Source organism: Myotis daubentonii, chromosome 6 (assembly GCF_963259705.1).
Source record: "Myotis daubentonii chromosome 6, mMyoDau2.1, whole genome shotgun sequence".
NCBI classification, from domain to species: Eukaryota; Metazoa; Chordata; class Mammalia; order Chiroptera; family Vespertilionidae; genus Myotis; species Myotis daubentonii.
The window spans coordinates 80,545,777-80,617,865 of NC_081845.1; the positions used below are offsets into that span (position 1 = coordinate 80,545,777).

At 38.1% G+C, this 72,089-nt stretch overlaps 2 protein-coding genes across 2 annotated transcripts; both read left to right on the plus strand.

Annotated features, from left to right (window-relative positions):
• The first annotated feature begins 7,911 nt into the window (after positions 1 to 7,911).
• On the plus strand, positions 7,912 to 36,076 carry CRISP1 (cysteine rich secretory protein 1). The gene is made up of 8 exons (XM_059702248.1): positions 7,912 to 8,024; positions 16,731 to 16,801; positions 18,710 to 18,828; positions 21,303 to 21,393; positions 22,437 to 22,585; positions 31,555 to 31,652; positions 33,625 to 33,713; positions 35,949 to 36,076. The coding sequence occupies exons 1-8, from the start codon at positions 7,912 to 7,914 to the stop codon at positions 36,074 to 36,076; spliced, it is 858 nt and encodes a 285-aa protein (XP_059558231.1).
• An 18,659-nt stretch (positions 36,077 to 54,735) lies between these two features.
• Positions 54,736 to 55,989, plus strand: PGK2 (phosphoglycerate kinase 2). Its single transcript, XM_059699654.1, has one exon. The coding sequence runs from the start codon at positions 54,736 to 54,738 to the stop codon at positions 55,987 to 55,989; it is 1,254 nt and encodes a 417-aa protein (XP_059555637.1).
• The last annotated feature ends 16,100 nt before the right edge of the window (positions 55,990 to 72,089 follow it).

The window sequence follows — 72,089 nt, forward strand, 5'->3', positions numbered from 1 at the left end:
GAATAAATTTCAGGTATTTATGTTTTGATCTTATGTATAAGACTAACACAAGTCAAAATTTCACTGTGGCCAAACCCAAAATGTTGCATTCTAGTTCTTTTAATGAGAACGTGCAAAATGTGTATAAATAAGTTTGAACCATTCATTCACTCAGTCCACAAGTCTTTTAAAGTATCTACTCTGAATAGAGCACAGTTAAATTTTAAGTGAAGCACAAACTAAGATACAACTTTTGCTGAACTAACCATCTGCTATTTTTACCTATACTGCATCTTTTTTTTTGAGGAATTTTCTATCTCATAGAGCACTTAAACCTGGTATATTAACTTTCACAGACTAAAGATTCTATAAATAGCTATTAAATTAAATCATTAATATTCATTCTCATAACATAATTTAAAATGGATGACAAATGTAAAAAAATAACAAGAGTATAAGAAAGAAACTATAACTTTAAGAAAATGAGAAAGCCATGAAAATGATTACATCATTACTGATATTTAATTATTTTCTGGCTCATAGAGAACACACAAAGTTGTTTCTATATATGTAAGCCAATAGTGAGAGTTTGTCCAGCATTCAATATGTACTTTTTGAATTTAAGTGACTACCATTTGAGGGATTCTCAGCCATCAGGACCTCACTGCTCTCTTCTGTCTCTCCTGAAATGTATGTGCTCTACCCTTAATAATGCCTTTGAAATATGTAGATAAAGACTTTGTTTTTTTCTTTTTGATTACATAGCATCTGCCACCACTCCATATGTCTTTTCCAGATTGCCTTTGACAGAAAATGTCACAGAGATTTTATGTGTCAATATTTTTCTCAGATGCTACCAGTTTTATCCTTTCTATAGTCTATTTATTTAAAAATTAAACACATTTTTATAAAGGGATTATGTTGTGATTTCCAACCCTATTTTTCTTAGAAGTCTGGTCTTTCCTTCTAAAATACCAAGATTTACATGCTGTTAAAAACAACATTCAGCCCAGTAAACTTAAAAATCTAATTGGCCCTATTAAAAGATTCATGAATAGTGCAGTATTTCATCTAGCCACTAGAAGGGCACTTGATGGCTTGGACAAAATGGAATGCTTTTATAGGATGAAGGGTGGGGCCAGGGAGCTATTAGCAACAGAAAAGAAGGAATTGCTTTGAAGTCAAGAAATCTTTTTGGGGTGAAGAGACAAGCAAAGGTTATATCAAGCAGATTGCTTCTTCTTTCTGTGGGGAATGGATAGGACCCACATGACCTAATTAGTATTGACCAGAAAATGCCAACTGGTTGATTGATGTTGCATTTCTGGAGAAGTTTGAAATTGCAATTAGGCTAGGTGTTAAATCTAGGTTTTGTATCATAGGCTTCTAGCATAAGTGAAGCTATTTGCCACCCCCCTTTTTTTCTTAAATAATATCCATATTCAGTTTTACTTTCTTGTTTTCATTTCCCCAAAATTTTACATATCAGCAAGACTAGTTCCCTTGAAGGGTAAAGTTGGGATCATCAGAAATAAAAGAGATTGTTGAGTTAGCAATAGCCCTTTGTTGGCTATTGAAGGTTACACTGCTTTGATGAGATGTCTCAAATGAGAAAAAGGAGAACTCAATCGTCAGACTTAATACATTTCATTATAAAATTACATCTTTTTATAATTATTCATCTTATTCAAACAGGACTCATAATAAATACTTTCTATCTTCAAACTCTTATTATTGTCCTGCCACCTATTTTCCTTTTAGCTGCCAGGCTGAAAGAAATGAGTTAAAATTGCATGTAAATGTACTACTACAGATACCAAATTTAAAATACTCTGTTGGGGCCAGCTGGTGTGGCTCAGTGGTTGAGCATTGACTTACAAATCAGGAGGTCACAGTTCAATTCCCAGTCGTGGCATGTGACCATATTGTGGGCTTGATCCACAATAGGGGGTGTGCAGGAGGCAGCTGATGGATGATTCTCTCTCTTCATTGATGTTCTTATCTCTCCCTATCCCTTCCTCTTTGAAATCAATAAAATCTATATAATACTCTGTTGGGAAATAATGTGACTTGATGAATACACTGATAGTAAAAGTACAAATCAAAGAATAATAAGAGCTTTCTGTAAAATTAGATTTACAAAATGATGTCAAAAGTTGGTGCTCACATGTCAGTCTGGACATTCTTAATAACAAATGTCACCACTTAGAGATTAAATATTTTAAGTATCAAGATGCTTTATAAAGTTGCTTTAAAATAAAAGATTAAATTTTATTAGGTGGAAAAAAATTCAATGAGCTTTCAACATATAGAATTAACTATGCATCTCAATGTCATATATTTTGGTTTACATGCCAATCTATAATTTATTAATTGAAAGCAAGGCTCTTTTAGTTTCCATCAAAATGATGGTGTCTAGACTTAAAAGTATAATATTGAGGGGGAAAAATGTCCATAAGTAAGATAATATCATGTGCTGAAAGATCATGAGTAGAAAAGTACAAAACACTGGATTACAATCCTAGCTCAAGAATGCCATAGCTATGTGATCTTGGGTAACTATTAAACCTCTTTCTTCTTTCAAGCAACTTCACTGAAGAGTTGGTGTAAGAGTTACAGATAAAGCAGCTAGCTGAGTACCTGGCAGCCAAGATACAAAATGATAAATAATATCATATTCATCATTACTATCATAAAATTACTTTAAAAGTATGTGTTATTTCTCTACTAGAGGCCTGGTGCACAAATTCATGCATGGGTGGGGTCCCTCGGGTTGGCCTGTGGGGAATGGGCTCCAGCTCATGCCCCCAGGCTCACAGCACTAATTCTTGATATTTAACCCATAAATGGCACCACCCCCTCACTTGCTCCACCATCCCGCCTGTGAGGCAATTCGATTGGTGCCAGGCCCCCTTCCCGGCTCCCTCAGCATCTGGGAGCCAGGCGGCAGACCTGCCTCTTGCCGCCACTGCTGGTTGCTGTCTGTGGGGTGATGGGTTGGGAGCAGGCCACCTGCTGCCAGCGCCATGTCACCGATGCAAGCCAGGTTCCACACCACCCCCTGGTGGTCAGCACATGTCATAGCAAGCGGTTGAACTCTCAGTCAAACTCCTGGTCGAACAATTTGAATATTAGGCTTTTATTATATAGGACTAGTGTCCCAGTGCACAAAATTTGTGCATGGGGGGGGGTGCCCCTCAGCTCAGCCTGCACCCATGCAATGGCCACACCTATTCTAGCCACTGACTTGCTCTCAGGTGTGATTGGCAGATAAGCATCTTTCCACATCACCCAGACCTTACTGGGCATGGGTCTAAACCAGCCGTGGGCAAACTACGGCCCGCGGGCCGGATCCGGCCCATTTGAAATGAATAAAACTATTGAAAAAAAAAGACCATACCCTTTTATGTAATGATGTTTACTTTGAATTTATATTAGTTCATACAAACACTCCATCCATGCTTTTGTTCCGGCCCTCTGGTCCAGTTTAAGAACCCATTGTGGCCTTGAGTCAAAAAGTTTGCCCACTACTGGTCTAAACTGTCTTGTCTAGTTCCTTCCCCATTGATCTGGGGGAACAGAATTGGAGAATGCTAACTGCAGCTTCCTGGCAAAACTGTATAAATGGCATGCCTATATCATCTAGTCTCCCCTTGGTTCCTTTTCTGTTAAATAATAACCAGGTTATTTAACAGTATCAAAGGGACTGCATAAAATTATGAGTATAATGTCTTTCTGTCTGGCATAAACACCTTCATCATGTCAGATGTCCCCGCTGTCTATAAAGTCCCTGAAGAGGCAGTTTACATGTAACACAGGTGTTACATATAACCTCCTACTTTTGGTTTTTTACCTTTAGAATTAGATATAGTCATTCGCTTAAGAAGACAACAGAAGTAGTTCCTGCTTATGTGCTAGTGAGGAAAATAAAAGATAGGGGTGTATTCTAGCCTAAGTCAAGGTTAACAAGTTTTGTCTTCTATTACTCAAAGGATTGCCAAGTCTAGCTGGGAATATGACCTGTGTCATCGCCTTGCATTGGCTAAATCCTGAAAATAACCCATTCTGGGTCTAATATCTGAACAAATAGCACATTCTCATGATTTATGTTTGGCATATCTGCAAGTATTCATGAATACTGCTTGAAAAATAATTTATTCTTATAGGAATTTTTAGAATTAAAATCATTTCCTTAGTTATGGTTCTTATATACAGATATAATGTAATGAGCCAGGAAAATTTGTGGGCAAAGTAAGTTCTTAATTGGGTTGATCACATATTTGTAAAATATTAGCCATCCTAAATAATAAAACCCTAATATGCAAATTGACCAAACAGTAGAACAACCAGTCGCTATAACATGCACTGACCACCAGGGGGCAGACGCTCAATAAAGGAGCTGCCCCCTGGTGATCAGTGTGCTTCCACAGGGGGAATGCTGCTCAGCCAGAAGCCAGGCTCATGGCTGGCGAGCTCAGTGGAGTGGCAGGAGCCTCTCCCACCTATGCTGCAGGCGGGCAGTAAGGAGCGAGGGGTTCCAGACTGTGAGAGGGCCCAGGCCAGGCTGAGGGACACCCCCCCCCCCCACACACACACACATACAATGCATAATATTTTGTACACCAGGCCTCTAGTAATTTTATAATGTGCTCTTAAAAGTCAAAAGAGAAGGAAATACCAGAATTACAACTTTAATAAGAGGCAAGAGGAAAATTTTCTCAGGTATAACTGGATGTTATATAGAAAGTTTATCATTAATATTATAAATCAAAAGTGACTGCTTTGGTATTCTTCATTTAGACCCTGTATTTTTTAAAGGATATTCTGGTGGCATTTTGCTAATTATGAGTCATATTATAATTAAAACATGGTTCTTACAAAGAAAAGAAGGCAGAAAAAAACCCCTCTGATTTAATCAGTTCAGTTTTTCAGATTTTAACACCAGGAATATAAAATCTCATTACATTACATGAAAAGCTGAGTAATTTACAACTAACTGTACAAATAAAGACATATAAATGTCAGAATTATTTCTTTAAAAATCTGTCATTTGAGTACCATTTAAAAGTGAAAATTTTATAAAACTAAAATAGATTGTATAAAGCTTAAAGAAAATTTGGTTGAATTTCCCCCCTTAATTTAAGTGTTGATATAATTATGCTTATATTTGAGGTAAAATTAAGATTTATATCATGATAACCCTTTCTTGAAATCAAAACATGATTTTGTTGGTTGTAAATATTGAGTAAAAATAGAGCTCACCAAATATTCCAGCTACTGCCTCATATTCTGCGCTCCCCCCCCACCCCGACATTAGTGGGCATACAAGCATCTTTAACCATTAAACTGTGAGCAAACATAATATGAGTTATTTCTTGGCCTAAGAATATAAACAAACTAATTAGCAATACTTTGACTGTTTCTTCCAAAGCCACAGTGATTCAACAATTCACTTGTTGCAGTTAAGGTGCTTAAATATTGCCTTAGTCACTTTATGTGTAATTCATTTTGTATTCTCAGCTACCTTACGGAATAGTGTTATAAATTAGGAATTTTAGGATAAAATTTATTGTCACTGGCATGATGGACATCATGATTAAAATAATGTCTTGAGATCAAACAGAAAGCATTCTAGTCCTGTCTTTATAATTTACTTCTTATGTGATCTTGGCCAGGTTATCTAATATCTTACAATCTCAGATTGCTTTATCTAAAAAAGGAGAATGATTATAGCGCCTCCCTGTAGGATTGTAGTGGGAGTTAACATATTATAAACACTCAATAATAGAGAGCTATTTATCTTATATTGTTAAAAACCTGAGGGCTGTTTGAAATCTTTTAATCTTTTATATCCTGTTAATTTGGTCAAGACACAGGGGAAATCAGTTTTAAGATGGGGCATCTTTAAGTGACAGAATATCAGGTAAAATCAAGTTTCCCAGCAAGGCACAGCTAGAAATCCTTATTTGAATTACATAAATAGCATTCTTTCTTTGGTTCTTGTTGTTGTTGTTGTTGTTGTTGTTGTTGTTGTTGTTGTTCTTCTTCTTCTTCTTCTTCTTCTTCTTCTTCTTCTTCTTCTTCTTCTTCTTCTTCTTCTTCTTCTTCTTCTTCGTCTTCATCTTCGTCTTCTTCTTCCTCTTCTTAATGTGGGCAATACACTTTACTACTCTTGTCTATAACTAAAACATTGCAGAATTATCAATTCTGGGTCTCATACGAAATTTTTAGAAAATATTTGTTTTTATCCCTTTGTCCATTAAAAAGAAAAACATTTTGAGGAAGTAAAATAGAGGTGTGATAGGAGTTTCATTCTTAATATTCCTATGTTAAGATGTCAGGGAGTTTTTGAACAATATTTGTACCTAAGAATAAGAAGGTGGATAAAGGTGAGCTTTCTAAAATGACTAAGACTGCCACTTGTCTATGTAAATCTTTCATTTTTTAATTTCCTCAAGAATAAGATTCCAATATTTTAGCAATGAGTATTTTGATCTATTCTTGAAACCGAGTATGCCTTTCATTAAATTTAGTTTTAAATCCTAGTTCTAAAACTCATTTCCCCTCCCAACCCCCCCAGAGACCTAAACTTTCCCCGAGAGGATCAGCAACTCCCAAGGCAACAGAAAACAGTAGCCTGAACCTATAAATAACATCTTGACTTAAGTTATGTTTCTGCTCCTGAGCGCTAAGGTATAACAACCTCCTGGAGACTTTCCTGTGAGACCAGACAGAGGGATGTGGGGTCAGACCTCAGAAAAATCCTCACCTCCAAGCAACCAGCTCCCAGCACGACTCAACACCCTAGGGGGTCTTGGAATTTGTCCACTACACTCTGTAACCTACATTCCCTCAGTAAGTCAGGGCTTATCTGCCAATTCGGTATTCAACAATTTTTCTTTCTATTCTGCAAATTCCTGTTCATGCATTTCTTTGGGTCAGTGCATGAATCCACACAGACTAAAATAAATAAATAAATAAATAAATGAATAAATAAATAAATAAATATCCCAGTAACAATCTCTGTTGATTCTTCAGGCCCACTCCCCATCTTTTTTTCTAGCTAGATCCATATTTACATATCTCTCCTGTCACTACACTTGCCATTGTAGACCTGGGAATTATAGCAAATAATCCAAGTATGAATGGAGCCATTTTCAGGGATGAGTAAAGAAGTTGTTCAGAAAGTCAACCTCGATAGTCTATAGAGAGCAGTCCAGCAGAGACAAGCAGGCAGAAACCTGGAGAAAGAGCATTTAAGCGTTTGGATCTAGCCTTAAATGAAATTCGTAAGTATCCCATAGGAATTTCCATATACAGAAGACAAATAGGTCCTTTCATTTGCAACTCTACCTATTGATATAGAGTTTCATTTCTCTATTCCCCTACCCCCTACCCCCAGTGTCCTTAAGGCGGGGACTCTACACTTAGTGTGCATGAGAATCCCTACAGAAGCCTGTTAGTTACAGATTTGGGACTTTACTCTTAGAACATATGAGTGAACCATTTTAGGAAAACCCCCAGAAACATATACTTTTTTAGCCATTATCTCATGCGTTTCTTATACATCTGAAGATTTCCATACCTTAAGGAAAACCAGCTGTAAGGCTTAATAAATTATGTAATTTAGTAGTACTTAAAGAAAACATCAATAATAATGCCCTATGTGAAATATTAGTTCTCCTTCTTATTCCTGAAAGTATACACTCAGTAATATTTCCTTTACTCAATTAGATTATTGGAAATATGCAATCAATGACTGTATTTTTAGAGAGGCATACTTCTGATCAATAACCATTGGTTGTCTTTAGCTAACACTCAACACCAGTGCACACTAACAAATGGTCACTGAAATTAATGACTTCATTTTGTACCAGGTTCAGGACAGCTGTTCCAGAATCTTCTAAGGTGAACTTAGTCTTCTCACCGTTGATGGCTGTCGTGGCCTATGCCATCACACCACCTGCTCAGCAATCACTCCCAGCAGCTGTTGTTCTTGGCACCATCTGCCTGGCGATCTCTTCATCCATCTGTACTTCTCCTTGGCACTGCTCAAGTTACAGCACATTTCACTCTCCGCTCCTAAACAGAGGAATCCCCAAGTCATTCCTCCTTTTAGATTTAGGAAAGCCCTTTGTGGAAGATCCACAGGACTATCTTTCCCTTTTGTCTCCCACTTAAAAATTTTATACTATTAATGATTTCTTAAATTTGAGGGGAACTTGGTCTTGTTGGCCACAGCAGAAATACAGACCTCCACAAATGCAATTATAATGATAGTTGGTGTTCAGATGGTAATAATAATAATAATAACACTAATGACAATAAAATTATTTTATTTACTTATTTTTTATTTCAGTAAATGTTTAGGAAATGGTAGTGTATAAAGTGCCTTCACAAATATTGTCTTTATTGAAGCATTACCCATTAGAGATTTATTTCAGGATTTGCTAATGTTCATCCTAAAGGAAAGAAACCAAATACTTAAAATGAGTCACTAACAATTTACTTCTAAGTCACTCTTTTCTGGAAGTTAAAGCCCATATTGTCATGTAGGTTCTAGATTTTAAGATATCAAAGTACCAATACTAGTGCTGCACAATCCAGATAGGAAGGTCTCTCCCTTTTCCAGAGTTGAATTCAAATTCAAACAATTACTTTCGCTTTATTCTGTGCATGACAGATGTTTGGATTTCTTAGGGTCTAGAGAATTTTAGGTGGGTGAGCCCCAGTTTCCAGGCAAATTTAGAGGTGGATAGCCCTGCAATACAGAGAACTTTGCAGCATGAACACAATTTCACTGAGCAGTATAAAGAAACAATCAGCTTCAAATGGACTGATTTGGCAAGTTAATAGTTTGAATCTTGCCCTCAAGATGTTACAGCCATGATGTATGCAACTGCTTTTATAGATGTATCATTTTATAATTATGTTTTATATATAGATGCTGGTTTCTTCTTTTACTGTGTTTTAATATTTGTGTATTTTTTTTAAGTTTTGGTAGCCAACTTCTAGTGACATAATTTTTTTAAGATTTTGTTATGGGCCATGTCAGCTCTTGGTTCTTGAGTTTGGCAAAGAAAGAATGCAGAACCAAGAACTCTAGCACAAGAGGATGTTTATTTAGCTTACAAAACAAAAGTACGCTGGAAGAGAAGATTTGAGCAGGCTGTTCAGAGAGCTGCCTTGGTCTCATAGAAAGAAAGTCACAGAGGCAGACAAAGTAAGCCAGCTGGGCAGGGAGGACTCAGGAAACAAATTACAGAGGCAAAATGAGGGCCCTTGGAAACAGGGTCAGGGGGTGAGCCCAGGATGTGCTACCACTGATCACTGCTCCCGTGGTTGCAAGTCTCATGGGGACCCTTAAAGCTTAGAAAAAAGACAGAGGGCACAAGCATGCTCTAGCAGTTGTCGGCAAACTGCGGCTTGGCAAGACACGGCTCGTAAGCCACATGCGGCTCTTTGGCCCCTTGAGTGTGGCTCTTTCACAAAATACTGGTTCGTCCACAAAATACCGACTTCTGCGCATGGGCCACGAAGTTTCAATCGCACTGTACGTGCGTGCCCGCACATGGTATTTTATGGAAGAGCCACACTCAAGGGGCCAAAGAGCTGCATGTGGCTTGCGAACCGCAGTTTGCCGACCATGGCTCTAGAGAGAGAGCAGGCACTTTGTCTTAAGGCTTATGATCTGTTTTCTAAAGGCAGGGATTTTAGAGGATGCCTCAGGTGAGGATTTCAATAGAATACTCATAGGCTTTCCAGGGGTGTCCTTTAATATGCTGATCCATCAACATGAGCTATAGGGTCCGAGTCCTGGTTTCTACCAATTGGTTGGTGCAAAGTAAGGTGTCATTGGTCTTTGTATCTGGCCCAGATGCCAGCCATGGCATCGCTCCATCTGGTTTTGCTGCTTTTCTGGGCCTGGAGCTGAAACACAGCTGATGCCTAGATGTTATCTCTATAGTTTCCTCAAAACTCTGTCTCTGTGGTCAGCAGACCAGAGACTTTGTTCCTAAGATTATTTGAGGCTGATGAGAACCTCATTGTCCTGAGGGCTTAATGCTTACAGGAGTGTTGTGCGAGGGCGAAGGAGGCAGGTGAGTCAGGGTGCTGGGTGGGGCAAGTTTGAATCAGCTATTGTCTCAGTTTCCCTACCCCACTTGCCAAGGAGTTTTCCTGGCTTCTTACTATCTTGCTTCAGTTTTTTTTTACAGGCATCTATTTTAACAAACATGATATGCTTATGAGCACATTATTCTTCAGCCATCATCCAAGGGTTTTCTGGGATAGTTCCAATCAATTCTATCATGTTGTTATATCATATGTTAAACCAATGTGTCTTGGTTTTTGGTTTTAGAAAAAAAGCCATTGCAGATTATTTCTTACTACGCTAAGAAGCTTAAACATAAAAAGAACAATGTATGAAAATAAGAGAGGTGAGCCGAAGCAGCCAACTGGCACCCATGCTTGAGGCTCACATGCCAATCAAGTTATTCTTTGCTTTCCAACACTTCCCAATTTTTTAAAAAACACGTATTTGAGGCTGGATGGCAACTCTATAAGAAGACATCGATGACATAAATACAGACAGCATTGTGTTGGGTAGAGCAATGCCAGGAATTGACAGGACCAACAGTTAAACCAAAGCAATTAAGTTTCCACAAACACTTGACTTGGTGTTGAATCAACACTCTTCTTGATAAACAGCAGTGTGGCAAGCGTAACTGACAAATCATACATTTCCAATATATAAACCGCGCTGGTTTGACAAAGTAATGCAACCCTTCTCCAGCTTTCTTTTTACAGTAGGGGAGAAAGTAAGTTGCTCAGTAATTCGTGAGTTTTCCTTCAGTGATCATACAAAATTCTCTTTCTGAAAAATGCTTAATGATTTCTGGATGAGCTTGGCACGCTTCCAGCTTAATACCATCTTCCTCCAACAATATGCTGACGGCTATTGGTGATTGATTTTTAAATGACATTTAGTACAGCGATGCCACAGACCGCTTTCCAGGCATTCAGTAAGAGCACTTTGGCGAGGCCAGAAAACTCCGTCTCAAGAGCCTGCAACCTTTCTCTTGTTTTTTATTTTACACCCGCCACCTCAACACACAACACAAAATAACTCGTGAGTACACACTCTTTACCTTATTTTGTTTTGTTCTCTTGTTGATATTCAATTGGCCTTTCGCAGGAAAGATCTGAGGAAAATTTTTATTAAATAATAACAGCGTCTTTCTTCCAACGAACAAAGGCCTTATTCAAAATGGGAAAAAAAGATACAAGCAAGCCATGTAGACAGAGACATCACTATAAATGGCAATGCACTTGTAGACACAGACATTTGCCAAGTTTTCAGAATAATAAACTAAGTAAAGAAAAACCTTAATATACCTGGTTTTGAAGTGATTTTCTACTCTCACATATGGTTTCTGTCTGGGTAACAATATCCTTTGCTTTAAAAGTCTTATTTATTTATCATTGTCTAGTACAAATGACATCTAGAGTATTTAGTATTTTACTATTTGGTATGATATCCTTTTAGTATTTTCGGACTCTTCAAGGCAGTTAGTTGCTTCCACATCACTTCTGGACCAATTTATATGAGAATGTTCCCATCTTGCAGGTAGATTTCCTACAGAGCAAGAAGTTCCATAGGAAAATGGACTCTTTACCTTTTAATCCCCAGATTCTCTGGTATTTATGGTACAGTTTCCATAAATGCACTGTATGCATTATGTGCCAGGTACTAGATTACAAACTGCATGAGATTGTGGCTTATATGTTCGGTTATTGTATGGATCTGCAGTATCTAGAAGAGAGCTTGGTTCATATTAATACTGCAATAAATGTTTATGGAATGAATGCATGCCTGCATGTAATAGAGCTGATAAGCTGCCTCTCTCCTCTGGGACATGGGGTCACTATCCTTTTCAGAACTTTTGCTATCTGATCATGGCTCCACTGAACCATGTAGCTATTCTTTGCAGCTTGTCCCAAATATGGGCATTTAAAAGCAATGAGGTCCTTTAAAGACATTGCCTTGATTATAAACTGTAAATGCAACAACAATCATAATTCATAATCTTCAAAAGCCCTAAAGTTGCTCTGATTATTATGCTGCTTGGGTGACCAGGCCGGCAGAGGGGGGCAGTTGGGGGCAACCAGGTCGGCAGGGGGGCAGTAAGGGTTTTCCAGGCCAATGGGGCGGGGGGGCAGTTAGGGGCAAACAGGCCAGTGGCGGGAGGAGTGGGGGAAGTTAGGGCTGACCAGGCAGACATGCAGATTAGGAGCTAGCAGTCCAGGATTTTGAGAGGGATGTCCTATTGCTGGTTTAGGCCCGATCCTCAGGATATCCTCCAAGGGGTCCTGGATTAGAGAGAGTTCAGGCTGGGCTGAGAGGACCCCCCCCCCCCCCGCATGAATTTCATGCACTTGGCCTCTAGTTAACCATAAAGAAAGATTAAACTGGACACATTTAAATTAAGATCTTCGGTTTGACAAAAGATATAATTAAGAGAGTTCAAAAAGTAAACCACAGACTAAGAAAATATATTTGCAGTATATACATTGACAAATACTTCATATCAAGAACATATAGAGAATTTCTACAAATCAATAAGATACAATCAAATTAATTACAAAATGGGCAAAATATTTGACAGATATTTCACCAAAGATGGTAACCAAGTGGCTGGTAAACATATAGAAATGTATTCAATATCAGTAGTCATCATTAGACAAATACAAATTAAATATTGTGATATATACCATTACACAAACATAATGGATAAACTCTAAAATAAAATTTAAAAAAGACTGAGAATACTAAATATGGGTGAGGCTATGAAGATGGGAGAAAAAATATACAATTTTTTATAAATCATTTGGGAAAAGATTTGAGGGTATCTACTGAAGGAAAACATGTATACCATATGACCCAATGATCCTACCCTTGAATATATACTCAAAAAAAGTGAATAATAATATGTACAAAGACATATGCATAACATGTCATAGAAGTTTTATTCACTAATGTTCACTAATAGAATGGGTAAGTAAATTATATTGTTAATGTACAGCAGAATACTACATAGCTGTTAACAAAAATAAACTTCACATTCAACATGGATTCAAGCAAAAGAGAGTATTTATTAAAAATATATTTTTTATTTATATGAAGTTTCAAAACTGATAAAACTAACCCATTGTTATAGAAATCAAAATGGTTTTTACTCTAGAGAGTTACTGACTGAAAGGGGAAACCAGCGATTTTCTTGGCTGCTGAAACTGTTACATATATTGTTTTTGGTGGTAGTTACATGGGAATGTACATATTTACAAAGTTATCAATCTCTACACTTAATACTTATGTACTTTATTAAATGTAAGTTCTATCTTAGTAATTTTAAAAAATATATATTTTATTGATTTTTACGGAGAGGAAGAGAGAGGGATAGAGAGCTAGAAACATCGATGAGAGAGAAACATCGATCAGGTGCCTCCTGCACACCCCCCACTGGGGATGTGCCTGCAACCAAGGTACATGCCCTTGACTGGAATCGAACCTGTGACCCTTCAGTCCACAGGCCGACACTCTATCCACTGAGCCAAACCGGTCAGGGCTACCTTAGTAATTTTTTAATTGACAAACTCACTGAGGCAAAGAAGATAAAAAGATTGGCACTATATTCCTTATAAAGTCTATTCTTATGAAGTCTTTGGCTAAGACAAGGCTGGGACTGTTCTTCCTGTAGGTACTTTCTGAAACAGTCGCGGTCTAACCCTTTAATCTGTCAGAATGCATACCCAAGGGCAGTACTCAGTTTTCCTCAGTTTTTTTTTTTCTTTTCTCATTTTTGATCTTTCCTTCAACTAATTATAGCTTGCAAATATCCAAGTTCTGTTTATATATTAATGAAAATACATCCTGAAACAGCCATGTAAGGAAATAAATTTAAATACTGTGTCAAATTTCTAGTATTCTTATCTGAAAATATTTTTAAGAGTTTTGGCTTAAAATTGCCTATTGGGTGTAAAATAAGTGTAAGTGGGGATTGATACTAAAGCCAGTGAGGTGATGATAACTCTGCTGCTTCTGAAATACTCTGTTCAGAAAAGCTGCCTTTGACCCTGGGCAGTAGCTCAGTTGATTAGAGCATCATCCTGATATGCCAAGGTTATGGGTTCCATCTCCAGTCAGGGCACATGCCAAGGTCAGCCTACAAATGTATAGAAAGTAGAACAGTAGGTTGACACCTCTCTCTCTCTCTCTCTCTCTCTCTCTCTCTCTCTCTCTCTCTTCCTCTCTTTCTCTCTCCCCCTCCCCCTCTCCCTCTCTCAAATCAATAAATAAAATTAAAAAGAAGAAAAGCTGCCTTTATCTCAGTACAAGTACCTATAATGTCTAGGTTAAAATGACCTACTTAGGCCCTAGATTTGCAGACCTCCAGGTAATGGAGAACCATTTGGACTTTTCTGGAGGCCTGGCCCAAACCCTGCCCTTATTCTCTAGGGAATAAGCCGCTGTCTGGGTCCCTGGAATCTCAACCTTGGACCCACTTGTTTTTCCACCCCCACAACATCTCTATGTCTGCCTCTTCATTACTTCTGCAGGATTGCTATTTGCCTCAATCTCTGCCTGTTCCCTACCATATTTTCATCCCTCAGGCCCCACCTTTTGACTCTGTGTCTGAGAACTGTCTGAGTGAGAGTCCAAAACCTGCACTTTCATAACAGTTCTGAGCCAATGATGACAGCTTCAGAATGACCTGGACTCAATCCTCATTCTAAAATGCTTAACGTACTACTGATGCCCAAGCATTAACCTTTATCTTCATGGTTTGACTCAGTTGCTCCAGGTAGATATTGGAACTTCACATAAACAATGTATTCATAGCATTACTTACAGAGAAAAATATTAACAGCCTAAAATCAAACTTTAGCCAATATTTTATTAAGTATAGTATAAGTCATTTGCATAATCAAAATAATGCTCATAATAAATTATGATAGAAGTTCTGGGGGAAAGTAGTAAACAATATTTTGTAAAAATTATGTATTTATATGTAAATCTAAGCAGTAAATTTGTCCATAAGGGGAAAAAAAAGACTTAAAAGACAAAATCTTTAAATTGTCAATACCAATACATAATTTCACAATTATGATGTGAAATAAATAATATTTTTGGTACATCTTAAACCACTTATAACAGGCTTTTTGAGGTATAATTAAGGTCCACTTTAGTGTATACCATAAAACATCATAACAAAATAATGAGCATACACACCACCCCCAAAACACTTCCCTCAGAAAATGCAACAACAGAAATTACAGACAGCCTCATCATAGAACCTAACTTAAATAATAACACCTTATAAATATATAAATGTATATACAAATAAGTACACATATATGTTGCTATAAATGAAAAAAAAATATATATATAATCAACCTACTATATTTAAGTAGCTCTTTTTTATATTTTCTTCAATTAACTTAGGGGGGAAATTATGTTTTTTACTGCATTTTTTTGAGAGTTAAGTAATAAAATAGAATGCCTATTTCATCATCTATGTCACTATATTACTATAAATCTTGGGGTTTGAAGATATGTGACATTTTGGAGGGATAAAGAGAGGAAAGGAAAGAAAAAGAGGACTAAAGAACAATAAAGGCAAGATTGTTTCCATGTGCATGTTCCCTGATGTAATTTACAAAATTCCCATGATATTGAACATGTTTGTGTGCAGGGGAAACATAATCTATTTTTTGGAAGTTTTTCTCAAAATGAGAATAAAATTGTTGGCCTTCCGCCCCCCCCCCCCCCCCCCCTTATCACTTAGCAGGATGGAGTAAAAAATAAACTTGGCAAATTGTTAAAAAAAAAAAAAAGGTGCCAACCAAATTTAATAACCTATACTTATTCATATCCTAAAGCAACCTCTGTTGAATATAAATAAAGAAGAGGGAAAACTAATTCTGATTTTCCTGACTCACAATGACAATAATCAGATGTTACAGAATATCTCTAAATCATGTACATAATTTACTGGTAACCGGTAAGGCAACAGAGAATTCAAATCTAATCTTTTTGTGTTTTTATATTAATTTCCTGTTGCTACTTTAACAAATTGCTAGAAACTTAGTGTCGTAAAATAACACTAATTTCTTACCATACAGTTCTGGAGGCCAGAGTTCCAAATGGGCCTGGCTGAGCTAAAATTGGGATTCATCAGGGAGGGTCCAGGCAGGATCCATGTCCATTCCTTTTCCTACTGCCAGAGGGAGCCCTTATTCTTTGGTGACGGTCCCTTCCTCCATCTTTGAAGTCAGCAGTGACTGGTCAAGTCTTTCTCATGATTTATTGTTGACACTGCCTCCCTCTTCCACATTTACGTATCTTCCTGATCACATTGAACTCACATGGATAATCCAGGATACTCTCCTTGTTTTAAAATCAGCGGATTAGCAATTTGAATTCCACCTGCTTAATTCTCTCATGTCACATAATATAACATATTCAACAGTTCCAGGAATTAAGACATTAAATCTATTATTCTTCCAACCACAGTTCTGTCTTTACCTCTTGATCCCAATGACTAACATATTAAACCTTTCAATAGTCCTGCTGGTTTCTTTTTTCTGGAAATGCAAATATATGTAAAAGTGGTTTAAAAAAAGTCTTATTATGCAACTTTATCTCAGGAGTTGACAGTAATCTAAAATTATGTTACTTTTCTTTCCAGGATAAAAATGAAACACTTCTTATTTTTGGCTGCTGCTGCTGGATTTCTGCCTGGTTTGATTATAAGAATATGTGGGGTTTGTATATTTCATAATTATTTTCCAGAAGAAACAGATCTAGCCCTGTAGTACACTCACTTTGTTACAGGCACTATGTGAGGATGTTATGTCTGCTATTCACCTAGTTCTCACCATCGCCCTATTAGGCAAATACTATTCTTTTATTTTGTTTTGTTAATCCTCACCAAGGATATTTTTTTCCCATTGCTTTTTAGACAGAGTGGAAGGGAGGAGAGAGAGAGACAAAGAGAAACATCGATGTGAGAGAGACATATTGACTGGTTGCCTTCTGCCGGTTCCTTGACCAGGGCCTGGGATTAAATCTGCAACCCAGGTATGTACCCTTGACAGGGAATTGAACCTGAGACTCTTCAGTGCACAGGCCCAGGCTCCAACCACTGACCCATACTGTCCAGAGCAGCAAGTAGCAAGTACTATTCTTAATCCCTCATTACAGAGAGAGGTTAAGTCATGCAGCCAAGGTCAGATAACTAGGACATGCAGAGCTTGTAAGTGCCCCTAAGTAATCTGATTCCACGGGCCCATGCCTGTGTTATTATAGTCCCTCTGGGCAATTCAAAAAAGCTGAGAATGTAGGGCAAGAATTACTTATTTATCCATGTATTTTCCATGACTAAATAGGGAAAAATACTGTTCTGTTGACCCAGAAAAGGTAACTATTCCATTAATATCCAAACTGAGCTATCTGGTTTGTAACTATAACAAGATTGTAACACATTAAAAGAAACTATGAAATTAATGATGCCAAGAGCAAAGTGAGCAGAGTCAGGAGCAATTAGTGATGGAGTGAATATATAAGGCCTGAATCTCACTACTTATTGTAAACAAGAACTTCAACAATCAAAGACAGAAACAAAATGCTCAATGGTATAATTAGGAAGAAGTCCCATATATGTTGTGCTCACCCACTAATGTGTACCTCTAAATACCTCAATGATATGAAGAAAACATGACTTTTTAATGTTCCCCAAATTAGTTTTATTATAAGCTGAAGTCAATAGCTTCAGTATAGAAAATGGTTTTTATATTTTTATATGCTAGATAGGATAAATCAGATGTGTAATATAAATAAGCTGCTCTTTATTGCAATGAATGATAACCTAAAATATTAAGGATATTTATTTTTCTTCTTGGTGAGTTTCAGATAAAAGGTAAACAATTTTTTAAAAGTCACAAATTGTGGATTATGGCTGATTTGAATCTTATATTAAATATATTTTTATTGATTTCAGAGAGGAAGGGAGATAGAAACATTAATGAGAGAATGATTGCTCAGATGTCTCCTGCACGCCCCCTAGTGGGGATCAAGCCCACAACCTGGGTATATAACCTGACCAGGAATGGAATCATGACCTCCTGGATCATAGATTGCCACTCAACAACTTAGCCACAGCAGCCCGGGCTTGAATCCTACTTTAAACTTACAGATGCAAACATTAATGTTTTATCATATGAATAAAACAAACATGTAAGTGGTTTTTATCTGGGAAGCAAAGAGAACACGTGGAGGTGTGGTGGGGAATGAGCCAAGGAAGCAAAGTCAGTCAGTAAAAGGTTTGCTACCAAGATTATTGTGGTTCATACGCCCAATAACAAGTGCTTCAATGTGGTCCAAAGTACCAATTATAAAGTTCAAAAATCCCCACCACAGGCTATTGCACTATTCTATAGACTTGTATAATATCATACTGACATTCAGAAATCCTCAGAACTAGCACTGAAGATATGGAAAGTAACACATAGAGATAACAAATTGTAAAATGCTGCTTATCGTTATTTATTCAATATAAACTATGAATTAAAATTGTGTATAGGTCTGCACATAACACACTGTACTTGAAAAATTGCACTTTGAAGAAGTAAGACTAATTAATCATTTTCTGGTAACAGGTAAATGCAGGTAAAGTTTCATATGATTCAGTCCTTACTGACTCACTAGCTGTCCAAAAAGAAATTATTGATTTACATAACACCATCAGGAGAGCAGTGGATCCACCAGCCAGCAACATGCTGAAAATGGTAAGATTAATTAAAAAGTAATAGCAATGATGAAAATAATAGCAATGGTGCTTCCTGAGTTTTTATTATGTTCTATTCACTTTCAATATGCTGCAAGTCAGGTCTTCACAAGCAAACCTATGGCCTAGCAGAAGAGAGGCTCAGAGAAGTTAAGCAATTTCCCCAAATCCTACAGTTAGTAAATGACAGAGCAACAATTCCAACTCAGACAGCCTGGCTTCATTCATACTGTGCCCCTGGGACAGTTCTCTCAAACTCGAGTGTGCCTAAGGATCGCCTGAAGAACTCAGTACAGCACAGGTCCCTGAGCCCCGCTCTCTGAGACCTTGATTTAGGAGGTCTGGGGTGGAGCCCAGGCCAAGTTCCCAGCTGATGCTGACGCTGCCAGTCAGTGTTGTCAGTATAACAATCTTTGCCTACAAGTTATTGAGGTCTTTCATAGCTGTCGTCAATGGTAGGACACTCTTCTGAGAATAAAGATGTCCAGATTCTAAGCCGGGTGATGCTATCAGGTAAACAAAATACTGACAAATCTATTTTCCAGTTCCCTTGCATCTCATGAAAAGAGAGAGAGAGAAATTGTCTTTCCACTAGAAACCAAAAGCTATCTCAGGCATTGTTATACTGTGAGTGCTACCACTGACACGCCTATTGTGCTAACCACTGACAGGTACTCTTCTAGAACCTATTATGTTAATTCATTGAATTCAATAATTCTGTGGTTAGATACTATCATTTCCATTTTACAAATGATTAATTTGAATCTCAGAGAAATGAGGTAGCTTCTCCAGTCATCAGTACTGCATCAGTAGAGTCGACTGCAAAGGGCCAGCTCCAGGCACCCGCTCTTAATTAGATACTTCCCTTAGGATGAACATGATCCAAACTCCTTGGTTTCCAGATGAGCAAATAAGTGTAGCAAGGAGGTTATAGAGTAAATAGAAAATATGGCCACTACTATATTTTATTATTGTGGATTAAGGTTTATATAATGGAAACAGACTATAAGAATGGCTGTATTCTCGTGCTAACTGCAAAGGTGTGAGAGAGCAACAAGATGACAAATTAGGCGCACCAGTAAAGCTGGGTAACATTTTAAAGGGAATATGGGAATCGAGCTGTTCCATAAACAATTCACAGGATCTGGATAGAAAGAAACTGATAGAATTACAGACAGTATGGCTGAAGTACCCATCACCACTGCCAGCCAGGGATTAAAAAAAAAGTTTCTGTATAATGGGTAAGGACCTGATTAAACAGAACCACTTGTCGAAACCAGAATTCATGACTTTGGTGCAATAACCATAAACACTCACTTGCTATTTTAATCAGGGATGTACTCGTATCACAAAAACAGAGTATCTTGCCAACATAATGTCCTACAGAGCATCCTCAAAGAGGTCTGAACAACAGACTCTGTGTAATGAATGCTGCCGTTAATTTACACAATAAGCTAGGCTGACTCTGAGATGGAAATTATCATGCAGCATATTTATTCGGGGAACAACCTCCAGATGTACACTTACCTATGGAGGGAGAGCGAGCAGCATCATTGGGCAAACGGAGGAATGGGATTGTGACACAGTCCGAGCAGAGGCCTTAGCTAGTCCCATGGGAAACTATCCAACTAGGACACAACCCTGCTGAGCTGTCCTGAGTTGGAAGGAAATGTCCTAGAAGTTACAGATGCCATGTGTGCGAGCTGTTGGATATGGGAAGGGATTATGCTCATGGATAAGGAGAACTTTAGGGAGCACAGGCAATAATAGAGTTGTCTGTGGGCAGGATTCTCAGCTTAAGAGGAAATAAAAGCTTCAGTTCACAAGGGGACCTGGGTAGTGCATCACAGTACGTATGACAAGCAATCTGTGAGTAAAAATGAGACAATATACATATAGAATTGGGTACTGATCCTGGCATGAAGTATTAGCTATAAATTTTATTATACACAATTGTATAGGAAATATGTGACACTATACTTGCTTCTAATCACAGCCACTATTTATTGAACGTGTAACATAAGATTTATCACATCACAATGGTATTGCATCAATTATCATATTAAAATTTTTAAACAAACTATTTGGTATAAAGTATGGATTACATTTTACAAAGGAAGAAACTGAGATTCCAACAGACTAAATAATATATACTAATGAGTGATGGGAAGGATTTCTAACCCTGGTATGTTTTCAAGAAGTATTTACTTAACCTCTTTAATGCTTCTGAGAGAGAAGCTACATCTGAAATGTGTTATCAAATTTTGATTTTGAAAGCATAAAGGCTAAAAGAATGAATTGAAAGTTTTGTCTTTCTCTTTCAACTAGACTATTTAAAGCAGTATAATTATTTAAATTATCTTCAATTATTTAAATTGAGTATATTTCTGGCCTTGGATTCTTAATAACAATAAATTGGAATCTTATTATGGAAATGTTAAGATTATGTGTTTGTATTTTACTCTGCTGCTGTAGAGTTGGAATAACGAAGCTGCAAACAATGCCAGAGAATTGGCAAAGCATTGTGACGTGGTACAGAGCAACGCACTGAAGAGAAGAATTGCAAGTAGGTGTATGCCTATGACTCACCTTTGTGTTCACAAGTCCTCAGGGATTGCTAAGACACCTGGAAAGTCATGCCATCTGTGTTTACATTTGCCCCATAAATGACAGTGAATTGTAGCCCGCTGTTTATAATAATACTATTTCATTATTATTAATTATTTAATTTGGATTTTCAATGTTCAGATTCTAATTATCATAAGGAGAGAATAAAAGCTCTCAGTGTTACAGAATAGTTGAGTGATGGACACCGTCTAGCTATCTACTCTATGCGGTTATTTCAGCTACCCACAATATCACCATACCCTAAGCTTTGGAACACTAGTACAGTTGAGAAGTTATATTCAACTCTACTGAGCTTCCCAGAAGAACAATTGTAGGTGTTCATATATGAGTCTATCTCATGGCATTTATAATAGGTCAGTCACTGTTAGTTTCCAGGAAAGCCAATGCTACTTCCTATGAATGCAGAGATTAATAATATTTATATTTGTTTATCACAAAATATTAAAAAATACTAGTGAAACCTCCATATTTGTCCAATATTGTTGAGCAGTGAATTAGCAATGCAAGTCTTTCCTTCCCCAGAGAGATGCAGATCACTCCTGAATGCCATATTTGATTAGAACTCACCTCACAAGTGGTATGGCTAAGTGAGTAAGTGCTTATTTCAAGGACTTTACATGATTCATACTTTTGTGTGGCTCCTTTTAAACCATGGGCCCTGTTACAACTCATAGTCTGCTCTAACTGATTTCACCCTTCTTATCAGCTTGGAGGCGACAAAGACTGAAATGTTGATTGATTTGATTTCTAAGCCTCACACATCATCTTCTGCTGTCAATGTCTCACCAGACCTGAGCACCAGAAGGGTACTCATCCAAGAGGGAGAAGATTGCCAGCAGAGAAATCACTGAGCTCACCTCCTCTTATAAGATATTGCTTGGATAGCCAGCAAATCATTTACAAAGTAAAAATAAGGAAGTCATTCTTCTAAAGTACTTTCAAAATTTTAGATTATGACCCAACCCTTTTCCCTTCTTTCAGATACTTTTTGTGGAGAAAATATGTATTTGACTCCTTATCCTATCACATGGACAGAGGTGATTGGAATCTGGCACAATGAATCTAAAAATTTTGAGTATGGTGTCTGGTCATCAACAGAGGATGAGCAAACAGTTGATCATTACACTCAGGTAACTTGTGAACTGGCAAATATACACATTGCTTAAGTGACTATGATCATGTGTGAAAAATAGGTGACTGATAACCAAGGGCAATCATTCTACCCACTTTTTTCAAACTTATACTTGACCTACTGAATTCCTCTTATAAGTTGCAACTCAAGGAAATGTGAGGATTTTTCCTTCTTTACATAATTTATTTTCTGGGAAGTGAAAAATAAATATTAATATACCAATGTAATTTATAAGCTATATTTTTAAAGAATGAAAATAATTGTAACAATATAGAGAATCCCCTTCTTTCCAGTTTATTTTTATTGTGGTAAAATAATCTACATATATAAAAGCCTAATACATTAAGGGTCCCATAGTCAGTCAACTGTTTAGTCAACCGCTTGACCAGTCTCTATGATGTGCACTGACCATTAGGGGGCAGACGCTCTGACCAGTAGGTTAGCTTGCTGCTGGGGTCTGGCTTATCGGGACTGGGCGAGACAAGCTGGACACTCCCTGGAGCCCTCCTGCAGACCCTCCCCGGCTGGCCAACCTCCTACAGTCTCTCCCTGGCAGGCTGTCCCTGATTGGCCCTGATGGGGACTGGGTGAGAAGGCCCCCGTGGGCCATGATTGGGACTGGGCAAGATGGGCCAGACACGCCCTGGAGCCAACCTCTCACAGTCCTTTCCCAGCCTCTAAAATATTTCTTCTAATTAATTTCTTTTCAATGTGTATGAATTTGTGCACCAGGCCTCTAGTATACATATATATTATTAAAATTGTCATTTTAAAATTGTGTACCATTAATGTTCACTGTCATTAACTACATTCAAATTATTTTTCAACTATCACCCCTATCCATCTCCAGAATTTTTCATCTTCCCAAACTAAAACTCAGTACCTATTATATAATAACTTACCATATCTCCCTCTCTCCTTCCTCTGGCAGCCACCAGTATATTTTCTGTCTCTTTAAATTTGACAGCTCTAGATACCTCACATAGTTAGAATCATACAATACTTGTCTTTTAATGTCTGCCTTATTTCATTTATCATAACATGCTTAATCCATGTTCATTCATGTTATAGCATGTGTTTCAACCTATTAAGGCTGTACATTATATGTACATACCACCTGCTGTTTATCCATTCATCCATCAATAGATAATTAGGTTGTTTCAACCTTTTGGCTATTGAGAATAATGTTGCGAAAAATATTGGTATACAGATATCGGTTCATATCCTGTTTTCAGTTATTTTGGGGAATATACCTGGATGTAGAATTGATGGATCATATGGTAATTCTATGTTTAATAAGTTAAGGAACTGCCATACTGTCTTCCATAGCAGCTTTATATTTTTACATTCCTGACAGCAAAATTTCCAATTTCTTCACATCCATACTGTATTGGCCTGCTTGGGCTGCCATAACAAGACATTTCAGGCTGGGTGGATTAAACAACACAAAATTATTATCTCACATTTCTGGAAGCTTTAAGTCTGTGAACATCTGGAGTTTAGTCAGTTTCTGTGAGAGCTCTCTTCCTGGCTTATATGTGGCCATCTTCTCACTATGTTGTCACATGGTCTTTCTTCTGTGCATACCTGGAGAGAGGTAGGGGTGGGGAGAAGGTGCTCTCTGGTGCCTTTTATTATAACGACACTAATCCTATATATAATAAAAGGCTAATATGGAAATTGTACCTTCGGGAGTTCGACCAACGAGGAGTTCTACTACTCGCTATGGTGTGCACTGACCACCATGGAGTGGCATGGAACAAAGGAAAGCCCTGCCTGCCAGCTGAAGGAAGGCCCCAGCTGACAGCCAAAAGGCCTTGATCAGCCCTGATTGCTGGCTAGGCCTAGGGTCCCTACCCATGCATGGATTTCATCCACCAGGCCTCTAGTTCTATTATATCATGGCCCCACCCTTCGGACCCCATTTAACCTAAATTAATTCCTTAGAGGCTTCTCCAAATAGAGCCATACTTCTGGATTAAAGCTTCGGAATATGAATATTGAGGAGATGTAACATTCAATACCTAACACATACACTTTTTATCCTATATAATAAAAGGCTAGTATGCAAATCGATGGAATGGCAGAACAACCAGTTGCTATGATGTGCACTGACCACCAGAGGGCAGGCGCTTGATGCAGGAGCTGACTCCTGGTGGTCAGTGCGCTCCCACAGGGGGAGCGCTGCTCAGCCAGAAGCCGGGCTCACTGCTGGCAAGCACAGCAGCTGTGGTTGCCAGGCTCATGGCTGGCAAGCACAGCAGGTGTGGTGGGAGCCTCTCCCCCTCCACAGTTGTGCTAAGGATGTATGGGGAGCAGGCCTAAGCCATCAGTCAGACATCCCCCGAGGGCTCCCAGACTGCACTGTGAGAGGGTGCAGGCTGGACTGAGTGAACCCTTGAATGCACAAATTTCATTCACCGGCCTCTAGTATTTTATGTTATTTTTTTGTTAGTGCTGGTTTTTGTTTATTTGATATATTAAAGAAAATACAGGTCTGAAGTGGTATTTCACTGTGGCATGGTTGTGCATTTCTCTAATGATTGGTGATGTCGAGCACCTTTTCATGTGCTTGCCAGACATTTGTATATCTTCTTTGAAGGAATGTCTACTCAAATCCTTTGCTTATTTAATCAGTTTTGTTTGTTTGTTTTTTAGTTATAAGATACCTACCCTTTATCAAGTTTATAGTTTATAAATATAAATTTCTATTGTATGAGTTGCATATTTACCCTGATGATGGTATCTTATTTATGATCCAAATTTTTATAGTCTAATTTATCCCTTTTTTTCTTGCCTGTGCTTTTAGTTCCATTTCAAGAAATTATTGCCAAATTCTATTTCATGAAGTTTTTACCTTTTGTTACTTTCTAAGACATTTATAGTTTCCACATTTATATATAGGTCATTGATCCATTCTGGGTTATTTTTTTTCATGTGGTGTAAGGTAGGGTTGAACTTTGTTTACTTCCATGTGGATATTTGTTTTCCCAACATTATTTGTGGTAAGCCTTTTCTTTACCCATTGAATAATCTTGGCACCCTGTTGGAAAACATTTAACCATTTATGTTAGGGTTTATTTGTGAGGTCTCTATTCTATTTTATAGGTGTATATGTCTATCATTATGCCAGAACCACAGTTTTATTACTGTAGCTTTTACTAAGGTTTGGAATCAAAAAGTGTATGACCTCCAACTTTGTTCTGCTTTAGGATGATTTTTTTCTGTGAAAAGAAAATGTATTGGGATTCTGACAGAAAATGCATTAAATCTGTAGAATGCTTAGAGTAATGTTATTATGTTAAAAATATGAAGTCCTCCAGCCCATGAACATTGGATAGCTTTCTTATCATTTCAGTCTTCTTTAATATCTACCAGCTATGTTTTCTAGTTCTCAGTATACAAATCTTTCACCAACTTAGGTTTATTTATACCAGGGTGGACAAAAGTAAGTTTATAATTGTAAGTATGCAAAACACAGTTTATTCTGATATTATTTATTCATTGTAGCATTCTTTATTATGGTTATTAACTTGCTTTTGCTGACCCCTGTAAATATTGTATTTTTTGGTGCTATTTTAAATAAAATTATTCTCTTAATTTTTTTCAGAGTGTTTACTGCAGGTTTATGAAAACACAATTGATTTTCCTGTACTAATGTTGTATTCTGAAGATTTTCTGAATTTTTTTATCAATTGTAATGATTTTTTTTGTGGCATTGTCAGGGTTTCCTACATATAAAATTATGTCATCTATACAGATAATTTTACTCTTTCCTTTCCTAATTGGATTTTTTTTCTTGTCTAGTTGCTCTGGCTAGAATTTCTAGCACCTTGTTTCATAGAAGTTGCAAAAGTCAGCACTCTTTTTTTTGTGGCTGATCTTGGAGAATAATTCCACCTTTCCCATTGATTATGATGTTAGCAGAGAGATTTACATATGTGGCTTTTACGATGTTATAATAGTTTTTTCTTACCAGTTTTGTTGAACACTTTGTATAATGAGATGTTGAATTTTATAAAATGCTTGTTTCAATTTATGTAATCATGTGTCCTTTTCTTATCATTGTATTCATGTTTTAGTCTGCATTGATTTATTTTTATGTGTTAAACCATCCTTGTTTTGGAGGAATAAATCCTACTTTGTCACAGTGTATAATTCTTTTTTTAATTCTATTTTAATTTTTACAATATGCAAAATAAATCTATTACAAGATTGTAGATACAAAATAATTAGCCATTTATATACAATAAACATTAGTATTTTTTAAAAAATGATTTTAAATATAATAATGTTACTTTTAATATGATTCTGATTTTAATTTGTTGAGTTTTACATTGTTCATATGGGATATTGGATTGTAGTTTACTTTCTTCTTTAAATTGATTTTAGAGAGAGAGAAAGGGAAATGGAGAGAGAGAAGAGAGAGAGAGAGAGAGAGAGAGAGAGAGAGAGAGAGAGAGAGAGAGAGAGAGAATGTTTATGTGAAAAAGAAACATTGATCAGTTGACTCCAGTGTGCATCCTTGCCGGGGAACAAACCTGCCACCTGGGTATGTGCTTTTACCGGCTGACAGAGAATCAAACCTGTGACCCTTCAGTGCACAAGACGATGGTCAAACAACTGAGCCACACTGGCCAAGGCTGTAGCTTACTCTTTTTTGTAGTGTCTGTGTCAGTCTCCAGTATTAGAATAAAACTGGTTTTATAGTAATTGTTAAAAAGTATTTTTTCATCTTGAAACTTTTAGATCACTTTAAAAATTATTGATATTCATTATTCTTTCAATATTTGGTATAATTCACCAGTGAAGTGATCAGAGGCAGATCTTTTTTTATTTTATTAAAGCTTTTGTATTGCAATTTCTCTGTTTGAAGAATCACCTCTTAGAAACATTGGTTTTCTCTATTGCTTTTATCTTCTTTGTTTATCTTTACTCTGATATTTATTATGTAATTTATTTGCTCATTCTATTTTCCCTTAGTTAATCTAGCTAATTTATCAATTGTATTGATCTTTTTGAAGAAGATTAATACTTTTGGTTTTATTGATTTTTTTAATTCTTTATTTTGTTTATCTATACTTTAATCTCTGTTATTTCCTTCAGCTAGCTTTGGGTTTAACTTATTATATTTTTCTAGTTTCTTAAAATAAAACTTTATACTATTGATTTGAGATCTTATTCTTTAATGTGACCATTTATAGCTATAAGTGTAACTTAGCACTGGTTTTGCTGCTTTAACCCTGTTTTAGTATGTTGAATTTTCAATTTTTGTCTTAAGATATTTTCTAACTTCCCACTGAATTTCTCTTTTACCCACTTGTAAAGATTGTGTTTTTAATATACACATATTAATAAATTTTCCAGTTTCTTTCATCTTTTGATTTTTAGTTTCATTCCTTTGTGATAAGAAGAAAATACTTTGTTATATTTAAGACTTTAGATATATTAAAATTATTTTTGTAATCTAACATATAGTCTATCTTGGTGATTTTTCCATGTTTATTTGACAAAATGTATATTCCATTGGTATTGGCTGGAGTGTTTTATTTCTTACATTTTGGAAACCACATTTTTTTTTCTTTTTTGTCCTTCATTTTCTCCATTACCATCTTTTTTGTTTATTTATTTAGTGGACTTTTTGTAGTGGCACCTATTGATTCCCTCCTCATCTCCTTTTGTGTATTTACTATAGATATTTTTCTATTTGGTTGCCATGGGAATTATATGTAATATTCTAAAAGTATAATACTCTGTTTTAACTAATAACCAGTTGCATACAAAAGTGCTCATTTATAGTTCCAGCACCCTGCTTATGCAACACATTATTTTTACAAGAAAGAGTTAATACTATTATACATTTATTTTTAAATCATGTAAAAATTGTAAAATAGCACTACAGAACAAAATTTCAATGATCTTGGTTTTTATATGTTACCATGTATTTACTTTACTGGAGATATTATATTTTCAAATGTCTTCAAGGTACTGTTTACTTTCTTTCCATTTCACTTGAAGAATTCCCTTCAGAATTTTTTGGTGAGGCAGATCTATTGGCAATAAACTCCTACAGACTTTGTTTTGCTCAAAATATCTTAATTTCTCCTTCATTTCTGAATGACAGTTTTGTAAGATACAGTATATGATTTTTGGTCTACTATTTTTTTTTTCAGAACTTTAAATGTATCACCCACTGTCTTCTGTACTGTGAGTTTTATGCTGAGAAATTCTCTAATGATCTTATTGCAGATTCCTGTACATGATAAGTCATAGTATGTTTTTTTTCTGCTTTCAAGATTCTTTCTTAATCTTTAGTTTTTGACAGTTTGAATATAATATATCTTAGTACTGGTTGTATTCAACTTGGAGATCATTGATCTTCTTGGATTTGTACATCAAATTATTTTTTCAAATTTGGGAAATCCTAAACAATAATGTTTTCAAATGATCTCTCTACTCCTTTTATTCTATATCTTCCTGGTAGCACTCCCAAAATGTATATATGGGTCTACTTGATGATGTCCCATAAACCCCCTAGCCTCTGTCAAATACAATAATTTCAAATTACCTGTCTTATAGTTGGTCAATGCTTTCTTCTTCCTGTTCAAATCTGTTATAGATCACCTCTAGTACATTATTTGAATTTAGTTATGCTATTTTCCACTCTAGAATTTCTCTTTGGCTATTTAAAAAAATTTTTAATCTTTGTTGACATTCTCATTTTTTAATATATTATTTCCCTGATATATTTTAGTTATTTTCTGTGTTTTTCTTTAGCTCTTTAAGCATATTTAAGACAGTTGTGTTAAAGTCTATGTGTAGTAAGTCTAACACCTGTGTATATTCAGGGTTTTTGTGATTCCATCTGTCCCTTGAATGAGACATGTTTTTCTATTTCTTCATATAACTTGTGATTTTTTGTTGTTGTCAAAAATAAGACATTTGAACAAAAAAGCAACTTTTCCCAATCTTTGCCATTTTGTAGGAATGACCTTGATTAATTAACAGGGTACATTTTGAGACTGGGGATCAAACTAGGGTGAAACTTAGAGGTCGTCTCATGTTATTTTTCTAAGCAAGTATCACATCTGAGACTATGTCTCGGACTCTTCCATTTCCCCAAATGCATAGCTATTTTCAAATGTCTTAATTTCCCATAATTTATCATTCTTGTTTGCACTTTAAATGTTCTAGAATATTTTCTTATGCATAGTCCTTCGCTGCAGGTGTCAGTGGGTTTCCATTTCTCCTTCAGCTATAATGAGGTAGATCCACTATCTCCTATGTCTTTTCATGCCTGGGAACTGAATTATGGAATAGCTTACCATCTGAGTTCTAAATAATGAAAAAAAAAATATTGCTTGGGGAAGCACATAGCACATTAGAATCTTGCAAATAAGGTCCTTTCTAGTTCGTCCAACCCAAGTGAGGAAACAAAATCTCAACCATTTCCTACCATCCACTAGACACATGAGAATCGTTCTGTTTTTTATGATTTCATAAATAGCTATGCTGAAAGCATCCTAATAGCAAATATGTTTATTTTAAATCATAGATAACAATATCTACACGAATAAAAGAGAAAAATGGTAATTGGCGTACGACGATACCCTTTTCATTGGCTAATCAGGGCTATATGCAAATTAACTGCCAACTATGATTGGCAGTTAACTGCCAACTAAGATTGGCAGTTAACTGCCAACTAAGATTGGCAGTTAACTGCCAACAAGATGGCGGTTAATTTGCATATGTAGGCACAATGCAGGGAGGCGAAAGGGAAAGCAGGAAGAAGCCCCCTGCCACTGACAGTGATCAGAAACCCAGGGGGGAGCTAAGAGCTGGGGAGCTAAGAGATGGGGGGCAGGGCAAAGGCGGCCCTGGGGCCACCTTTGCCCTGCCCCCCAGCCATGATCGGAGAATCAGGTGCCTTTGCAGCCCTGGCCAGTGATAGCAGAAAGTAGGGGTGGAGCCAGCGATGGGAGCTGGGCACGGTCGAAGCTGGCAGTCCCAGGAGCTAGGGGTCCCTTGCCTGGGCCTAAAGCGAAGCCCACGATCGTGGGGCCGCTGCAGCTGTGGGTCCCTGCTGCCCGAGCCGGACACCTTAGCCAGAGGCGTTAGGCCTGGGCAGGGGCGGAGCCTGCAACCGCGGGGAGCTGGGGGTCCCCTGCCCAGGCCTGACACCTCTGCCGGAGGCCTCAGGCCTGGTCAAGGGGCCGATCTGGTGATTGGTGATCTGAGGGTGATGAGGGTCAACTCCTCTGGCTGAGGCATCAGGCCTGGGCGGGGGGCTGAGCCGGGGATTGGGGGGATATGATGGTCCCCTTGCCCAGGCCTGAAGCCTGGGTCAGAGGCGTCAGGCTTGGGCGGGGGGTGGAGCAAGCGATCAGAGGGAGATGGGGGTCCCCTGCCCAGGCATGATTCCTGGGCCAGAGGCCTCAGGCCTGGGCGGGGGCCAGAGCCAGTGATCAGGGGGAGATGGGGGTCCCCTGTCCAAGCCTGACACCTCTGGCGGAGGCGTCAGGCCTGGTCAAGGGGCCAATCAGGTGATCAGAGGGTGATGGGGGTCTACGCCTCTGGCTGAGGCATCAGGCCTGGGCAAGGGGCAGAGCCAGCAATCGGAGGGGTCTGGGGGTCCCCTGCCCAGGCCTGATGCCTGGGCCAGAGGCATCAGGCCTGGACTGGGGGCAGAACCAGTGATGGGGGGAAATAGGGTCCCCTGCCCAGGCCTGACGCCTCTGTCAGAGGCGTCAGGCCTGGGCAAGGGGCCTATCCTGCGATTGGAGGGGTGATGGGGGTCAACGCCTGAGGGCTCCCAGTATGTGAGAGGGGGCAGGCTGGGCTGAGGGACACTCCCCCCCCCCACACACACACCCAGTGCACGAATTTCGTGCACCGGGCCCCTAGTTCATATTATAATCATATAGAAAATAATCAAATTTTAACAAAATAATCTCTTTATATTTACAGATTATTTGGTCTTCCTCTTACCTCATTGGCTGTGGTGTGTCATCATGCTGCAAAAAATTGACACCTCAATTCCTCTATGTTTGTCACTATTGCCATGAGTATGTATTATACAGTCTGGGTTCACATAGCTTTTATTCTAGTTCCTCAAACAGAGAATAAAAATTAAATAAATATTACATTTCAGTTATTTAGCTATTCCTAAAACATTGCAAACACACACACACACACACTTTTCTTTACATCCTATTTTTCTAAATAATTCTATGTATCATTAATAGAATATTTAAATTCAGAAATATTACAACTAGTCTTGCTATGTGTTATTGAGCTAGCATAAGTAAAAAACAGGGATATTTACTTCAACAATGCAGAGTATTTTTATAATGCAAGGGCAGAAATACAATGGAGTATCAAGAATAAACAGAAAAAGCCAAGTGTTCTTGTCTTTAGCTTTTTAGTATAACTATCAATGTATGTCTTTTCTTTAAAAATTAAGTTTATATATTACCAACAGTGTGAGTGCCAATTCCTAGAAGAAATAATCTGATTGCTTTAGTGAAGGGCAGGTGTGCTCCTTTGTCCCATGGTATTTTGCCACTGCCTCCCATATGTGTAGCACAATAAAAAGATGTTTAATATGAACCAATGAAAATGATTTAGCTGATCATATGCTATCACCTTTACACTTTAAATGATGTCTCCAAAATCACTGTAGAGTCAATTTATATAACATCTTATACAATAAAACAATATGCTAAGTGTTCGACCAATTTGTCGACTGTTGGGTCGACTACTCGCCCAATTGCTATGATGCACATGGGCCACCAGGGGACAGACTCTCCAACTGGTAGGTTAGCTTGCTGCTCGGGTCCGGACCATCAGGATTGGTGAGAGGGCCGGACACACCCTGGAGCCCTCCCACGGTCCCTCTCTGGATGGCTGGCCAACCTGACGTGGTCCCTCCCCAGCCCCCATTGGCCCTGATCTGTACTGGGCAAGATGGTCCCAATCAGCGTCCAGGCTGTGGGACTGCACCTGTGCACGAATTCATGCCCTGGGCCTCTAATATTCATATAATAGGTCCATGTGAGTTATTTCTGGTCTTATTATATCTTTATTTTAGTAGTTAGTATTTGCTGTGATTTTTTTTTTATCTATGTAGTTAGTGCTGAGAAAAATAATGATCTGCTTGCATTTAAAAGCCACAAATTGTGCTAAATCTCTGAAGGGGTTGATGGTCTGTGTTGAACTGCTGACAATACAAAAAGAAGTAGAAAGCATGGAGTTGTGATTGAAAAATTTTCTTAGCAAAAAGATTTCATGGTGTATCTGACAAGATCCCTTACTGAATTAAGTAATAAAAATATTTTATATGGTAAATTTTTTAACAATGTATAGATCAAGGAGAAAAAATATTAGATAGATTGTTCTTTCAGCCAAAAGATTTGCTTTACTTTTTATGAAGTAAGAATCAACTTAATCTTTCTTAAGATATCTGCAGGCAAACCTGTCTTTTAAATTATCTCAGAACGGGAAAGTCTTACCTACTACTCTGTCCTCCACCTCTTTAGGTTGAGTAAAATATGGTGTAGTTTTACTTTTTATAATACTTCATCTGTTTCTATAAAAGACAGTAACATGTTTCAATTTTCTTATCACATAGTGCAAGATAAATTTAGGACAACTCCACTCACTTAAAACTTTTCACATTGTTAAGAACCATGTATTTTCATGTAACTATTTATCAAGTACTTAGGGGTATAAAGAAAAATTTCCTATTGTAAATGGCTCTCAAGTCATTCTGCTTAGGACTTGACTGTTCAAAGAGGTACAAACTCCCTCAAAATATTCTTAGGACACCAGAGTTGCCTGTTGCACATTTAAAAAGATAAATTTTCATTGTACAACTTACAAAGTCTAGAAAATATGAAAGTCATCTAAAAGATTAACATTGTTATATACAAGTGGTTTTCAAAAATTGTCTTTAAAGTTGATAGTAAATAGAGAGTACATTTTATATGTATTTTTCAAACTTCAAATTTATGAGACCACTTTTTCTTTTTTCTTAAGGGGAAATGAACCTGAACTAAAGGGTATGCCTTATATGATAGGAGATTCATGTGAAGATTGTCCAAACGACTGTGACAACAAACTTTGTAGTAAGTTTTACATCCCAGTTTGCTTAATATTAACCATTGATTTGATTCAATTTAGTTGCAGATATAGGAAATTTTAACAATTTCACCAAAATCTGTTGGGATTCACAATTGAATTTAGTAAAGTTGCAGGATACAAGCCATTATACCAAACTTAGTTGTATTTATACTCACAAATAACAATCAGAAAAAAAAAATTTAAAAGCAGTCCTAGTTACAATTACAGAAAAAAAATAAAATACCTAAGCATAAATTTATTCAAGACAGTAAAAGATCTATATACTGAAAATTATAATACATTGATGAAAAAAATCAAGACACAAATAAATGAAAATATATTACCCACTTATGTGTTATAAGAATTAATATTGCTAAAATGTACACATTACCCAAATCTATCTACAGACTTAATGTAATCTCTATCAAAATTCCTTTAGCATTTTTCACAGAAATGTCACTATCAATATTAAAAATTTGTATGAAACCACAAAAGACCCCAAATAGCCAAAGCAATCTTAAGAGGAAAAATAAAGCTGAAGGTATCACACTTCTGATTTCAAACTATATTACAAACTTTAGTCATCAAAGCAGTATAAAACTGACCTAAAAACAGACACATCGGTCAATGGGACAAAGGACAGAGCCCAGAAATGTAAATTGGTGCAGTGACTTCGGCAAATAGTATGGAGAGTCTTGGAAAAATTCGAAACGGAACTATCATGTGATCCAGCAACTCTACTTCTAGGTATTTATCTAAAGAAACTGAAAACACTAACTCAAAAAGGTATCTGTTCATTGTTAGCACCAATAGCCAAGACATGGAAACAACCTAACTGCCTATTGACAGATAAATTGATAAAGAAAATGTGATATACTAATCAGCCATAAAGAAAAGCAAACTCTGCCATTTGCAAAAACATGGATGAACCTTGAAGACATTATGTTAAATGAGGTGAGTCAGACAGAGAAAAATGAATAATATGTTACCTCACTTATATGTGGAATCTAAAAAAGTCCAAACTCATAACAGAGAATAGATTGGTGGTTTTCAGAGGCTATGAGATGGGGTGCGGGAAGAATGACTTAAGGTGATTAAAAGGTATAAAATCCCAGTTAGAGAAAGAATAAATTCTGGGCATGTAATGTGCAGCATTTTGCCAGTAGTTAAAAGTGTTGTACTATATATTTGCAAGTTACTAAAGGAGTAAATCCTAACAGTTCTCATCAGAAGAAAAAAAAACTATGTAAGGTTATGAATGCTACCTAAACTAATTGTTAATCATTTCACAGTATACTGGTATACATACATCATAATATCATAATTCATACACCTGAAATGAATACAATGTTCTATATCAATTATATCTCAATAAAACTAGGGAGAGTAAAGAATAAAAGAAAAAAGAATAATAAAAAAAATTTAGAGAAGTCAAAGAAAAACATGTTACATAAAAAGAAATACACATCTTTCACATCATATTTCTCTAAAATACTACATAGCAGAAGACAGTGGAATAATGATAGCTGATTTAAAGAAACGTTGATATAGATATGTGCTTGTTCATAATATAGAGCCCACTGCCTTGTTATATAAGAAAATCTCTGGGTAAAGAGGTTATTTGAGAAATTTTGCTATTCTCTGTGTGGATTTTATACGATTTTTACATTGGCCATGTATGAATTTTTTTCACTAACAATGCTAGTGAAACTTACACTTTCTGATTTCAAAGCTTATTACAAAGCTATAGTAATCAGAGTGGTGCTGGCTTAACAGACAAGTGCCAATGGAATAGAATAGAGAGCCCAGAAACAAACCCTAGTATATATGGGTATATATTAATTTTAATAATCCAAAGCAATTCCTTACCTACCAAATGGTAGAGCAACATATAAGCAGAATACAGCACATCAATAAAACTCTCTTATATATAGTTTATGATGTTGATGATCTCAAAATGACTCATCTCCAATCTGCTTAGATATGTCTAACCAAAAATAAATAAATAAATAGTGATTAAAACAACCTGTTTAATGTCAGAGGCAACTTTCATCTTTTTATTTTTCTTTAATGACTGACCTCATTTAACTCATTACCTGTTTTCCATTCTAATTTTATTAGTTCATGATAATCAAAATTAATAGGCTATTGTTGGTCAATTTTATGTTTATGCCTTGAGGAGCTGCCCTCTCTCCCCACTGACTGTGATTGTTTGAGATAACATTGCTTTTTCCGTTCAGCGAACCCCTGCACCTATTATGATGAATACATTGACTGCGATATACAGAAAGTGGTTCCTGGATGCCGCGCCCTGTCAGTCACACTACAGTGCAAAGCCACGTGCTTGTGCACCACTGAGATCAAGTAACCTTGGTGACAGAGCTGTAATACGCTGCTAGTGAAATGTCCGCTGTATTGTATCTTTCTCCTTATTTTGCTTCAGTAGCTGTTGCTGAATTTCATTTGGTTTTAATTATACTTGAGATCCTTATTTTCATGAATCATACATGGGCCTCAGATATTTGCACCAATGCCACCCACTCCTGTCCTGCTACACCCTGAAGGAACATCGTTTTATTTCTTACTCCTGGAGTGAAAGGTCCAGTTAACACCCGCCCCATATTTACATCACGCGAGTTAGTGTTTGCAGGTTGACAAAATCCAGTTGATGGCATAACTGGCTTCCTCTTTCTCTGTTTCACTCCTTCCCCTGCTTTCTCACATCTCCAACAAACCTGGTGTTTGTCTTCTCTGCAAACGCACATGAACTAATAATTCTTCACTTAGCAACTTCACTTCTATGTTAAATCAATCATTAAAGTGATTTACAAAGCAAACAAAGAGTCCAGGCTCATTAATTGCAAGGTAAATATTGCCTCATTGCAAGTGGTTTAAGTGTCTTATTGTTTCACTGCTTTAACTATACACATGTGTAAAGCAGGAAAAAAAACCCGTGTGCCTTAAAATATATGGATTCAGCACTGATTATATACAAAGCGTAATTCATAAAATATAGAGGGTATTGCCTTCCTCATTTCAAATAAAGATGTAAGTATTCCTGAATCTGAACATTAAAGAAATTAGTGAAGTGTGTTGTATGGCTACCCAGAGAGCCCAGTACCTGGTACAGTGGGGCTTTGACTTACGAGTTTAATTCGTTCTGAGACCGAGCTCCTGAAGGAGCTCCTTAAGGAGCTTGTTAACTCAAATTACTCTATCAACTCAATGCAAAAAATCGGTGAGAGACAGCTGGTATCTCGAAAAACTCATTAGTCGGGACACTCATAAGTCAAGGCCCCACTGTATTTTCTTTTCAGTTTCAGGATATTTTCCATAACTGTGCTCTTCCTTTCTGAAAGTTTATATAAAGAAAAAAAATCCCTAAAAATTTCACTTTGAGATATTTATCCAAAGAAAACAAAAGCACAACATGGAAAAGTTATATGCACGCACTTGTTCATTGCAAAATTATTTACAGCAGCCAAACATGGTGGAGGGAAGCCTATGTCCATTTACTGATAAATGGTAAAGAAAAATGTGAAATATTTATGCAGTGGGTTACAACTTAGCCATAAAAGGGGATATCCTGTCATTTGCCACACATGGAGGGCTCTGGAGGCCATTAGGCTAAGTGAATAAGGCAGTTGTAGAAAGACAAAATATTATTTGGTCTCACTTTTTTGTGGAACCTAAACAAACAAACAAACAGAAATAAAACGTATAGAAAAAGATATCCCATCTGTGGTTATCAGAGGCATGGGATGGGAATTGGAGAAAGGTGGTCAAAATATGCAAAGTTGTAATTATAAGATAGAAAAGTACTGGGGTGCCATGTACAACCTCATGATTATCATGAACACTGCTACTGTATGGTGTATTTGAAACTTGCTGGGAATGTGGATCATAAAAGTTCTCATCACAAGGGAAAAAATATGCAACTATATAAAGGCATTGATGTAAGCTAAACTTATTACAGGGATCATTTTACAATAGATGTGTTCCAAGTCATTATACAGTGGTACACTGCACCAGGGAAGAGGTAAGACAGTTGGCCATGGGTAAGACATTTTAGAGAGATCAGACAATAGAGCTGGTCAGGACTTCCCGCTGCGGGGGGCAGGGGTGGGAAAGTGCAGAAAGGGACCTATGAAATGCATCACAGCGTACTTGGATGCAGCTATCTTTGAGAGAAAGCCAGATACATTAAAGTTCTAAGCATTTGGCAACCTGGCTGTCACAGACAAGATTTCCTTATCAATGAGCGCAGTGCTATCCCCTTTGCCAGGAGATCTTATGCCTTGTGTAGGTGTGTGCTGTCCGTTCTATTCCTTCAGTTACATATAGCATTAACAGAAATATGTCTTTTGGCATGAAGTAATTAAAAGCCACAAAACCTTGTGTTTTTTTGTTCTCTGTTCCAGGCTCAGTTACTTAATCCATCTCATGGCTTAGAGAAGTCATTCACCTGAAAGGATAATTCTAGGAAATGACCACAAGATGGCAGTATATGAACGTTAGTTAAACTTTTGAGGCCAAGGAAAGGAAACTGATAGATTAATATCCTAAAATTATTTGAAAGAGTAGCTTTACTTTACTCAACTATAAGCTATTATGCAAATTATTTGAATTATTTGCATAATAGTTTATAGTTAAAAACAAAACAAAACAAAAAAGACCTCCACACTCCGCTGGCAATAAATAGTAGTCCTTTAAGAGGATGTACAATGAGAAGATGAGAGTGGATAGAAGTGTATGTGTCCCATGCCTGCAGAGTTCTCCCTTTCGTCTTATTTGTAGAACAGCTGTTGCTGCCATCTACCTGATAATATAGCTACCTCAGTTTCCTCATTTTCAAATGGAGATAGTAATAGTAACTCCCTTATAGAGTTTCCAGGAGGATAAAGGAAGTGATGACATACAGAATTTGTAACATCCTGGCATTTTGTGTTCACTCTTAATTTTTATTATTCACCATTTTCAATTGAAATGCCTGACACTATACTTGCTTTTAATCAAAACTGTCATTTATCAATTGTGCACATACTATAAGAGTTACCCTTCACAATTGTGTATTGCATGGAGATTTCGTTAAAAGTTTGGAACACAGTTTGCATGTGAATAATGGGTCACACTTAGAAATACAGAAACTGAGATACAAGGAGATTAAATAACATGCTCCAAGTAAAACTGAAAATACATGGCTGGAATAGATTTCTAACTCGAGTCTAATTCCTGGAAGCATTTCCTTAAACTCTTTACTACATTTGAAAGAGCAGCTGTGTCAGAAAGTGAATACCAAATTTTGATTTTGTGAATTCAGTGGCTGATACATTACCTTCAATAATTTTCTTCCAATTAGAATATTTAAGAATAATCTCATAATTTAATTTTTATACAATTAAGGATATTGCTAGCTTTAGAGTTTTAGAAAAAAGTAAACCAGAATTTTATCATAGGAATTTTAGTAAGACCATGTGCTGGGTTATTATTCTTTCCCTGTAGAATAGGAGTGAAAATGCTGCACGAAATGCCAGAATGTTGTCAGAACAGTGTGCACTCACAGAGGACAGTGCAAAGGAGTAGAAACTATAAGTACATATATGTCTATATGATGTGCTCACAAACCACTGGGGATTACTAAGTATCCTGGCAATGATGTTTAAGTCATCCAGGCCCTAATCAGAGGCAATGTTGCAAGACACACCTCAGCAACATCCATCAGAGACCTTTGAAAACACAAGGTTTATACTCACAAGTCTTGATGGGTACATGAAATGCCTGAGGCCACTTGCCTCTTTATCTAGTTGTACAGCTAGTTGGCATTGTGTTTATTCCAGATGAATGTCTCTGAAGTGGATGCCCCAGTGATCAAAGGCTTAGATAAGGGCAGCTGATATTATAATCAAAGAAGTTAATTGTCATCTCGTGGGTGTGGCTCAGTGGTTGAATATCAACCTTTGAACCAGGAGGTTATGGTTGGATTCCTCGTCATGGCACATGAACAGGTTTTGGGCTTAATCCCTAGTAGGGGGCATGCAAGAGGCAGCCAATCAATGATTCTCATCATTGATGTTTCTATCTCTCTATTCCTTCCCATTCTTCTCTCTAAAATTAATAAAATGTATCCTATCTAATAAAAGAGTAATATGCAAATTAACCATCACCCCGTCACAAAGATGGCGGCAGCCACAGAGCTGGAGCAAGCAGGAGGCTTGGGTTGCCCCCCGTGATGGAGGAAGCCAAACTTCCCACCAACCCTGGCCGGCACTGGGCTCCACTCAAGGCTTCAAAGTTTCAATTATAGAAAATAAATAAATCCCAGATACCTGCTGAACAAAAAAAAGAGAAAGAATAAAAGGAGAAGCTGGGAGCTTGGGTCACTGGGGGTCATGGCCAGCCTGAAAACGACCATCAGCCCCTCACCCAGGCTGGCCAGGCACCCCAGAGGGAACCCCCCACCTTGAAGGGGCTGTGGCCAGCCTGAAAACAGCCCTCAGCCCCTCACCCAGGCTGGCCAGGCACTCCAGCGGGGACCCCCACCCTGAAGGGGGTGTGGCCAGTCTGAAAATGGCCCTCAGCCCATCACCAAGGCTGGCCAGGCACCCCAGTGGGATCCCCACCCTCATCTGGGACAGCTTTCAGTGCAAACAAGCCAGCGCCCACCTATGCACCAGGCCTCTATCCTATCCTTCCTTCCTCCTATATAATAAAGGGGTAATATGCAAATTGACCCTAACAGCAGAAAGACTGGGAATGACTGGTCACTATGACACACACTGACCACCAGGGGGCAGATGCTCAATGCAGAAGCTGCCCCCTGGTGGTCAGTGCACTCCCACAGTGGGAGCTCTGCTCATCCACAAGCCAGGCCGACGGCTGCCAGCACAGCGGTGGTGGCGGGAGCCTCTCCTGCCTCCTCAGCAACGCTAAGGATGTCCGACTGCAGCTTTGGCCTGCTCCCCGCTGGCAAGTGGACATCCCCTGAGGGTTCCCAGGCTGCGAGAAGAATGTCGGACTGCCAGCTTAGGCCCGATCCCCCGGGAGCTGGCCTAAGCCAGGAGGTGGACATCCCCTGAGGGGTCCCAGACTGCATGAGGGCACAGGCCGGGCTGAGGGACTCCCCTGAGTGCACAAATTTTTGTGCACCAGGCCTCTAGTTTTAAAATAAAGTTGTCAGATGACCACACTACAGTTACAAATAAAAAATTACAACAATATTTGAAAAAAAATATTTTTTAAAATACTAAGTGTATAGTTCAGTAAGTACTTTCACATTTTGAGGCAATCATTACCACCATACACCTCCAGAATGTTCAACTTTCAAATCTGAAACTGTACATGTTAAAGAGTAACTGCATAATTGGTCTTTCTTCACTCAGCCCCTGCAGACTGCCATTTCACCCTGTCTCTATGAAGTTGACTGCTCTAGGTACTTCAAATAAGTAACAATTATTCAATTATTGCCCTATTTTCGTTTATTTATTTCACTTAACAATGTATCTTCCAGATTCATCCATGTTGTCATATTTGTCAGAACTTCCTTCTTAAGGCTGAATAATATTCTACTGTAGATTAAACTACATCTCTGTATTCATTCATCTCAATGGACACTTGGTTTGCTTATGCCTTTTGGTTTGTATATAATCCTGCTAATGAACATGGGTGTATACAAATATCTCTTTGAGTCCCTGCTTCAATTCTTACTTTGTTATATACTCAAAAGCATAACTGCTGGATCATAAGGTAATTCGATTTTGTATTTGTGAGGTACTTCTGTATGCACTCGTTGTATGCACCATTTGACATTTTCACCAATTTATCCACATCTCACCACCACTTTTAATTTCAGTTTTGTTTTGATAATAGCCATCGTTATGTGCGTCTCATTGTGGTTCTAATTTGCATTTCCCTCATGATTTCATGTGGTTCTTTCACATGCTTACTGGCCTTTTATGTATCTTCTTGGAGAAATGTCTTTCAGCTCTTTTCTCATTTTTAACTGGATGGTTTATTTTTATATTATTGAATAGTGTTATTAATATATAGGATATTAATGTGTAGGATATTCCTTGTCACTATTATGATTGGCAAATATTTTCTCACATTGCATGGTTTTCCTTTTAAATCGATTGTGTTTTCTGATACATATTTTTTTTAAAATTTGTATGTAGACCAATTTATTTATTTTTTTCTTGTATTGCCTGTGCTTTGGTTTCTTATTCAAGAACTAATTGCCAAATTCAATGTCATGAAGCCATTCCTTTATGTTTTCCTTCTAATTATGTTCCAGGTGTTAAGTTCAACAGCATCCCTTGTGGAAAACGTGCATTTGTTACACTTGTTAGAATGAAGGAGAGGAGAAACCTGCCCTGTAACATTTTTGTAGGTCCATGTAGAGCAGTAGGTGTTTTTTGTTTTGTTTTGTTTTGTGTGTTTTTAAAAATATATTTTATTGGTATTTTTACAGAGAGGAAGGGAAAGGGATAGAGAGTTAGAGACATCGATGAGAGAGAAACATTGATCAGCTGCCTCCTGCACACCTCCTACTGGGGATATGCCTGCAACCAAGGTACATGCCCTTGACCGGAATCGAACCCGGGACCCTTCAGTCCGCAGGCTGACGCTCTTTCCACTGAGCCAAACCGGCCAGGGCTAGAGCAGTAGTTTTGATGAAGGCCTACGTTCCATAATAGTATATGATTAAAAACCATATTATGTTAGGAGAGATTGGCAATAAGGAAAGCCTTCCTGTATGAGGAATGGTCAGGACATTTTATCAGAAAGAGTCACTGCCAACTACTGATCAAAAACAAGAAAAACAGAAAAAGAAACTTAGACAAAGTTTCTTGTAGGAGCTGTGTACAACAAAACCTATTGAGGTTTAATGAGGGAGGGTGGGGGGAGGTGGAGTCAGAGGAAGTTGGAGAAATACAGGTTGTCCCCAAAACATGTATACATAATTTTACAGCTGATAGCTCAATTTTGAGAATGAAATGTATTTTAATAAACACTGTCTTTATAATCATGCAAAGTGTATAATTATGCAAAGTGTATAATTGTGGATTCTTGTGGCATCCAACTTTTTGTCAAGTGTGTATATATTTTTAAGGACACCCTATATATATTGAGAATATTCCCTTTTCCCATCTCTTACATATTTCGTTATTTAATTCAGACTAAACACCTGTGATGTAGCGGATGGTACTATTATATCACATTTTATAGATGAGAAAATGAAATTTCAAGACATAAGTACACTGTTAAGTAAAATCCTACAAAACAAGTGCTAGAGATGGGAATTGAACCTGAGTCAATTGGCCTCAAAGGATAATTCAGTCCTCTGCACAATGTCTGTTTCCCTGACCTGTAAAGAAACTTGCATCTATGCTCTGATTTAATCGAACCAAAGTCCTTACTGTAAACTGGGATTCTTTCCCCTCAAAATCTCTGCACATCTCACTCTTTCAGTGTGAATCTGGGATCTTTTCACTTTACAACAAAGAATGATGAGATATCTCTGGATGGAGGAGAAGCAAAGGCAAATTTGTCCTAGTATTGGCAAAAAAGGAGAAAGCTTTTAAAGTGACAGAACATGGCGAGGGAAAAAGAGAACAAGCAAAAGAAAGCTGAAAAAATATAGAGAATGCCAAGAGAGCTAGAGGGCCATGTAATGTTGAAGAACAGTCAGAGAGGGTGACTTTGACCAGCTGATAAAACAGAGGTCCTGGTGATACAGAGAAACATTTGACCTAGTGACTTCGAGGTGTGGAAATTTGGGGTAATCATAATATGCAGGATGAGACCACGTGAGTGGGAGAGCTAAAGATTAGAAGAGAAGATTTGAAACAAGAGTTCAAGGGCCTGAGATATCAGAAGGTTAGGGTCATTCAAGTGGGTGTTAACAGCCCCCGAGCTGAGTACTGAACTCAGGATGGGCAAGCTGAATTTCTTTCAGGACACCTAATTTTTGTGAAAGAGAGGAGTTGGCATGAAAGCCATTGTGCGAGAGTCAGTGTTGGGTTGGGAAGCTAAACATCATGAGTTTTACCGGGGCAGGATTCTTCTGAGGAAGGAGAGTCATAACCTGGAAATGATAAGGGGATTCTTGTAGGTCCCCCAATTTTTGTCAAGTCTATACCAGCGCCCCCTGCAGTATGAGAGGAGAACAGCATCACATGAGTGTGCTTTGAAGAAATGATGTCCACAGGGGACAGACTCTAGGGGCGTCTTCTGGATTCCAAATGTTTTCCTTCTTCTCATCCCTGACACTGTTTATGTAAAATTAATGACCATAACTATTTCTATATTTGAGCAAGTATGATGTTGAATATTGTCCATTTAGAAACTGCTGAAAATCCTATGGAAGTTGGGGAAGAAATAAGATACCACTAAAATCATAACACACACACACACACACACACATATACACACACAGCTCTTTAGAAAAATGAATGCTGTCCTAAAATATTTATGTCTGTATATTTCTTCTTAGTAACTGGCAGGATATAAGGTGAACAAATTCAAAGAGCAGGACAAATTCTAGATTGCAGTCTGAATTTGGATTCTCTTTATTTTACATTGGTATTTGTTTTATTTGAGTGAAACAAAGGTATAGACTCTGAATAAAAGACCCTTGAGACTTTTATTCATAAGTAAGCTCTTACAATGGAGGTTGGCACACACACACACTTTTAGCTAAGAACTGAAGTACAAATTTATTTGCAAAATGAAGGAAATACTTGTAGGGGACAGGAAATGAGCCAAGGAAGGGAAGTTGATCAGTCCAAAGTGCAATATTAAACCATCTCTCACTAAAGTTCACATTGCCGGATAAAAATGCTTCAAAGTATACATCTTTACACATACAAAGTGTACATTTGAAAATATGAATCACAGAATACCCCCTGCACTCCTCTGTGGACTTGTGTAATGTCAGGCTGAGGTTTAGGAATCCTCAAAACTAGTTCAGGAGATGTGGAAGTTAACATCCTGAGGAATCATAAATTCAAAAATGCTATATTTAACTGTTTTCACTCTAAAGTATTATCATCTACAGATCTATAAATGCTATATTTAATTACTATTTAAAGAAAGTAAGATTAAGAATTTTTCTGGCAATAGGCAAAATTAGCCAGAGTCCCATAAAATACATTTGTCACCAAATCACCAGCTGTCCAAAAAGAAACTGCTACCTTACATAATATTGTCAGGAAAGAAATAACTCCATCAGCCAGCAACGTGCTGAAGGTAGTAAGATTAATTAAACAGCAACGACAATGATGATAATAATAGCAATGGTGTTTACTGAATGTTATTAAGTTCTATTCACTTTAAATATACTAAATATTGGGTCTTCATGATACAGGAATTTTGGACTGGAAAAGTGCACGGTGTTCCCCTGAGCAGGATGGTCTCCTGGGCTCTTGTCTAGTAGAGTTGAAGAATGAAATCAGACAAAAGGTGATATAGTAAAGGTGGAAATTTGTTGAAGAACAAGTAGAGAATCCCACGTGGGGAGGGGGAAAGAATCTCACAGCACAGACTCCCATGTTGGGAGATGGAAAGAGCCCCACCGAGTTCCTTTTTCCAGGATTTATAAAGGCTGCAGTTTTTTTGTGTCTTGAAATCCCCTCTGATTGGTCACTATTACCCTTTGATTTGGTCACTATAATAACTCATGAGCTCAAATGTCAAAACCTCACAGGGGACATGTGAGGCCCTCCTCCCTCATTGTTCTCCTATTCCAGTGATGGCGAACCTATGACACGCGTGTCAGAGGTGACACGCGAACTTATTTTGGGAGACACGCATTGACAGAGACAAAAAATTGCATAATTCAAATATTTGTCTCTTGCAACAGCCAGAGTTGGGCATCACTCGAGTAATGTTATTACTCACGTTACTCATGATCAATAATGCAATTCTAAAACCGGATGTAAACATGTACATCGGTGTTGGGTAGCAAAGATACATAGTGAAAACATCCAAGATACATTGTTCCAATATTGACATTAATATAAAAAGGTTAAGAATTGCACTATAAAGAGATTAATCTTTACTCATGACATTTTATTTTTACTCGAGTGACAAAATGCCCAGTTCTGGAAACGGCCTCGTTATTGTCAACATGTGCCTCGGGTAAGCTTCCCGTGCGTTCGGGTGCATTCGGCAAACGGACGCACTTGATCGCCATGTTCGTTAGGAGACGGGAGTGGGAGGGTTAGAAGAAAAATGTATAGAGTGCAGCAGTGCTCGAGGAGACGTTCTGGGTGTCGGATAATTGATTGCAGCACCATATATTTGTTGGTTATACATACTATCTTTGAATTGTTTTGCACCAGGAGTCAGTGCAACAACACTACAAAAAGTCAATAGGTAAGAAACCTATCAACCTTTTATAAAAAAAATGCCGTGATTTATATTTATTTATTTTTGCAGCCTTGTGATGGAGAATCAAAAAATAAAAAAGCAAGATTGAATGATAAAGGAAGTGGAAGTAGCAGTAGCCGACCCTTTCAAGACATATGGACCGAGATGTACGGGATTGTCGACAGAAACAACAGATCATTGTGCATACTGTGTAATGAAATGGTAGTAAGCAGAACATGGACTATAAAGAGACATTTTGAAGCTAATCATTGTCAGCTCTTGAAAAAAAGTATCTATGAAAGGAAGGAATACATTTCTAGGCAGCTACACCTCTATAAAAGTCAATCAAATTCCATCATTAAATTTGTAAGATGCTCTACAAATTTAACATCAGCAAGTTACTGTATTGCTCACTCCATAGTTCAGCATGGAAAGGCCCTCAGTGACGGAGAATTTGTTAAGGAAACATTTCTAAGATGTGCACCAGCTCTATTTCACGATATGAAAAATAAAGATGATATTATTAAAAGAATTTCTGAGTTATCACTCAGTAGAAATACTATCAAAGACAGAATAATAGATCTTAACAAAAATGTACAACATCAATTAAAAAAAGACTTAAATAGTTGTAAATATTTTTCGATTTCTCTTGATGAAACGACTGATGTCACATCAAATGCTCGGCTGGCCATTATTGCTAGATATTCTGATGGTCTCACAATGAGAGAAGAGTTGATAAAGTTAGAATCAGTGCCAATAAGTACATCAGGAAACAAAATATGTAAGGTTGTTATAAAAACATTCAGTGACCTAAACATTGATATCTCTAAAATTGTGTCAGTCACGACAGATGGGGCACCAAATATGGTGGGAAAAAAATGTGTGATTCATGATATTGTTTATGGAAGCTATTAGACATCCACTTGTACCTTTTCATTGTATTATCCATCAGGAGGTGTTGTGTGCCAAATCGGGATTCTCAGAATTGAATGATTTAATGTCAGTCCCAACAAAAATTGTGAATTTTATAGCTTCTCGACCCCTTCACAAGTGAGAATTTTCTGCACTTTTACAGGAAGTTGATTCAACCTACAGTGGACTACTGATGTTCAATAATGTGAGATGGCTGAGTCGAGGTAAAGTACTTGAGCGATTTTGTGGAGTGCTTTGAAGAAATTACGGTATTTATTGAGAAGAAGGATCTGGAAAACTTTCCTCAGATCAATGATCACAAGTGGGTCAGCAATTTGATGTTTTTTTTACAGATCTCTCTGTTCATATGAATGAACTGAACTTAAAATTACAAGGTTTTGGCAGAAGTATTTACGTTATGTTTGGATATATCAAATCTTTTGAAAGTAAACTTAAAATTTTCAAGAGAGATATTGAAACTAAAACTTATAAGCATTTTCCTCGGATAAAAAAGTATTTCGAGAAGGCCACTACAACGAGTGTAATGGAGTCCATACTTATGTACCAGAATATAGTAAACTCGTTATTTGAACAGTTCAGGGAAAGATTTGACCAATTTAGTAGCCTAGAACAGACCATTAAAATAATTAAGTATCTGGATGTAGTTGTTTACAGTACTTTGGAACTAAAGGATTTCCAATGGATGCAAATTGACGATTTAGAGATGCAACTTGCAGATTTTCAGGTAGCATTTGGATTCATGTGTTTGTCGACTTAAGGTCAAAACTTGAAAATCTGGAACGAAATCATTTGAATAATGAAGAAGAGTGCAACTACAAACAAGAAATTTTGAGTGCTTGGAACAGAGTACCTGACACTTTTAGTGACATAAAAAATCTAGAGATGGCTTTGCTAACAATTTTTTCATCAACATATTTTTGTGAGACTTTGCTCTCAGCATTAAATAATATTAAAACAAACAAATGAAACTGGCTAACAGATGAAGTTAGTGGCGTTTGCTTGGCCTTGAAGTGCACCAAGTATGAACCTGCAATCGAGGAATTAGCAGACAAACTTCAGCACCAAAAAAGTCACTAATTTCTAGTTTTTGTACCATTTGATTATCATTGTTTTTATTATTATTTTTTTCCTGAATATACATTTGTTTTTCTGTTTTTGTTCATTGTATACATACTTTTTGGTTGATTTTTCTTTATTAAATGGCATTTAAATATATAAAATAAATATCAAAAATATGAATCTTTTTTTTACGATGGTTGCAAATATCAAAAAAAAAATATGAATATTTCTATATGTGACACAGCACCAGAGTTAAGTTAGGGCTTTTCAAAATTTTGACACACCGAGCTCAAAAGGTTCACCATCACTGTCTTATTCCCTCTAGGCCAGTGGTTCTCAACCTTCCTAATGCCATGACCCTTTAATATAGTTCCTCATGTTGTGGTGACCCCCAATTTCATTGTTACAAATTGAACATAATTAAAGCATAGTGATTAATCACAAAAAACAATATGTAATGATATATGTGTTTTCCAATGGTCTTAGGCGACCCCTGTGAAAGGGTCGTTCGACCTCAAAGGGGTCGCGACCCAGAAGTTGAGAACCGCTGCTCTAGGCTTTCTTCCTCCTTCCCTTTATTCTGTAAATGTGTGCCTTTTGCTACTCCCAGTTTCTTTGTCTTATGGAATTGTAACTGCTGCCTTTCCAAACTTCTTGTCTTATGGAAATGTAACCTTTTGCAGCTTTGCAGCCTGTGCTTTTTCCATGGACCCCCTTAATTTAAAAAATTTCCTAAATCTGCCTGTTTCACCCCTAAAAATTCTTATTTCATTCACAAGCAAACCTGTATCCTAGCGGAAGAAGAAACAGAGGGCCAGAGGAGGTAGGCAGTTTCCCCAAATCCTGCAGTTAGTAAATGACAGAGAAACAATTCCAACTCAGACAGCCTGGTTTCATTCATACTGTGCCCTAGGACAGTACTTCTCAAACTCAAGTGTGCCTAAGGATCACCTTTAGAACTCAGTACAGCACAGGGCCCTGGGCCCCGCTCTCTGGGACCTTGATTTAGGAGGTCTGGGGTGGAGACCAGGCCAAGTTCCCAGCTGATGCTGACGCTGCCAGTCAGTGCTGTTGGTGTAGCAAACTTTGCCTGCAAGTTATTCAGGCCTTTCATAGCTGTGGTCATTGGGCAGCAGCCCAGAGCCTAAGGCACTCACCGGAGAATCAGGATCCACAGATTCTAAGCCAGGTAAACAAATAACGACAAATCTATTTCCCAGTTCCCTTGCATCTCATAAAAGGAGAGAGGAATTGTCTTTCCACTAGAAACCTGGAGCGTGAGCAGACTAGGTACTGTAAAAGAAAGCTAACTTGTAAAGGTATGAGAAACAAGATGATAGAATAAATATACCGGTAAGACTAAGTAACATTTCAGGGGAATATGGAAGCTGACATGTGTGACAAGCAACTGATAGAACGACCAGCAACACATTTAAGGAACAAGAATAGGACTGAAGAGATCATCACGATTGCCAGGCAAATAATTCCCCCCAAAAGACGAAAAGAGTAATGTCAGTGTGTAGGACCTGATTCAATGGAATGATCTGTTCAAGCCAGAATTCATAGGTTCGATGAAAAACCCATGAACACTCATTTGTGATTTTTATCAGGGATGCACCACAGAAACAGTATCTCATCAACATTAATCAGAGATAAAGCCCCAGAGATCCTCCTCAAAGCGGTCTGAACTGCAGACTGTGTATAATGCGTGTTGCAGGTAGATAAGCCCATGAGGAGATATACATCCCTATGGAGGATGATTACTGGGGTAAACCTCCGGGTTTTCCCCTACCTGTGGAGATAGGACAGAAGCAGGAGTGGACACCTGCAGAAGTTGGGTTGTAAGTAGTCACAACAGAGGCCTCCTCTAAACCCATGAAGCTATCAAATTGAGGTGGCTGTTTTAAGTTGTCCCTGGTGGAGAGAGGCAGCCTAGCATTTACAGCTCCTGCCTACATCTGGAAGTTCCAGCTTGTGGGTCGCCCCAGAGAAGGAGTATGCTCGTGATGAGGACACTTTCTACTAGTAGAGAGGACTATAGGTTAGAGCTGCCCGTGCGGGACTCCAGTTGCTGAGGAATAAGTCTGTCAGTGCAGAGAGGGGCCAGGGTAGTGCATCACAGCATCCGGGGCAGGCAGCTGTCCGGGAGTTAGGCAGGTAGGTTTCAGTCCTACTCATTTGGCAACCTGGTCACAAGAGGCAAGGTTTCTTTACGAAGGAGTGCAATCATATCCCCACAGCTGAGAGGTCTTATACCCTGAAGCAACATGGTCTGTAAAATATATTCATCCAGTTAGATGAAGTCATGAATAAACCATGTCTTGTCTTGTATGAATAAACTGACCCCTCAAATCATATTCATACTCCATGTCAGGCTAATGGGCCACTTAAATCATCCCATGCTTTAGTAAATTTATGAACATAAAGGGTAATTCTAGAAACTGACCAAAAGATGGCAGCCTACACATATGATGTTACATTTCTTTGGATGCAGGGAAATCAATGAACATCAAGGCTAGTTTATATTCCAAAGATTATTCTAAAGAGCAGCTAAATGATTCTTCATAAAAGCTTATCTTAATTTTTTTCCACCTTTTTGTTGACAATGTGTTGCGCACAGATATAGTGGCAGTTTTTCCAGTGTATGTACACAATAAGAGGGTGAGACTGTTTGGGGGTGCTATTTGTCGCACACTTACTTGCTAAAGAGGTTCTGCCTTTCATCTTACTTGTAGAATAGCTGGTGCTGACCTCTGCCTGGTAACCTATCTGTGCCTCAGTTTTCTCATTTGCAAATGGAGATATTTATAGTACCTTCCTTACAGAGTTTTACCAGGAGAATAAATGAGATAAATGAGTAAAAACATATGCACAATTTGTAACAGATCCTGGTATAGGTTGTGTTAGATAATAATTTTTACTATTCACCATTTTCAGCTGAGAGGCTGGAAACTGTACTCCCTTCTAATAAAAGCTGTTTAAATCTTTGGAACAAATTCGGGCATAAATAAGTCACACGTATACATGCAGAAGCTGAAATACAAAGAGATTAAATAATGAGTCTGGGATAAAACTTCTAATAAATGCCTGGGATGGGTTTCTAACCCTGGTCTTATGTGCTTGGACGCACTTCCTTCAAGTCCTTACTACATCTGAAAGCGCAGCTACATCTGACCGTTTTTTACCAAATTTTGATTTTTTAATATGCTTTTCTTCCTCTTCTAACTGAAATATTTAAGGACTATCTTGTCATTTTAATTCTTAGCTCAAATAATTGAGCATATTGCTAGCTTTGGCATTATAGAAATATAAAGTAGGATTTTATCATGGGAATTTTAATTGTATCATGTGTTTGTTTTTTATGTTACTCCTTTAATGCAGAATTAGAGTGAAGATGTACAAAATGCAGAATGTTGTCAAAGCAGTGTAGGCATATGTCTGTATGATACGACTTTGTGCTCCAAGATCCTCAGGAATTAAGGCAAGGAAAGGTAAGCTAAGTCATCTAGCCTGTATTTGCACTGGTAACCATACTGACAATGAATGTGACCTAACACATGGTTACATCTTTTTTTAAAAATTCTATTCAAATTGCCAGATTCCAGGTTCTGATTATTAGATAGGGAAAAATAATCAAAGTTCTCAAAATTATAAATGTGTAGAGTAATTCAAGGATGACTAACTATATGGACAGCTAGATAGCTCAAAGTTTTTCACTCAAGTCACTTTCTCCACTAAATCACAATAGCACAGGTTGGAACACTTGAGACATGTGGTATATGCAACTTTACCTTTGCCCATAAGAGACATTTTAGGTGCCAAAATAGAGCCCACATCATGGCAATATGTTGACCATATAAATTAGGTGTTCACTCCTAGCTTCCAGAAAAGCCATTAGTACTTCCTACACAAGTAAACATTAGAAATATTTACAAGATTATTTTTATTATAACACTAGAAGCCCAATGCACGAATTCTTGCACCAGTGGGGTCCCTTGGCCTGGCCTGTGGGATGGGGCCAAACCAGCTCTCCAACATCCCCTGTGGGATCTCAGATTGTGAGAGGTTGCAGGCTAGGCCAAGGGACCCCACCCGTGCACGATTGGGGCAGGGGAGGGACACAGAAGGTTGGCCAGCCTGGGAGGGACCGTGGGAGGACTCCAGGGTGTGCCCGGCCTGTCTCAGTCCTCATCAGCCAGACCCCAGCAGCAAGCTAACCTATCAGTCAGAGCATCTGCCCCCTGGTGGTCAGTGCACATCACAAGGAAATGTTGAGTGGCCTTAGCACATCATTAGCATATTATGCTTTGATTGGTTGAATGAATGACCAGATGACTGGACACTTTGCATATTTGGCTTTTATTATATAGGATAATATAAAAAATACTAATGTAACTTCCATATCTACAGATTTGGGAGTACCTTAGCTTATTGTTATTGAAAATTACTTTTCAGCAACCAAATGGGATAAAATTAAATTATTATAGGTATTTTCCAGTTATCTTCACAAAAGAATTTCTCTATATTGCATGATTTAGCATATGTCATGTGTCAAGTTTTTTTTTTAATTTCTCAATTTTATTAGTTGGGTATAAGCATATATATATGACCTTCCCATTCCTCCATTTCCTGCCTTAAAAATACATAGCAGGAAAAAGTGACTATAAAAGAAGGCATCTTTGGATGCTGAAGAAAGAAGATTTGGAGGTGTTTCTATAAGCCCGGGGGATTAAACTTTCCCTTGTAGGCATGGCAAGACATAGCATTAGCAACATAACAAACCTCGTTTGTTAGGTCAGAAAATTGCAAAAAGTACTCTAAAAAGTGTAGGGAAAATATGGAATCATTTATTTCAAGTTTGATAAGCACTCAACCCATCAAAATTCACAAGATATTGTGAACTGCTTCCAACTGCTACCTTATTAACCCATTCTGATCACATTCAATAGCCTGATCTCTGTAAGAAACGGGGGAGAGAAAAATATCAGCAAAAATCCTGTATAGCAACCCAACCTCTCTCCCAAGATTTTGGACTTCCACTAAAGGCCCCTCCTTTCTTCTGCCCAGAAAATGGAAGAACTAAATCATATTAGGGTCATATCAACATCCCGTAGGCTTTTGTAGCTACTAAAAGGGACTCTGCTTCCCTGTCTCACTCTTGCCATCTCTACGGCGAGATGAGGAACCGAGAATTAGCATCTATTGCTTAGGTCTCCACCTTATTAAAAAACGAGTGATGTCTTCCCAACTTTTTTAGAATATAAATACTCTTAAAGGATATTTGTATTAAGCTAGCTTATCAGAATTAAATATCCTTGTCTTCCATAATTAATTTATGTAATAACTCTTCTCAATTTCCCTCGTTAATGCTGGAAGCACAAAGGCATGCATTCTCACTCCTGGCTTTCCCTTTCCCTAGACCTAACGTCGACTACAATTCTCTCCCCTTCCATGCCTGTTCCCTTTCTCTATGGGAGTGTTATCCTTAACATGTTGTAACTGATGAAACCACATGGCATGTTTTCCAAAGGGGCTTCACCATTCTACATTCCTACCAGCCATATGTGAGGGCCCCAATTTTTCCACATCCTTGTCAACACTCGTTATTGTCTTTTTTATTATTATAGCCATCCTAGTGGGTGACGTCTCAAATAATGTTCGTTAAGGCCTTCATGATACACACTGAGTTCATTCAACTTAAGGAAACTGACATATTAACTAATTCCAAAGCCAGTTTTCATTCCTAAATCAATCAGCAAGTTAGACTTTCTCCAACAATAAAATCTCTTACTCATTTTCAATTCAAAGCGACATCTTCATCCTCATGAAAACCGTTCCACCCTTCAGCTCAACTTGTGAGTTACACAGGGAGTAAAACAAAGGGGGAAGAAGAAAGTAGAAAGTAAGGCCCTCCCTCCTCCTAGCTTTGCAGCCTGAAAACATGTCCTATCATGTTGGGTGTTTCACTGATTCTCTGTTATGATCTTATGGGATTTTCCTGAAGGAGCCACCAACAGCCTCTCACAAAAGTCTGAGAATGTAGAAAACAAGGAAGTGAAAATATATTATTTTTCCACCCTCCTACACCATATATAAAGCTAAGGGCTAACACAAGCTATGCTGTCAACAGAAATATTTCTCAAGACAATACTATATTGCCTTGAGTAAACACGGTTTCACACACCCATTATTTCAAAATTTTCCTTTCAGTTGGGTCCTGTATATGTTTTTACACTCAATATAATTAGGACGTAACATTGGTGAGGGTTATGCTTTTCTTTTTCTTTTCTTTTTTAATAAGTGAAATTATCAAAAAGAATATGGAAAAAAAGAAAATCAGCGAGAATCTTGGACTTCAAAACCTTTTTTATCCCAAGATTTCTCCGCCTTCTCAACTGTCACCCAAGCCAGGTCCTGTCTCGCCCTCAGCGAGGACTATTTGGCTGTTTGAATCGGTGCTAAGCAACGTGCTCTAAATCCAGATTGACAGGACCATTGACCAATCACAGAACGAGGTTTCCTTTCCCCGGTCTAATCATGGCCGTTGCCTGGGAGACATAGTACTGAGCCGATAGGGGCGGGTCAAGCAGAGGGGCGTTAGAAACACCACCGACCAGCCTCCGGCAGCATAAAGGGGTTCTTCAGCATTGTAGTTGTATTGTTAAGATGTCTCTTTCTAAGAAGTTAACTTTGGACAAACTGGATGTGAAAGGCAAACGAGTCGTGATGAGAGTAGACTTCAATGTTCCCATGAAGAACAACCAGATTACCAACAACCAGAGAATCAAGGCTTCAATCCCAAGCATCAAGTTCTGCCTGGATAATGGCGCCAAGTCAGTAGTTCTTATGAGTCACCTAGGTCGACCCGATGGCGTGCCCATGCCTGATAAATACTCCCTGGAGCCTGTTGCTGCTGAGCTGAAATCCTTGCTGGGTAAGGATGTCCTGTTCCTGAAGGACTGTGTGGGCCCAGAAGTGGAGAAAGCCTGTGCAAACCCAGCCACTGGTTCAGTCATCTTGCTGGAGAATTTACGCTTCCATGTGGAGGAAGAAGGGAAGGGCCAAGATCCTTCGGGAAATAAGCTTAAAGCTGAGCCACAGAAAATAGAAGCCTTCCGTCAATCACTCTCAAAGCTAGGGGATGTTTATGTCAATGATGCCTTTGGCACTGCTCACCGGGCCCACAGTTCCATGGTGGGAGTGAATCTGCCCCAGAAGGCGTCCGGATTCCTGATGAAGAAGGAACTGGAATACTTTGCCAAAGCCTTGGAAAACCCAGAGAGACCCTTTCTGGCTATACTTGGTGGAGCCAAAGTAGCAGACAAGATCCAACTTATTAAAAATATGCTCGACAAGGTCTGTCATATGATTATTGGTGGTGGAATGGCTTATACTTTCCTTAAGGTACTCAACAACATGGAGATTGGTGCTTCCTTGTTTGATGAAGAGGGAGCCAAGATTGTCCAAGATATCATGGACAAAGCCCAGAAGAATGGTGTGACCATCACCTTTCCCGTTGACTTTGTTACTGCTGACAAGTTTGAAGAGAATGCTCAGGTTGGTAAAGCCACTGTAGCATCAGGCATCCCTGCTGGTTGGATGGGTTTGGACTGTGGCCCTGAGACCAACAAGAAGTTTGCTCAAGTTGTGGGCGAAGCCAAGCTAATTGTGTGGAATGGGCCCTTAGGGGTATTTGAATGGGATGCCTTTGCTAAGGGAACCAGAGCCCTCATGGATGAAGTTGTGAAAGCCACTTCCAGGGGCTGTATCACCATTATAGGAGGTGGAGACACCGCCACTTGCTGCGCCAAATGGAACACCGAAGATAAAGTCAGCCACCTGAGCACTGGAGGAGGAGCCAGTCTAGAGCTTCTGGAAGGTAAAGTCCTTCCTGGAGTGGATGCCCTCAGCAACCTGTAGCTGACAAAGTATTCTTTCCTATTGTTTCCTGCCCCACAGCCTTTGACAAAGTAGTGCTCTTACATCTCAACTTGACTTTTGTTAAAATCTACCCCTGTATCAAGATCCAGGCAAATGACCAAGCGATGAGCTATCAGGAACTCTTAACATCAGCACAGAAATGCAGTCCAACTTTAGTTCTGTCATGCATTTACTTACCCTCTTAAAGATCTCATTTGAACTTGACCATTGTGATTCATAGGAAGTGGGTTACCTATTAAAGCAAGTTAAATAAGCTGAATCTCTCCTCACTTTTATTTCAGCCTAGCTTTGTCATTTTTCACTATTAGAAACATGGGCACAAGATAAAATCTTAATTGCTGAGGAAGGGTGGGGGCAGAAGCTGACAGACTATTAAACAATAAAAGTGCCCAAATAAACTGAGAAAGAAAATTACATTTAAGAACTCACGAGTGCGTTCTTAGGATCTCCTAAGAGAAAATTTCTTACTAAATAAGGAAGGTAATAAATAAAGCATTCATATTAAACCCATGAAGTTAAAAAGAAGACATTAAGCCTAAAGAAGGTATGTCTGTGCGTATGGATGCACAGGCATGTACACACATATTTATTGGAATGAGAGTTAGAAATCATAGCCTGGTTTCAAATAGAGAAGCAATTGTTTTTCTTTTTAAAGCAGATGTTGTTTAATAAATAGATAATATAACTGCTAAATCTAAACACTGGGATTTTTGAAATGCATAAGAAATATGTATAAAGATAGTTTAGCCATGGGGAAAATAGAGGTATAAAACCTCTTCCATATTAGAAAATATAATAAGAAAATACTAAAGAAATGTAGAAGAAATGAAAGTACCTACTGGAGGATGGTTTGCCTAATTATGTAGACAGAGCTGTTTGGGGACAATGTTGCTATCAAATTAAGAGTAAAAATGCAGAGTAAATGATCCCACCTGTCATGGCCTATGTCCCATTGCCCCAAATCAATTCTATATATTAAGTATCCTGAATAATTGAACTTAGCATACCTAAAACATACCTTATTTCTAAGGACAATATTAATAATGTCATCGTAACCCCATGGAAGATGTAGGAGTTAAGGTATAGACTTAAAACAATTAAAAAAGAAAACCAAAATTATAGGAGTTGAAACAAGATTACAGCATATTACTTGGTTGAGTATAAGTCCAGTCCACCTAGATAGGCTCTTCGTCATGAGGTCATCGAGAGAACCTCATGGTCAAACTAGTGAAACAAATCCATTGCTCTTAATAAGTGAGCGCCATCTCTGGGTCTGAGCTTTTACTACTTGACTAGAGGCCCAATGCATGAAATTTGTGCATTTGGGGTGGGGGGGGTGGTCATCCCTTAGCCCGGCCTGCACCCTCTCATAATCTGGGACCCCCTCAGGGGATATCCACCTAAGCCAGCAGGCAGACATTCCTTTCACAGTCTGGGGCTCTCGAAGTCCAGGACCCCTCGCTCCTTAACTGCCTGCCTGCAGCGGAGGTGGGAGAGGTTTCTGCCTCTGCAGCAGTGCTAAGGAGCAGCGAGCCTGGCTTCTGGCTGAGCAGTGTTCCCCCTGTGGAAGTGCACTGGCCACCAGGGGGCAGCTCCTGCATTGAGCATCTGCCCCCTGGTGGTCAATGCTTTTCATAGCGACCAGTTGTTCTGCCAGTTGTCCCACCGTTTGGTGGATTTGCATATTAGGGTTTTATTATATAGGATAGCCAGCCCAAAGGTGGAGTTAAAAAAAAGCAATGCATTTTTTAAATTAAATCTTTATTGTTGAAAGTATTACATATGTCCTTCTTTTCCCTCAATTGACCCCTTCTAGCCTACCCCATCCCCTGTCCCTGGCCCCAGGCCTTCATCACCCTATTGTCTGTGTCCCTGGGTTATGCATATATGCATATAAGTACTTTGGTTGATCTTTTCCCACACACTCACCCTCCCCTGCCTTCCCTCTAAGGTTCCATAGTCTGTTCCATGCTTCTGTCTTTGGATCTATTTTGTTCATCAGTTTATTTTGTTCATTAGATTCCACATATGAGTGAGATCATGTGTGTATCACCTTCATTGATTTGTGAATATTGTACCAGCTTTGAATCCCTGGAATAAATCCCACATGGTCACGGCATATGATCTTTTTAATATATTGCTGGATCTGATTTGCTAATATTTTGTTGAGGATTTCAGCATCTATATTCATCAGGGATACTTGTAAAATCTTTATCTAGTTTTGGAATTAGGATAATGCTAGCCTCATAAAAATGCTGGCCTCATAGAAAGAGCTTTGAATTAGGATAATGCTGGCCTCCTAATCCTCTTGATTTTTTTTTAATAATTTGAGGAGGTTAGGTGTTAATTGTCCTTTGAAGGTTTGGTAAAACTCTTCTGTAAAGCCATCAGGACACGGGCTTTGGTTTGCTGGGAGTTTTTTTTATTACTGCTTGTATTTCATCAGTTGTTATTGACTTATTCAGGTTTTTTGATTCTTCCAGATTCAGTTTTGGAAGATTGTATTTTTTTTTTTTAGAAATTTGTCCATTTCATCCACATTGTCCAGCTTATTGGCATACAGTTGTTCATAGTTTTTTCTTACAATCCTTTGTATTTCTGTGGTGTCAGTTGTTACTTCACTGCTTTCATATCTGATTTTATTTATTAGGGTCCTCTCTCTTTGTTTCTTGATGAGTTTGGCTAACAGTTCATCAGTCTTGTTTATCTTTTCAAAGAACCAGCTCTTCGTTTCATTGATTTTTTTTGGGGGGGTATATATTTTTAGAATCTATGTCATTTATTTCTGCTTTAATCTTTATTATTTCCTTCCTTCTACTTATTCTGGGCTTGTTCTTTTTATAATTCTTTAAGTTGTAGGGTTAAGTAGTTTATTATTAATTATTCTTGTTTTTTGGTGGAAAGGAAATAGGAAACCACAATAAAAATACCTAAAACAGTCATTGGTTCATTACAATTATAAATAAATCATGCTGGATGGAAGTTTCAAGAACTCTCTGATCTGTCAGTGGAAGATTTTCTTTGGTTAGACTCTGGCTTTGTTCTCTGGGAGGAAGTTTCTTTTCATTGTCCTTTTGGCCCCAAATGTGCTCACCTGGAAAATTTTTCTCATTTCCTAATCTTTCTGAAGCTGATGTTGGAGAGTTGGGCCACATTAAACCACCACGCAGCTTCTCTAACGTCCTCCTTGCTGGTGCAATTTTAAGAAAGCAACGAGTTCCTATTACAGCAAACAACTAATAGTCATTTAAGGCCAGACCTGTGATTTTTCAACTTTCTATAAAATCGCATGTGAAAGGACTTCAGCCCAATAATCACCACTTTGCAGCCTTCGGTGTCTCTTGACTCATTTCCTCCCACCTGACCCCTAAGTAAATGCCAGGTTTTATTGGTTTTATTAAAGCAGCATCGCACTTACAAGTAGCAATTTTTACCTTCTAGTTATTGGTCCTTTGATTCTTACTTTTAACTAATTGGTCTAGTTGCTGGGCCCACTTTCCTCCTGTTTATCAAAAGAATGGGGAACTTGTGTCCCTTGAAATATTAAGTGGGGTGGGAAGGCCGTATCTATAATGTGATATTTGCTGTAGCTTCCTTATTTTTTGGCTGAAAAGTTAAAAAATTTAAGAAAACGGTGACAATCTGTTTGTGGTATTGAGACAACTTTTAAACTTGGAGGTAACTCACTTTCCTGGTCTATTAGCCAATTTAAGTTGCAAGCAATAAGCAGATTGCCCACTGTTTCCTGGCTGTGCTAAGTTTTAAGTCTATTTCTAATCCTTATTTATTTCACTATTAGTATTAATATTTTTTACTGATGAAATAGTAATATATTCAATTTTGAGATCCCAGTCCCTCCTGGGATGAGTAAAATATGACATACACAAAAAAATGTCATTCTGAAATATAAAAGAGTTAGGGATTACAAAACATGTCTGGCTGCAAGGGTTTTGAATAAGGAATTATGAACCCATATATCTTCATGCCTTCTTATGTTTACATGGGGACACACACACACACACACACACACACAGGTGAAGAAGATTAACAGGTGTAAACTTCCAGTTGTAAAATAAATTATCTCACTTTTGTTGTATTTTACTTAAAACGCATATAATAACCAAACACTGATATTCTACTTCTTTCTAAATATTTTCCTTGTAACTTTAAGGCATATAGGACCATGTCCTCCCTACTACAATACCATAGGCAACAAATGCCACAGCAGGAAAATAATCACCACTTTCCAGCCTTCTGTGTCTCTTTACTCATTTCCTCCCACCTGACCCCTAAGTAAGTGCCAGATTTTATTGGTTTTATTAAGGCAGCATCACACTTACCAGTAGCAATTTTTACCTTAGTCTATAGACTAGTGGTTCTCATTCAGGGACAATTTTTCCTTGTAAGGATCATTTGCCAAATGGACACACTTTTGCTTGTCACAATTGGGATGGAGGAGAGGGGCTGTAGGCATCTAGCATATGCCACCAAAGATGTTACTAAAGATCCTACAATACACAGGATAACCCTCACAACAAAGAACTACCCAGCCCCAAGTGACATTTTAGAGATTTATTTCATTCTCATGTGACATTCAGGGGTGGTTAAGAGTAAGTAGATACTTTTTGTTGAGCTCATCCAAGGACCCAGGCAAGCAAAACCTGCCCATGGCTTCCATCCCTAGGAGCAGGGATATCAATTCAATTGGTGACATTTTCTGGCCAACTGGAAAGGGAAAGAGGGACCCAAAGCTAGCATCCTACCTTTAAGGAAGAAAGGGAAGTAGTGCATATTATTGTTTATTACATTCCTTTATCCTGAACTTAATAATATGGTCATGTGTAGCTAAGGTAAACAGGGAAATTTATTTTCTGGCTGGGTGATCTTGGGCCCCATTAAAACTATTACTAAAAGGAATAATAATAATAAAAAAACTGAACTTAAGACAACATCAAAAAGAGGAACCTATTAAAAATTATATATTACACTGGAAAATCCATAAAGATCATGCTTTTGTACATGATTATCCCTAAGATAAAGATGAACAAATACAATTCATGGGGAAAATTATAAAAGCAGTTAAAATGAGTTAAGAAGACAATAATGTGAAATTAAAAATAGGATGGCAACAGGTACAAAAAGTACATGACAAATTCAAGTATTGCTAGTACAAAATATTAAATGGGGTTGCAACAAGTAAGTAAAAACTGAAAATGCAGAGAGAAGATTCTGTGATTTGAATGAGAAGATTGGGGGAAAACTGAATTTAAGACAGACTTAGAAAGTAATATATATATATATATATATATATATATATATATATATATATCTCCTATCTAATAATAGACAAACATGGTAATTAACTGTACCTCCGCTACCATTGCCATTGGCTGATCAGCACGATATGCAAATTAACCACCAACAAAGATGGCGGCTAATTTGCATACTGCAGGCAGGGCGGGACACCGGAGCCGCCATCCAGGCTCCCGTGTGTGACCCCAGGAGCCTTTGGAAAGCCAGGCTGCAGACAAGGCGGCCCCCCGGGACCCAGGAGCCGCCTTGCCTGTGGCCTGTGATCATGATCGTGATCGGAAAGCTGGGCTGCAGGCAAGGCAGCCCCCTGGGACCCAGAAGCCCGTCGGCGAGGTCTGCAGGCGAAGCAGCGATCAAGCTATGAGGGGGAGGGTGGCGGTGGAAGGAGCTACAGGAGCAGCTCTGGCTGGAGACTGAAGACTCCGGCTGGAGCAAGGAGCAAAGACTGAAGGCTCCAGCTGCAGCGAAGACTGTGTCCAGAGAGAAGATGGAAGGTGGTGGCCAGAGTGAAGGTCTGGGTCCTGGGTGCCAGAGAAAAACTGGTGCTGGCAGCCGGGGGAAAGGAGGCCTATTGCATGAATCTTCATGTAATGGACCTCTAGTATATATATAGATTGGCTTCTTTGACTTAGTAATGCGCATCTAAATTCCCTCCCTACTGACTTCACGTCAGATGGCAGAGTAGGTAAATGCTGTGCTCACCTCCCTCCCCAACCACATCAAAATTACAACTAAACTATTAAACAACCCTCCCTGAGAAACACCTAATGGCTAGCTGAACAGAACTCCTATAACTAAGGATGTAAAGAAGAAGCCATGTGGACACTGGTAGGAGGGGAGGAGATGAGAAACAGTCTGGTCCCACACCCAGGTTTAGTGGTTAAGAATCAGCAGGGATATCTCTGCTGCGGAGATTCCCACCAGGAACGAGGGGTCCCAGACTCACACCAGGCTCCCCAGCCTGGAGCTCCAGTGCCAGGAAGAGAAGTCTCCACAACAGCTGGCTGTGATAGTCAGCAGGGACTCAGTCCAGCTGAGACTGAGGGCTGCTATAGACCTAGGCATCCTCTTAAAGGGCATGAACACACACTCACTTGCTCACACACACTTGCCCTAAATTCCAGCCAAGGAACAGCAGCTTGAAGAGTGCCAGGGACATTTAGGGAAGAACTGAGTTTTCCTAATTATTAATAATAGTTGTTTTAAATCTTCAGTTTGATGATCTCCAAATCCCTGTCTGGCTCTGATGCTTGTTCTGTCTCTTCAAACTGTGTTGTTCTTGTTTTTTTTCTTTTTGCCTTTTATATGGTTTCTGATTTTTTGTTGACAGACAAGTATGATGCATTTGGGTAAAGGAGCTGTGGAAATGTAGTGGTTGGTGGGAGATAATTATTCTGTGGTCCTAGGATTAAGTGTCAGGCTTTTAATGAGCCTATGTATGTCCCTGGCCTGTGATATTCACAAGTGCTTGTTTGTTTGTTGTTTGGTTTTCAACCTCCTTGGCTGGACAGGATGGACAGAGGGGGCTGAAGTCGGTATATCTCTTCCCCTATGGAAGACGAGAGCAGGCTTAGTTGCGTTATTTCCCTTCTCCCTGTCAATTAGGCTCTGATAAATCACCAAACAGGTTAGGCTCTGATGAAGTGGTTTCTCTTAAAGTCAGGCTTTGTTAAGTAGATCAAAATGTTCTGTCATATTTCAAAATGGTCACTGTCCCCAGCCTCCAACCAGAAGCCCAAGGCGATTTTTCTTTATTCTTTACTGTGAGAACCTGATGGAGCACCTAGAGATAAAACTCACAAGGGTGATCATGGGAACCACCCAGTGACTGGGTTCCCTGGATGCTTCATCTCTCAGGCTTGTCCACACTGAGCCTCCAGCAATTCCTCAATTGTAGCAACAGCGTGGCCACCGAGGCACTGGTTTCTGTGGAGATTTTTGTTGGTGAGCTTCTGCTCTGGTGAGTTGTGATTCATGGTATCTGCCTGTCTGTCTCTGCAGTGTTGGGGGCAGCAGATTGCCCTGTGACTTAACTTCTCTAGCAGACCTAAGAAGAGTTATTTATATTTGTTCAACTTTTCATTTGTCATGACAGAGCGGCAGTTTCTAAGCTCCTTACATGGTGGACAGAAACCTGAAAATCTGGTTTTGTTTTTAAACTTATTTTAAAATTCAAACATATTTTTGATTTCTTAACATAGTTTTTCAGATATTATATTATGGAATCCATTCCTATTAGGGAAATAAAATGTTATATTTTAAGTCCACTAAATGTATCTCTTCTTCAAACAAAGCCAGTCCACTGTAAATTTGCACATAGGATTATTTCCCTCAAATGATAACGGTCCCTCGGTACAGCATAGAACTCAGTTTCAAAGTTATTTTTTTTTATTTTTTTATTTCTGTAATGCTAGGCTGTACCTTAAATTTTAGTTGGAATCCCCATGATTGTCTCATGTATTTGTTAGTGATTGCATGGGCTATATGAGATATCTCATATGGAAATAAATCACTCTATGTCCAAATAGTCATATTGATTTTATCTTGATAAAACTATAGACTTTTTTTTTTCAGTAAAATTAAAACCATTGTCTTGTTTTTGTATTGGTTTTGTTGTTTGTTATGTTTTGTTTTTGGTGGTTGTTCTCGTTTTTAGTTTTGATATACTAATTCATTATTTTGCTTTAGAATAAAATATATATTTAAAATTACATTGAAAGAGAAGAAAAAGAAAAGATGGTTCATACCAGGATTTACAGAGTATTAGTAAATAATAGCAATGCATTTGTTACAATTTTTTAATTGATTGACTTTTAGAGTGAGAGAGAGAGATACATAGATTTATTGTTTCACTTATTTATGCATTCATTGGTTGCTTCTTGTATGGGCCCTGACCAGAGATCCAACCCACATCCTTGGCCCATAGGGATGATGTTCCAACCATCTGAGTTAACAGGCCAGGGCTTGCGATGTATTTTCACTCATTTTTCTAAAGCCGTTTTCAAGTGTCTTTTTAAAAACAAATCTCTACTCAAATATGACCTCTGAATGTGTGTGATTAAATGCTTAAGAAAAAAAAATTAATTTTAGCTCTCCTATTGGTTCCACTCTTGTTCTAAAATGCCTTTCTATGGTTACTAGAAAAGAAAGAAAGGAGAGATTATAAAGAACATGATGCCTTTCAATGCCAAATACCAGTACCAAGATAAAGTACTCATAATTCTCATAATTCTATGAGTAACCTCATGTTTTTCTAAAGGTGAGCAGAACAGATAGTTTATTGAGAACATTTTTGCCTACAATCTTAGCTAAATTATGTTTCAATGTTAGGTATTTTTTTAAAATCTGAAAGTATACATAATTATTTCGATAGAAAGCAACTGGCATAAGTTACTGTGTTATTTATAGTGATTGATCAGAAAGCCACAGTCTTAGAAAAACAAAATAACCTAATGATGTTAAAAATATTTTTGAAATAAGGCACTTACATTTTCTCAAAGCATTTAATTTTTGTTTACTTATTATTTTCATAAAACCTTGGAATTATTTAAACACTATTATTTCTTTAGAAGATGGATGATTTTTGTCAGTTTGTATCTGTGAAACAGGTGAAAAGAAAAAGTATGATCATTGTAAGTTAATGAAATACTTCTGGTGTGGCCACCTGAACTCCTCAGGTAGTGAAAGAGGGAAGGAAAAGAAGATGGAAGCAAAGGGAAGGGTACAGCGGTTCTCAACCTGTGGGTCACGACCCCTTTGGCGGTCGAACGACCCTTTCACAGGGATCGCCTAAGACCATCCTGCATATCAGATATTTACATTACTATTCATAACAGTAGCAACATTACAGTTATGAAGTAGCAACGAAAATAATTTTATGGTTGGGTCACAACATGAGGAACTGTATTTAAAGAGCCAGAAGATTGAGAACCACTGGTTTAGGTGGAGATAAGAAATTGTGACCGACCTTGGTGTCCAGTTGCACAGAGATGGATAAGCAAGCATGAAAAGTGATGGGGAATACTTTTGATTGATAAAGTAAGGGTGATATGGTTCAGTTGGTTGGGTATCGCCCTGCGCACTGAAGGGTTACCCATTAAATTCCTGGCTTGTGGGCTTGATCCCTGGTGTGGGATGTGCAGGAGACAGCCAATTGATGTTTCCCTCTCACATTAATGTTTCCCTCTCTCCCTCTCCCTTCCTCTCGCTCAAGAAATCAATAATAATAATAATAAAAAAAACTCTTTTAAAAAAAGTAAGGGTGGTAGGATAAAAATATTTTACTATTCACTATTTTAAGAAGCATGCGTACATTAACTCGAGATTTAAATTTGATAAATAACTAATTGCTCAGAAAAAACTTTAGGTCTTAGACCAGTGATGGCGAACCTTTTGAGCTCGGCGTGTCAGCATTTTGAAAAACCCTAACTTAACTCTGGTGCCGCGTCACATATAGAAATTTTTTGATATTTGCAACCATAGTAAAACAAAGATTTATATTTTTGATATTTATTTTATATATTTAAATGCCATTTAACAAGAAAAATCAACCAAAAAAATGAGTTTGCGTGTCACCTCTGACACGTGTGTCATAGGTTCGCCATCACTGTCTTAGACCAAGCCATCAGCAAATAAAGCCTTTAGGTGCACTGAAGGGAGATGATATGTCTTACCAGGAGGAAAAAGGCAATAAAGACTTGCCCAATGAGAAATGCCCGGCAGTAAATTCTGAGAAGCTTGGGGTTAAGAATACTTAACATCTAACAGACTAGAGGCCTCAAGGTGATGCTGAAGAATAAGATTTTCAATGTGCTCTTGCCAGGCCAGCAGCACCCAGAAACCTGCTAGAAATGCAGATTACTGGGCGTGCACTAGACCTACTGAATCACAAACTCTGGGGGTGCCTCCAGGAATCTGTGTTTTAACTAACTCTTCAAGGGTTTTACTCCAGCTAAATCTGAAATAGAATGAAGACCACTTTAAAAAGAAAATAGGAATTAGTTCTAACAACAGTCATGTCAATATCTAGTTGTTTTGACTGAGGCAAATCATTTCAGACTCTGGCCTCAATTATCTGGAAAGTGATTTATACTCTTTATGCTCTCTGAGGTTCTTCTATGTTCCTGATTTATATGGCTCTGAAACCCTGCTTGGTATACTTGAGACTATTGGCTATCTTTTTCATCTACTCTTGAAAAATAGGGAAAAAATAGCTGAGGAGCTACTAGACATATGACAAAGCAGTCTCAATTTTAGAGAAACTAAAAACAAACCAACAAAACAACAGAAAAACACACCCCAGAACTTTGGCTCTCCAACCGTAAATTCTTTTTGTAATTTGACTTAATTCCTATATGTGAAGCAAATTTCCCTAAACTATAGTATCTGAGAACTTAAAAAAATAAATAGAATAAAATATAGTGAAACAGATTCCATTACTCGTTACTTTATAAAGAAAGGTGGGTCCAAAGTTCATGTCTAAAGGAAAAAATTGATAGTTCAGAAAAATACCTGTACATTTAAGTGTTTGGTTTGGTTTGTTTGCTTTATATATATATATATATATATATATATATATATATATATATATATTATTGATTTTTTACAGAGAGGAAGGGAGAGGGATAGAGAGTTAGAAACATCGATGAGAGAGAAACATCGATCAGCTGCCTCCTGCACACCCCCAACTGGGGATGTCCCCGCAACCAAGGTACATGCCCTTGACTGGAATTGAACCTGGGACCCGTCAGTCCGCAGGCTGATGCTCTATCCACTGAGCCAAACCAGTTAGGGCGTGCTTTTTTTATTTTGGTTGTTTCTTTAAAGCTATGATTTGTTTGCTTGTGCAGAGAGCAAAAAATTAGAGGGAGAGAGAAGTTTGCTTTTCATTGTATTCTCTCTTGTATGGGTTAAACTGGTGCTTTGATTGTCTTTTCGATTAGGGAAAATTATCTACAATTAAGAAGAAAATGGACTTAACTGGATAGGCCTAGACATTATCCCTGCAAAAAGCCTTTCCTCAACTTCCCCTTGCCCAACCCACACATCCAGATAATACCTTTGGGGCATTTTGCTCTTTATGTAAGCCTCTTGTTTTACTCTTTAACGTTATTGGAAATTTTCTTTGTTTACATGTCCATCTCTCCCAGCTCTTGAAGGACAAAGACTACTTCTTTTCAATGCTCTACTCGAGAGCCTAACACATTATTTAACACATAGGAGGTTTTCATTGACAATGCTGGGTTTTATAAATTGAAGTATAAGGCACATGATATTCAAAGATAAATGGAGAAATAGAAGCTGCACACTGAGAGCAGAAGTGTAACAATGCACCAGGACTACTTAACAGGAACTGTGTTCTCACAATCAGGAAGTTTCTTTCCTGTTAGCGGTGCACAGAGAGCAGAAATATAATAATGTCCATGAGGCTACAAAACAGGAACTTCATTCTCACAATCAGTTAAGTTTCTTTTCTTGGCCAAAGCAACAGAATATTCCATTTAACATAGATAAGACACCAGCCAGCCAAAATGCAGGGTAATCAATTATTAGAGAAAAACAGAAAATGGAATTTCCTCTATAATGGAGGAGAAAGACACAAGACATTGATAATAAATATTCTGCATATTTTACCAGACAGAAGACAAATACATTCTTATTTTTTGTGTGTACAAAATGGAAATGCTATTAAGATATATATATTCGTTGTGTGTGTGTGTGTGTGACTGAAAACCTTAGGACACAACCACAGTGTTTGGCAGAAAGTTCTGAATATGTAAGCACATACATTATTATTTTATTTTTAAAAAATATATTTTATTGCCCTAGCCAGCTTGGCTCAGTGGATAGAGCATCAGCCTGCGGACTGAAAGGTCCCAGGTTCAATCCCAGCCAAGGGCACATGCCTGGGTTGTCGGCTCGATCCCCAGTAGGGGTTGTGAAGGAGGCAGCTGATCAATGATTCTCTCTCATCATTGATGTTTCTATCTCTCTCCTCCCTTCCTCTCTGAAATCAATAAAGAAATATATGTAAAAAATATATTTTATTGCTTTTTTACAGAGAGGAAGGGAGAGGGATAAAGAGTTAGAAACATTGATGAGAGAGAAACATCTATCAGCTGCATCCTGCATATCCCCTACTGGGGATGTGCCCACAACCAAGGTACATGCCCTTGACCGGAATCGAACCTGGGACCCTTCAGTCCACAGGCTGATGCTCTATCCACTGAGCCAAACCAGTTAGGGCAGCACATACATTATTAATAGTAGGACAGTGGTTTATCTATACTACCACTGTTAGGGTTAAGAACATTTCACAAGGTTGGAATTCCTTTGGAAAAAATAAATATTTACAGGAAACCATATATATTAAACAAATTCAGGTAAGTGCCATACATTGCATCAAGTCCTTTGTTCACCTGCAGTCTTTCAATGTCCTTAGCTGATGTTTGACCTAGGCTCTCTATTCTCGCACATCTTAAATCAGGAAACTCCACTGTTATGAGAGAGAAAACCTGAAATTTGTAGATGGGACTGTAGTTTAACTGCCAACCTCTCCTATTTATTAGCTCTATAACCTTGAAATATTATTTAACTTTTCTAAGCCTCCATTCTTGTAAAATGGAGATAGTAATAGTTTTCCGTAACAGAGTTCAAAACTCCAAATAATACATATGAAGTTGCTCTGAAACTGTAAAATGCTAAACAAATGTGGATGGTCAATCGCTACTTCTGGCCCTCTCTTCTCATCCATACATTTCCAGCACTTTTCAGCATCCTCTCATTTCCTGAAGACCCAACTGAGGACAAAGGAAACATTTGAAAACTGGACGGCAGCATGTGGTAATTCTATCTGAAACATTTTCCCAGCAGGCAGAATACAAGTTTCTTAACCCCACATAAGAAAGAAATTTGCCAAGGACAATATCCCTTGAGTAAATAACATGATCGGACACCACACAGAGGGATCAGCGCTAGTTACTCATATGCACAAATCTTTAATTATAATTTGTTTTCTGTTCCCAAGCAGGGACCCAATGTTGTAACAAAAAAACAAAACAAAACTTTGCTTTTTGTAAATTTCCAATGAGGTGAACATAGGTCACTTTCAGTTTTGTGTAACTGGAAAGAAATGGCAAAATCTCAGGGTAGAATGTATTTAACCAGATGCAGGCCAGACTACTTTCACTGTGGCTATGTGTTCTAGGGATAGTTATTAACCTTAGAAGGGGGAAAATAATAACAGACAACTGCAGTTAATCCATAAGCTTCATATTAAAAGCAGACGAGGTGTTTTCCTGAATGAGGAGTAAGAAACATAGTTTTATATTCACACTGATTGGCTTCTATTGAGTCAGAGATGACCTTTGAACACCAGTGAATTCTTAAAACAAACATAGAAAGGTCACATGCCAAAGAGCAAGAGCCAGGTGTAGCAACTTCCATACAAACCATCAAATAATGGATTTCTTTATTCCGTGGGCCTTTATTTAAGGGGGATTAACATTTGACAAAGAGCCATATTCTTTAGAGACAATGAGCCAGCAGACCCAAACAGCCATCAGCTGACCTTTGAGAGAAGAACAGGATGAGCTGGGGAAGTACAAGCACGGGGGACATTGGTTAATGCTTAACATAGATTTGCATCTCTCTGGAACACAGATGGTAACATTGTGTAGAGCTGTAACCAAGCCCCAGGGAGGAATAAACCTCCAAGTGTTACTAACCCAAGGCTATTTTGAGGAGCTAGAGCTTTGGATTTACCGGTTTGGCAGTGTAGCTCTACACTTCTCAAACTAGCAGAGAATGTGATGGAATAATCATCTTCCTTCTATGCCAGTGATGGCGAACCTATGACACGCGTGTCAGAGGTGACACGCGAACTCATTTTTTTGGTTGATTTTTCTTTGTCAAATGGCATTTAAATATATAAAATAAATATCAAAAATATAAATCTTTGTTTTACTATGGTTGCAAAGATCAAAAAATGTCTATATGTGACGCGGCACCAGAGTTAAGTTGGGGCTTTTCAAAATGCTGACATGCCGAGCTCAAAAGGTTCGCCATCACTGTTCTATGTCATTCACTTACTGACCCAGTATGGACACTCTCTGCTCACCTATGTCCTCATTTCTCTTCCTGTGCTTGGGTTTTGTCCTTGTCCTCATTGGGAATGTAAATCTCCTGCGTCTCCATTCCGCTGTGTCTATTTATTCCTTCAAAGTTCAGCTCAAAATGTGTTACATTCATGAAATCCCTCTCTACTTTAACCATCTTTTTTCCATTCATGTACTCTTTCCAATAAGCATTCTTTATTCTTTATTCTTTATTTGTCTTACATTGACATATACTTCATGCAGGAAAAGTGCTAAGGACCGGGGATAGATATACACAAAAATCCAGGGTTCCAGAATATAACTGTTTGGAAGGGAAATGGTCATCTATGAAAGAAAGCTACATTTAAAATGTTCTGAGCTAGAGATATGTCCAAAATGAAATGAGGGCATAGGAAAAGTAATCAAATCTGCCTACAGGGGCAAAGGAAGACCATCTATATATATATATACATATATATATTAAGCTGAGATAACAAACAATACAAGTTCAGGTGGAAGGAAGGTAGGGAAAGAGAGTGGTTCAGGAAGCAGGTGCAAAGGCGTGAAGACGGGAGATGTCATTTTTCAGAGCAGTGAAGCATGCAGTGGCAGGAGTTGGACCATGGAACAGAGGAGGTATGAAAAAAGCCAAATCACGAGGAATCTCCTATCCCATGAAAAGAATTATTTATTTCAAGGGTGGATATGAAAAATATTTCATAACTAGCACAACACAGGCACTGACCTTTTCAAACGTTGCCAGGAGGACACAGCCATGCATAACTTAGCCTTGTTTGTTGCCAGATCGTGGGAATGTTCATGCATGTTCTGAAGGCAGGTGCCAGGGTGGTTCTGCAGTGGGCAAAAAGCACTCGAAAGGGGAAGAGCAGATTCAATTTGCCAGCTGGTATTTTTAACTACCAGTGCTTATTGGCTAAATAACAGCGCTGTCCTTTTCCCATTATATAATTTATTATTCACATCAATGGTATGATGGCATGCATGTATCCCATTGTTTATTCTGCTCTTTGTTGTAGTTTAAATCATGCAGAAACTTTTGCAAATTTCAAGTGTGATAGGAGAACAGAAATGTATGCATCGTTACTCTGGCATCAGGGAAGAAAGAATGAAAGAAAGACAAAAATGGAGAGAGCAGGAGTAGATAGAAGGCCAGCACTATAATTCAAAAGATAAATGATGAGGCTCTATCTGGTACCGTGGTGCTGGGAAGGGAAAAGATGAGCTGCTTTAGCCATAACTTGGAGGGATAATCTGCAGTTCTAATTGGAAACAAGTAGGGGTAATGTAAATGTGGAGACAACAGTCTAGGATACATCCAAGACTTTTAGTTTGTCCTGGATTTTATATTGAATATGTGTCCCACTTTTCAGCTCTTATTAAAATAACAGTATTTCTTGGTTTGTCTTGGAGGTCCCTGATATATGTAAATTATTCTTAGCAATAATTTTTGATAGTGTCCTCTTTTACTTGTAAAGAATCACAAATTAATGGTCATTCTAACCAGTTTTAGATACTTTTCAAGTGACTCCACCCATGTATGGCTTTTCAAAGAGTTCTCAAAATATAAGATTCACTTGGAAAGCTTATTGAAAATGCTGAAATCTGAGCTGCACTTCTAGATTCCTATTCAACATTTTTAGGAAGCAGAAA

Excerpts from the sequence above, each read along its gene's own strand:
- CRISP1 (XM_059702248.1), top strand. The coding sequence starts at position 7,912 with ATGGCTGTCGTGGCCTATGCCATCACACCACCTGCTCAGCAATCACTC. Across the intron at positions 22,586-31,554 it reads CAGTTGATCATTACACTCAG|ATTATTTGGTCTTCCTCTTA; the intron begins GTAACTTGTGAA and ends TTATATTTACAG. Across the intron at positions 31,653-33,624 it reads GTTTGTCACTATTGCCATGA|GGGAAATGAACCTGAACTAA; the intron begins GTATGTATTATA and ends TTTTTTCTTAAG.
- PGK2 (XM_059699654.1), top strand. The coding sequence starts at position 54,736 with ATGTCTCTTTCTAAGAAGTTAACTTTGGACAAACTGGATGTGAAAGGC.